Source organism: Pinus tabuliformis, chromosome 7 (assembly GCF_031772625.1).
Source record: "Pinus tabuliformis cultivar Carrire ecotype Pingquan chromosome 7, CPIR1, whole genome shotgun sequence".
NCBI lineage: Eukaryota > Viridiplantae > Streptophyta > Pinopsida > Pinales > Pinaceae > Pinus > Pinus tabuliformis.
In genome coordinates, this window is record NC_142293.1 from 756,632,390 (window position 1) to 756,700,557 (window position 68,168).

At 34.3% G+C, this 68,168-nt stretch overlaps 1 long non-coding RNA gene across 2 annotated transcripts; it reads left to right on the plus strand.

Annotated features, from left to right (window-relative positions):
• The first annotated feature begins 10,556 nt into the window (after positions 1-10,556).
• LOC149249731 (uncharacterized) lies at positions 10,557-59,420 on the plus strand. Of its 2 annotated transcripts, none has more exons than XR_016266796.1 (3): positions 10,557-10,798; positions 33,396-33,454; positions 59,101-59,420. It is a non-coding gene; the product is annotated as an uncharacterized LOC149249731 (long non-coding RNA). The 2 variants fall into 2 exon arrangements; XR_016266795.1 differs by having other exon boundaries at positions 10,573-10,806.
• Positions 59,421-68,168: the final 8,748 nt, after the last annotated feature.

The following is a 68,168-nucleotide window of genomic DNA, read 5'->3' on the forward strand; positions in this document are numbered from 1 at the left end:
TAAAATTATCCTTGCTTGGCAGGTTGATCATTGTAAATACTACAACGAGATAAGTAATAAAGTTCAATCAAAGATATATTTTTGCTTATAGCAGTTTACTAGTTATAGGTGTTGCTGAACACCGAGGATGGTGTTCCCCCAAGGGGGAGGGTTTTGTGACAGCCCTAGTAAAAATTCCATGTAATAAAAGTTAATAAAGGAAAAATAATAACCACCTTTGGTGGGACACTTATTCCAAGCTAAATGTTGGGAAATACAACCTAGGGGTGTTCATTTGGTCTATTATGGCTAAGAACATTGGCAAAGGCAATGGCTAAGGCTTTGGAAAGGAAAAATTGGAATTTTTGGCACATTTATTTATTAAAATAATGGAAATTAGGAGAAAAGGGAGGTGAAAGGTCATAGGTTGCATGTGAGGATGAAAATGAAGGAAAATAATGGAAAATGAAGAAAATAGAGGCCTCATTCATAAAAACGCTTCTGAGGATCGTCTGGTAACCTTTTGTCAGTTCAATTTTGGAGCTCTCTCATTATTCTCTCTCTCTCTCTCTCTCTCTCTCTCTCTCTCTCTCTTATATTATTCGAGACTTAGAGTTTCCTTGGAGCACTCTTGGAGGGTGTGGCATACTTGGATTTTGGAGCAAGAAGGAAAAGGAAGAGGAGGAAAGTGCAAGAGGACATCGGAATCAAAAACTACAGCGGGATTCGCTTGTAGGTATCAAGTTGCATGTATGTTTTCCTCACTAGTTTTGGCATGCATGGCATAGGCATGTGGTTTGTTGGTTTTGATCTGTCGTTGGCATGGAGGATGGCTGGGATTTATAATGGATTTCCAAGCCTTGCCATTTTCTGGCTAGCCATGGAGATTGTGGGTTTATTCTCATTGTTTTGTTTTGGTTGGTTCTCATGTTTCCTTAGCTTGGGTTGAGTTATTAGTCTTGGAGCCTTGGATGGACAAATGATCTGGAGTCCTGTAACAACTTGGGTTGAGTTACTAGTCCCGTAGCCTTGGTTGGAAAAATTCTCTAGAGCCCCTGGTCAGTTGAGTTACTAGTCCTGGAGCCTTGGTTGGACAAATACTCCAGAGCCTGGTAAAAGTTGTGGGTTGAGTTACTAGTCATGGAGCCTTGGTTGGACGAACGCTCTAGAGCAGTGGAAGGATTGGATAGAGACCAATATGATGATGGTTTTGTGATGTCTGACCATGAGGTGGAATCACTGTTTGACAGGATGAGGTGGATGGCCTTTGGAAGCCCTAGATGGTTTTGGATTGATGTGTTATATGACACCCCACATTTATTCTTGCAATATGGAATAGGGGTGAATGGATGAAGAGAGATTTGGCTCAGCCATTCTACAGTCGGGTGGAACATGGAAGTCCCATTCTGGGTTTGGATTTTACATCATTGATATGAGGTTATTTCTCTTGTATTTCTATGAGTATGAAAGTGGTTTATATGTGGATTATATGGCTGTGATTTCATTAGTATTTATGTTGCTATTATTCTTGTTATATATGTGTTTTATGATAGTGGCTATGTATGGCTCTCATCATGTTTTTACTTGTAAATGAAAGATCAATGTATCTATGACCTAATGGATGAAATGGTAGTTAATATGTTGAGGCATCAATGTCTCTTAGTGATTCTTAGCTAAGTATGACACCCTTATAATCATATATGTTAATTACACCTGTAGACTACATATTCATGATATGTTTGAAAAAATACTTGTCATGGCTAGTAGGGGTCCAGTAAAGGTCTCATTCAAGTGATTGCATTTATAATGTAATTTCCTTGTTATTTTATTGTTCTGAAGATGTGATTCAATTATGGGCAGTGACTTGGGCTCTGGGCCTAAAAAAGGGCTCAAATTGTAGGGACGCTGGCACAACACTGACAAAAAGAGTCCCTGAACACTAGATTGCAGGCCTGTGAGAGCATCCATAGGTCCATGGACACTGGCATGCCCATAGCATGAGAGTGTCCAGAGGTCAAGTGGTCCAAAAGCTTAGTGGAACCTACAGACTAGTTGACAGAAAGGTTGGATTGGTTCCTGAGGGTCCTAATGTTGATGTTGAATGTCTGTTTGGTGTGTTTCCATTGGTTCCACTGTTAACATGACTTAGGAGGTCGAATCATATCATAGTGGCCTCTCATAGCATGTTTATCCCGATTGGTTGGTTGTTTGGGTAGATGTGGGAGGAGGGTGTTACACTCTTCCTGCACCCACTTAGCTTTGAAGGTTTCTTTAGGAACTACATCAGTTTCCATATTGCCACATGTCACTTCCCTTACAATGGATCACATGACCTCTTTTTCCTTCTTGGGATGAATTTCTGGATGGTGTTTCCAACACTTTTCAATCTAGTGCCCATTCATGCTACAATGGGTACAAAAATGCTTTCGCTTGCTCATCTACAAGGAAGTATTCATAACAAGGAGAGATTCCTCATGCTTTGTACCAAGGATTTGATCCATTCTCTTTACCATTGCCTTATGTTTCTCAAAATTAGCCACACAACAATCAATTGCATCACAAAATGTGCAAGGAAACTTTTCCCATAAATAATCAAAATCAACAACATTTCTAAAATTCCCATGACACTTATACCTATCCTTTGGGCTCTGACTTTGATGGTGAGGACTGGGGTTTGCATGTCCCTTGGAACATCCATCTCTCTCTAAAGAAAAATTTCCATCATCACTTCCATCATGGTGTGACATATCATCACTTAATGATTTCATTGCCTCAACAATTTTAGAGCACTCTCCAATTTCTCCATGAATGTAAGCAAATCCTTCATATCGTGGTCATTCCTTTACCTAGATAGGATTAATGATACCCTTGCTATTGACTCCGAGGCCTCTTCCATCATAACCCATATGAGTTAAAAGCTTCATACTAATACCTTTGGTGTGCTTTTCAAAGGATGCAAAAGATGTGTTATCAACATTAGCTGAAGGAGTAGAACTAGAAATGATAATTACATCCTTTGACGTGTCACCCTTCTTTTCTCTTTTAGATGTTGATGAAGAAGTGGATGATGACTCAAGCCAACCAATTTTACCAACTGGCGCATAAGGAAAATCTTTCAGATGCCGGAAAAACCCACAAGCATCATTATCAACATAGGGTCCATATCGTGTGTATGGACCATGTCCACAAATTGGTGTCATATTAGAGGGGTTCTTTGCTACTACTAGAATGGAACTCTCACAAGTCAGTTCCCACACTACATGGTACAACTATAGGTGCATTTTCCTTTTATCCTCCTCTACAATTTCAAGCAAGCTCCTCAACTCAACATTTTCCATTCGAGGAGACAAATTAATATCCTCCATCTCTTGGAGTCTTTCACGCTTCAATTTCTTGCCCATACTTGCAACATGGTTAGAACCTACTCTAAGACCACCTGATTTGGAAATGAAAGAAAACTTCCCCTATCAAAACTAATCGTCCCCTGACACTTTGAAAATTAACTAAATGGGTCTTTAAAGGTAAACATGTTTCATAACCTATTCAAAATTTGAGTTAAGTTTCCACATGAACTTTAAAGAGAAACAAATTCACATGCATCTCAAAATGAAAATCATGAAGAGAAGAAACCAACATCTGATGACGAAGTTCACCCATCCCGGGCTACATCTTTGGGCCTGCTCCAACAACTAGACCATATATTGATTTCAACAGTAAATGAGAACATACAACTTGTTGACAATAGAGTGGCTAGTTTCTCCTATAAGAATTCTCACTCAGAAAATGACTCCTAACAGTAAGTCATGAAAATTTCAACATAAAAAGGACTCTCACACAATATGTCCTTGTTTTCCATCAGAAATCAAAAGCATAAACATGCAAATCCTCCACAATAAAGAGTTTAAAAGGAATTCTCTCCTTAACACATTGAGAAAAGACTTAAAAGAGCTTCTCTACAAAAGTAACAATTGTTGTAGATGAAATTGGAAGGCTGCAAAACATCTACTAGGCCCTCTCCATGCTCATATATACCTCCAAACTACTTCAAAACTAACTCTGCCTCTAGCACTAAAAGATTTGATTATGAAAAAACTCAATCATAAATTGCTCAAATCAGAAAAATAAGGCTGACATTGAGTCAAAGACACTAAAAAACCCCCATCTTGGCTCTTCATGAACTCAAGAAGGTTAAGATTTGAGAAGGATATGCTTCTCCAAGAGAAGATCTATTATATGTCCTTAAAATTGAAAACTCCTGCTAAATACACAACAATTTCGCCCTTTTCTTAGTCTGTCGGTTAATAATTTTTCCTAGGACTGATGGTATTCTCACTGCAAAAAGTGTAATTTGTTGCCTCTTTAATTTTTCCAATAACCCTATGCACAAAAACTAGGTCACATGGAGTGCATAAGGTCAGGGGTTGGGGCCAACTGTCTTCCCTCGTCGTCTTTGGCTCCTTTTTTGTTGGAGGGTGGTCATGTGGTCAATGATGTGGCCAATGGGACCATGGGCCAGGACTTACAGTCCCGCCCTCTCTACCAAGTGTTTTTCCTCTTGCTAGTGGTCACACCCATCACACATGATTCGGGGTTGGGGCTTAGTCCCCGCCCCCACTGCGCTTCGTCGTGGGCACATGCGTGATAAAATAAACAGGGGCCAGGGCTCACTGCTCGACCCCTACTCCCAAATGCCAAACAATATGAATTTAAATATAACACAATGTCTTTATAGGTTAAGATTCATTGGGATGGCATGTTGGTAGAGTGTTGTGTTGTGCCACGGGAGGTCGAGGGGTCAAACCCCATCAAGGACTTTAGGCCTATTAATTTATTTTTTTACCAATCATAGAGGGCCACATGGTGCCCTGCGATATGGCCAAATGTCGAACTCTTATTGGGCTACCTCACAACTGCACGAACTAGTCAAAACACACCAAATGCACCTTGTACGATGATGCCACATGTCAACATGGGATTGTCCCATATGACATCATACCCTAAACAGTTAGTTGATGATGTTAACTATATGAACTACCAAGTGAGCAGCCCAGTCAACCCTGTTGTTGAATTTTTGGTTGTTGGTAAAAAACTTTAGAATGTCACAACTTCTTCATATGATGTCGGATTGAGGCGATTCAAGAATCATTAGAATAAGGATGATGAACACTATGAATTGACACTAGTTTTGGGAGATTTAGAGAACCTTCCTTTGTGATACTATTTTTAATGTTCGGATCAGGAAATCAATCTGCTAAAAACCCCCTTTCCTGCTTGCATTAATCTGATGAATATATATGTATTACAATTGCTTTGCTCAATTGAGCACAACCTACAAATGAATAATCTATCTCTCTGCTCACTGAGAAGCTCTGACCTAGAGTTAGTCAATTTCTGCCTCTACTTGAACCTATATTTCCTTCCATAATTCCTTGAGAAATTAGGCCCCTATTAGTTAGGGAATTCCTCAAATTGATTGTGTGATTCCCAAGGTTGATCATCTGACTTCATGCAACATCTATACATTCAAGACTAGTCTACAACTGATGTTACATTGCCTTGGATTCTCCACCATAGTTGGGGAACTCAAAATCTCAGCATGCACTAGATATTTTGGATTGATTTATTAGTTAGCTATATTATCACTAAATTAGACTAAAGTCTCACTACACAACTAGCCTTCCACTAGTTCCTCCAACAGTTAGAACTAATTTAATTGAAAACAACTCGAAATAACTAACCTTGATTACTACAAATTAGCAATCACACATGCTTAACTGAACTCTAACTCCTCCAACTCGAATTTATTGAGTAAATTGAGTGACACAAGCCATGTCACATAAGTTAATTGCATCCAAGTTATTTGTTGATGTGGAAATTTGAATTTTCTCAGTTTAATCAAGGCAAAATAAAATTGAGAATTTCTCGTTGCATTTTTCAACACTCTTTCTCAACAAGAAAGGGATTATCAACCACCCTTGTCCTAGACTTGTGGAACTTGAACTTCCCTCTTAAAAAATCTTTTGTGAAAATATCATCATATTGATCCTCTATCAGAATGTATTGTAGTAACATTATCCACATCTGTAACTCTGATTATCACATTAGATCATAGTTGGATCCATCATTTGACCAAACAATCCCATAAGTATCTTTCTAATCTATATTGTCTCACATTTTACTTGACTTGCAACCATGTATTATGCTTTTACCAATATTAGCGCCACAGATCTTTACTCCATGTTGTATCAGGAAATTGCTGTTGACCCAACACTGAAAATTCCACCTGATGTAATCTTTCAGTCGGATGGTATCCTTGCCCAATCTACATATATGGAGTCACATAACTTCACTCCCTTTGTCCATCTATACCATAGTTAAAATTGGGTAGTTTCTCTGAGGTACTATAAAACATGCATAGTTGTCTTCCAAAATAATTTGGTTGGCCTAACAATAGCTTGGCTTAGCTAGTTGACTACATAGCACATATTTGGTCATTTGTTAACAAGATAAATCAATGAACCCAATAGCTACCGATAAATGGTAGCATCGACTTCCTCATGTGAAGTGGCGTACTCCTTCCTCTACTTGCTCACTAGAAGTGTCTCCATGGGTTTACAACTCTCCATGTGGAATCTTTGTAGTATTTCATTTGCATACTTTCGTTGAGATAAAAATAGTTCCCCATTGCCTTGCCATACTTCCAACTTGAGGAAGTAGTGCAGGAGACCCATGTCCTTCATTTCAAATTCCCTTGCAAGGTCCTCCTTGCAAGATTTGATCAGCTGCTCATCTCTAGTGAAAATCAAATAATCAACATATAATACAATAATAACTAATTTACCTTCTACAAAGATGTGATAGAGGTTTGCATCCACTTTACTTTTGGTGAAGCCCAAACCAGTAAGATAACTATCGATATTAGTGTACCAAGAACTAGGTGCTTGTTTGAGACCATACAACATTTTCTTCATTCTGCACACAATAGAATCCTGATCAAATGCCTCAAAACCTTCTGGTTTCTCGATGTACACCTCCTCAATAAGCCCATTGAGAAATGTTGTCTTTATATCCATATGGTGGATCTTCCACCCCATCTGCACAACCAGTCCAAGAATTGATCTAATGGATTATTACCTTGTTACAGGAGCAAAGGTATCCTCATAGTCAATTCCCTCAACTTGAGAGTACCCCTTGTCCACAAATATGGTCTTATACTTCTGTATGCTTCCGTCTGTTGCATGCTTAACTATGAAGATCCATCTTGAACCCATAATTGATTTATCTGTCGATCTTGGGACCACTTCCCAAACATTTTTCTTTACAATGGATTCATATTCCTACACCATTGCATCAATCCATACATGTTGCTCTACTGGTTCCTTGAAAGAGGATGGCTCAGTCTGTACAAGCTTAGTCATTAGAGGCATGTAGCTAGTGTACCGATCAGGTGACCTCCTCTGCCTGCACAAATTTGAAGGATCTTCCACATTCTCCCTCTTATCTTGCACAAGTCTATCAACTTCCATAGTTCTTTTCTTGCCTTCTCTGGATGGTTCTGCTTGAGTGGATTTCTCCACTCTCTGCTCCACAACTTCCTCAGACCCCTCCTTTGGAGCTAAAATCTCCTCTTACGGTGATATTTGAAGCTCCCTCTCAATAGAGCACTACATCACTTTCTCCTCATCAAATTTTACATCCCTTCACACAACTGTCAATCTAAGGGATGACAAGTACACATGATAGTTGTGAGGAGTTTTTATGTAACCCAAAAATACCCACAACTATGATATCGGCTCAAGATTCTTCCTTGATTCTTTGGAGACATGGTAGTAAACAGAGGCTCCAAAAATCCTAAAGTGCAACACATCCAACTTCCTCCCTAAGAAAGCTTCCTCCAATGTAATTATACCAAGAATCCGATGAGGAGTTCGGTTTTGCAAGTAAACTACTATGTTGTATGCCCTAGCCCACAAATGCAGAGGTAGGCCTTGGTCATGTAACATAGCTCTCGAAACTCCCATAATGGTATGATTCTTTCTCTCAGTCACCCCATTCTATTGTGGGTTGTCGGGTGATATCAGCTCCCTTCAAATGCCTTCTTTAACACATGAATTTTTGAATTCATTCGAAACATACTCACCTCCATTATCGCTCCTGAGAGCCTTCACCTTGTTGATTTCTTTCTCAACCAGTGCCTTGAATTATACAAACGTGGAGATTGTCTCATCGTTCTTCCACATGAGGAAGATCCAGCACTTCCTTGAGAAGTCATTAATAAAAATGACAAAGTATTTATGTTTGGAAGTGGAGGAGGTCAAGAAATTTCCACATACATCAGAGTGGATCCTTTCCAAGGATGCATGCGCTTTGTTGTCTTGATCATGGAATGTGGATTTTGTGTACTTCCCCAAAGTACATCCTTTGCATACATCTTGCTACTTAAGTGCTCCTTTGGGGAGGCTGGTGGTTATTTGATGTACAATATTCAAGGCACCATGATGCAAATGGCCAATTTTTCTGTTCCAAAGTTCATTGACATCACAGCTCTACACTTTCTTCGCCTTAGTGCTTAATGAAAAACAATCTTCCATATCTAGCTTATACATATTCTTAACATAAACCCTAATATGCTTCACTTATCCTGTGGCTATATGTCTTAGGAATGCTTTTCCTTTGTTGAAGATCACATCATAACCACAGTCTTCCAAAACTGCAACAACGATGAGATTTTTCTTTAGGCTTAGAACAAGCATGACATCCTTGAGTCTTAGAGGGGAGCCCGACTTCGTTTGAAAAGTGAATGTACCAATCACAGTCGCATTGTACCTTCCGTCATCCCCCAACTCGATGTGCATCTCGAGATATTTCTCCTCTAGGTCATTGAAAAACTCTCTACACCTTATCATGTTGAACGATGCACCTGAGTCCAAGTGCCACACACTCCCCATAACTGTGTTGGCCATGCATATGATAAGGGTGAAGTAAAGCTCAAACTGAGAAGACAAAGCTTCACCTATTGCTCCTCTTGAGGTCACTTGGTCTTAGTTTAATTTAGTTACAAGGTTCTTATTTCAATTTGGTTAGGGCCTCTATTATTAATTAGGGTTAGTATAGCTAAATGGATTTCATAGTTATAGTGTTCCCTAATCTACTATAATGTATTAGACATCTTCATGATAATAATTAATACCGTTATGTATGGCTAAATGGATTTCATAGTTATAGTGTTCCCTAATCTAATATAATGTATTAGACATCTTCATGAAAATAATTGATACTATAATATCTTGTCTGCATTTATGCATGGTCGATCTGGGTTTGTTCTACATAATTAATGAGTATAACATTTTTCCCCAAGGAGAGATCATCCCATGATTGTTTTGCAGTTCTAAAACACTCCCATATCATAATTTCCTATGACAATGTTGTTCAATTAATATTTCATGAGGAGTGGATTTAGTTTGCAAAATTCTCATCATTATACCCTTTTGATAATCGGTGAGTGGGTCACACATGGACTTGATCTTTTATAAAAAATAAATGATTTCTATTTATTTTATTTAAAAACTCTAGGGGTTTCACCCTATGGAAATAGATATAATTTTTCCAATGACATAACATTTCCTTGATTTTGAACTTCTATAACTGGCTTATGAAAGGTACAAGCTACAATCTATTCAATAACCAAATTTCGTTTTCTTAATTTCTTTACCAATATCTATTATGAAATATAAAGTAAAGACTAATTCATGCTTAGAGATGATGTAAAACCATGTGAAATATTTTTGATAATATATCACATGCCAAATTTTAAACTTCAAACCTCAATGGTTGAGAATGAGCCTTCACCAATTTAAATCTAGTTTTAGAGAGCATGATATTAATAATTGATACTCTACAAATGATGAGAATGAGCCTTCACCAATTTAAATCTAGTTTTAGAGAGCATGATATTAATAATTGATACTCTACAAATGATAATGATAATAATTAGAATAAAAAAAATCAAAATTTCTGTATTCTAATAAATTTAAAAAATGAACTTTTAAACTATGCATCATTGAACTCTTACACCCTAATCAGAACTCTTACCCATCTTTAAATTGATTAAGATAAAATGGTCTTTTAACATTACCTCGTAGAAGTTTAGATTAATCAAAATAGCACTTAAATTTCATGTTCATAACTATCAAAATACTTATCAAGAGCATTTCGGATGATACTTCGTTTTTCTTTATTAAATATCATATAATAATGTAACAAATTTCACAACTTATCGAGAACCTTCCGATGATATTTTGTTTTTCCTCATTAATGAATATCATATGAGAACCGTGACAACTTTTACAAATATAATTATTTTATAGACCCAACAATACATCAAAGTTTAAAGAGTAGATATTCTTTACCAAAATTTAAATCAGATTATCATTGAGACCTTTCTAACGACGTGTCCTCCTGCACAGCATTTTGATTTGAATCCATCCACGTCATTCGAGGCCTTTATAAACGAAAGTCTAAATCAGAATCTTTGGTATTGACTTTGCATGCTTTTTCCCGGAGGAAGTTGCTTGCATGCATGCATTTTCCCAACTAAATAGGAAAACAAGGAAAATGAGAGCACGTGGGATACCACACATCCACTCCCATGCAAAGTTTGAAATAGAAAATTCCATGAAAAAAATTGAAACATGCGAAACCATTTTCATCCTTTGGCTGTTGCATTTTCTCAGCTCACTGTGTGAGGGGTTTCTCTAATTTCAGCTCTGGTTCGCGGGAAGCAGGTGGAGAACAGGGCGTACGACCTCCATTAACATAGGTGAACAGGTGCCATCAACGTTTCCTTCCGTCTCAAATTTCAATGTATTAAGAAGGCTTGTTCGCTACCTTGTATCATGGAATTTTTTCGAGTTTGTTCTTTTGTTTGGATTGTTATTACTGGGAAAAGAAATGGTTGAAGTTCAGTGCATGGCTAACGTTGAGTGTAATGGTTTATGGTTTAGAGTTTTTGTGTTGCTTTTCCCTGAGTTGGGGGCGTAGTGGACATTCTCAGATATTCATTGCTGTTTCAGATTGTTCAGGGCTGAGATTAGCATATGGTTGAGAAAATATATTGTTTTACAGGTGTAACTGAGTATGTTTCTGAGGAAATTTTTGCAAGAGGGATGGGCTTTGAAGCCCTCTCAAGCCCCAGGGACATTTTCAAATTTCTGGGTCGCTGCCTGTATATGCTAAATTGTAGGGAGGGTGTTTGAACCTCTGACCACGTCCTTTTCCACTGAGGAATCAAAGAAAAAATACCAAATTGGAGGGAGAGGGGCTCGAAGCCGATCTCCCCCTGGTTTGTAAGATTTAAAACCCAGCCAGGGTTGATGGTATCTTTCCCTTTTGGGTTAGTAGTTTGAGTGGTTAGGAGTATAGTTTGTTTTCTTAGGGTTAGTAGTTTGAGTTGTTAGGAGTATAGTTTGTTTTTTATTAATCCGACTTAACGTTTTAAGTATTCTTTCTCTTTAAATTAGTAGTTCTAGAAGTGGTATAGAAGCAGTATGATTTGAAATGAGTAGTTTTTGTTTTCTTATTAATTTGAGTTTAATGTTTGAAGTAGTTTTTTCCTTTTAAGTTAGTAGTTCCAGAAGTAGTATAGAAGCAGCATGATTTGAAATGAATAGTTTTTGAGGTGGTATAGAGGCAGTATGATTTGAAATTCATTTCAAATCTATTCACAATAAAGGTATCTTTTCCTTCCTAGCAAGGGTTGAAGGTATTTTTCCCTTTTGGGTTAGTAGTTTGAGTAGTTAGGAGTATGGTTTGTTTTCTTATTTATCCGAGTCTAATGTTTCAAGTGTTCTTTTCCTCCAAATTAGAAGTTAGTAGTTCTAGTGATTGGGAGCAAGATTTATTTTCCCATGCTCCCTGATCTAATTTCAAAAAACATATTTAAGCTGTGATTATTGCAACTCAAAATTTTGCTACAATTATTGATATATTTAATTTGTAAACTATCTATTGGATATAATCTTCTTGTTATAATTACAACTAGAAATATTGGATATAATCTTCTTGTTATAATTACAACTAGAAAATTAAATTTTTTATTAGATATATAATCTTATATTATATTGATAATATTTGACTGGTAAACTGTGGGATATAATCTTATTGTTATAATTACCACCAGGAAATTAAATCCTATTAGATATAGGATTATGTTATTAGATATAATAGTATGTTATAGCAGAAGAAGAGCTCAGATAAAGTATCATTTCCCTTAGTTCGGCAGTGGTATAAGAAACGGGTCTCTCAGCAAGGCTATTTTAAATAATAAATAGGGATGTTGCGAGTAGGAGGAGACTCATTTTAGGAACTGGGCATATTCTTATTTAAAACCACCAAAAAATCATACCAAGACTGCTTTAAATAGTAATAGGGGACATTCGGGCTAGGAGGAAAGTACTTTTGGGAACTGGGCATACTCTTATTTAAAGCCACCAAATAATACTAGGGCCCCATTACGTTCTCAGTTTGGTTTTCGATAGAAATGAGGTTCTAGTACTTGAACGTCCTGGTTGGCCTCGTCTTTTACTTCTGCGGGTCTTCGAGCTAAGTTCTAGCTTCGTCTAATGAATTGAAGGAATGCCACTTTAGCAATTGTAACACATAGAAAGCAATACTTCATGTTGCAGATGGTCTTTTTCAAAATATATCCACAATCTAAGAATATATTTATCTGACCATTCTAATTAACTAATTTGTTAGAAGTTTTTATTTTATTTTTTATTTTTCCTATTCTTATTGATGGTCTTTTTCGAAATATATCCACAATTTAAGAATATATTTATCTGAGGATTCTAATTAACTAATTAGAAATGGTTAATTTCAATGATATAATTTACAGAAATTAAGTATTTTGGAATTTTCAACATTTGAATTTATTTTAATATTTTATATTAAAAAACATATTTTAAATAATTAAAATTTATAATGTTGTAAAAAAATTGCAGAACTCTATCTTAAGATTTTAACCCAAAAAAAGGCAAAACGACCCATTTAAGTGATCGCTGAAAGTTAGTGGGTAGTTCTTACCTTCCTGCCCGTTATAATTTTATATTTTCTAATTATTAATTAATAAAACACTAGACAAAAAAGTATTTATAGTCTTTGACACTTTAATTTTAAAAATATTTATGATAAATATTAAGCACCATTTAATAAGCCAATCATTAGTTGACTAAGTTTCCACTTTGTTCATTGAAAATAAAGTGATAGCACTAAAACGCAGTGAACCAATAATTGACATGGTGCTTAATATTTATAATCCACATCAATTAAAACGCAGTGAACCAATAATTGACATGGTGCTTAATATTTATAATCCACATCAATTAATAGATTAGATTGGTGGTATGTTTCAGAGGTATGTCCAATGACTTTTTGTTTTGGTGATTTATTTGATATTTGAAGGCATCTTTATGTGGATTGCAAATTTCGAGATATCTAAAATTTAAAAATCAAGCTAGATATTAATTATTTAATCCTTTTCTTCACAGTCAAGATAGACGTCAATTATTTAACCCCTCTTATGTAAAATTTTGAAATATTCATAGAATGTCCAATCAAAATAAATTTAACAACCAGTAACTAACTATTTACCAACCTAACTATTTACCAACATGAATGGCCGTCACCATAGACTTCAATTATTTAACCACTCTCTTCGCATTGACATTCTAAAATATTCCTAAAACCTACCATCAAAATAAATTTAACAACTAATAGCTTACTATTTACCAGCTAACTATTTACCGACATGAATGACAGCTTCGCGATCACGGCAGACAGTAATGGAGGCAGGGGAAACTGGTGTATTAAACTCCCATTGTTCAAACCTTGAAACCATATTAATGGGAATGGCCACCTCTCCCATCAACTTTCTTTTACGGCAATAATTGTAGGAGGTGGGCCGCGCTGATACCGATGCCATTGCGAAACCTGTTAGCTTTTTCCAGATATTCCCGTTATCCAGACACGATTTGACCGATCACATCGGCATTTCTTCGTATGGGCCATGCCGCCCATGCCATCTTTTCAAACTACTTCGACGTGGGCTGCGTTGGTAACTCCAGGCATCAACCACAGCAAAAGTAGAACGTTGTAGCTGATAGCCCTTTTCAGATACCCTGCTATCTAAAATCTGAAAATCAAGCTAGATATCAATTATTTATTTGATCCTTTTCTTCACAGTCAAGATAGACGTCAATTATTTAACCCCTCTCTTTATTGTAAAATTCTGAAATATTCCTAGAATGTCCCATCAAAATAAGTTTAGCAACTAGTAACTAACTATTTACCAACATGAATGGCAGTCACCATAGACGTCAATTATTTAACCACTCTTTTCGCCTTGACATTCTAAAATATTTCTAAAACCTACCGTCAAAATAAATTTAACAAGTGATAGTTAACTATTTACCGACATGAATGACAGCTTCGCGATCACGGCAGACAGTAATGGAGGCAGGGGAAACTGGTGTATTAAACTTCCATTGTTCAACCTTTGAAACCATATTAATGGGAATGACCACCTCTCCCATCAACTTTCTTTTATGGCAATAATTGTAGGAGGTGGGCCGCGCTGATACTGATGCCATTGCGAAACCTGTTAGCTTTTTCCAGATATTTCCGTTATCCAGACACGATTTGACCGATCACATGGGCGTTTTTTCGTAGGGGCCATGCCATCTTTTCAAACTACTTCGACGTGGGTTGCGTTGGTAACTCCAGGCATCAACCACAGCAAAAGTAGAACGTTGTAGCTGATAGCCCTTTTCAGATACCCTGCTATCTATTTGACAGATCATATGGGAATTTCGCCGTATGGGCCATGCGATCTAACACCAACGTCCCTTCATTCAACAGTGTCGGAGTAGGGCCAGGAATCTTTCGAGTGCGTCGAAATTGGAATTCACTTGGGTGAAACTGATTGTTTGGCCAATGTGTTTGGCCTCATAGCCTCATACCATCCCTAGTGTTTAACTCTTTTACGTTATAAGTTTTGGAATTTAATATCGGTTGAATTATGTTAGATTCCAAAATATTCTTAAAATTCAACCTAAACATAAAAATGACTTTTCTTACGAACTACTCACCTCCCTGGCTGGTTCTATTGTTTGCTCCGCGGCCACTTAGACACAACCTCCGGCTCTGTTCCGCCACCAAATAATACACGATGGGGCGCGGGGCTGTACGCCGCCGCACTATTCCGCTGCTGCAGTTGTCTGCATGTCCTCTGGTAGGAGATCCTAGATCCTCTAGATAATTCAACGCTAAGTGCCTCATCTCCGACCAGGTTCCCAATATGCCATCTTTAATTTTCCTCATCTCCGACCAGGTTCCCAATTTGCTATCTTTAATTTTCCTGACCATTCTATCGATACTTCCAACTCCGTCAAGCTTTTGAGACCCTTCAAACTCCAGATACTCGTTCCATTTCCACTCTTAAGGGTGTCATATAACTTAACTGGAGTCTGCTCAGTGAAGTAAGTTCACACATCTCACGCGGAATATCTTTAACGAGACTTGTGAGCTCTCCAATCTGAGATGGTAATGAAGTTAGACCTGCACACCCTGAAAGATCCAAAAACTGAACACTGGAAAGATGGCATATCTGTTCAGGCAAATCTTCGATGTGAAGCCCGCTTAATGAGAGAAACTCGAGCATTCTTAGCTGCCCAATTGACGTTGGGATTGAAGTTAAATGGTTGCATCCCGACAGATTGAGAACCCTGAGAGAGGTTACGCTGAGAAGAAATTCTGACGGAAGCTCTTTCAACTATTCATTGCCGTGTAAGCTGAGACTCGTAAGCTTTGGGCATCTCAACTCAGTGGGTAGATGTTCCGTAGAACTCTCCGCCACTGATATCCTGCTGCAGTTTTCATCGTGAACATCTGGGAATTTTTGTTGATTTTGACTTTGCCACAAATATACAGTTCTCCTCTTTCTGCCCAATGTAGACCACCATGTCATGAATACACTTGTGAACTCTTATTGTCCTGCCCCCGTCAAAGAGATCCCTCTGATAGACTCTGTGGAAGAAGAAACGGTCTACAAGGAGTTTTGAATACTTGGGGCCATTCAATCTTTATTATACTTTTTCGGTTGTCGGTTAGGTTCCCTACCATATCTTTCGGGTTTCTTAGCAGGAAGTTTACGGCTGGAATTGGCCTCGAGTTCTCACCATGTTTCATTCCTTTCTTTCCCGGTTCTTTACCTTCTTCTGTCTTGTACAAGGGCTCTCTCCCAGAAACCCTTTTCCTGAATTTGGGGTTTGGTTTTCATTTCACAGAAAAAGGGTTGGTCATCCTATACATGGAAAAATCCCTACCAGATTGTGATTCTCGACACTGTTGTAGTGTCTTTGTGTTGCCACTCGGCACGACCAGGGTTATATAGTCAAAGTCAGTTTGGCTGTAATAAAAAAAGAAATTCATGCTGTAACTCTGGAACTCTCCGTCGAACAATCTCGTCCTCTTTTATGTTGGATTTGAATTACAAGTTGAGAACCGATATTGGTTATGATTTTAATCCTTTTGTTCCGGTTATGAAATCTCAGAGATTACACTAAAGAATTGTTTAAACGTTAAAATAAATTTGGTTCGGTTAGATTTAATACTTTTGTGATTTATAATGTAGAAATCAGTGTTTCAGATTTGTTTCGAGAATGAACCACATTAGTTGGTTCAAAATGTTGACCCAATCCTAACGATGTAATTAATCCCAAAAACTGATTTCTAATTTTTGTCTTATTATTTTCTTTTTCTAGATATATTATAGTCATTTTCTATAAAAAAATTCTCGCAAAAATTTCATATATATATATATCTTTGGCATAGTGAATGAAATTTGGATAATTCAAATACCTAGGTCTATTTTCCCCATGCTATGACATTGTTTGGATTGGGATTATATGATACCTTTGGTGAATTAATTTTCAAATGACTTTTATGATTTAAATTCGATATGTGGAAAGTTATGTGATATTTTTGGTGAATAAGTTTTTAAATGACTTTTATGATTTAAATTGGATAAGGGGAAAGTGAATATATTTTAAGGATGTAAATATTTATTTTTTTAATAAAAAAGGACAATGATTTATTTATTAAATTTTTTGGAAATAAATGAGACGTTATTATGCGAAAGATTAGACTCATGTGAAAGATTAGACTCCTAACTTCTAGTAAAATAGTTGGAATCAATTATACCCAAGAAGGAGGAGGAAAAAAACACAATAAGAAAAGACTCATGTGAAAGATTAGACTCCTAACTTCTAGTAAAATAATTGGAATCAATTATACCCAAGAAGGTGGAGGAAAAAAACACAACAAGAAAAGAAGAAAAAATCCTTTATTCTGGCCACAGGTACTCTTGGCTCATTAGACCAACAAAAAAAATACATAACTGTATATAAATGTCATGAGTGGGAGCTATCTGAAAAAGAGCTTCTAGAGATAAAGAAAGTCTAAACAAAAGAAAGGTGGTAGTGGGAGAGAAAGATTGGACCTAAACCCATAATTAGCAAGACATTGCTTGGGGTTAAGGAGGTGTAAGTTGTGCAAGGCTACTGAGTTGTTTCCCTAGGAGGAAGGAGCCTGGAGCTTGGGGGGAACTACTGGAACTGTAATTCAACGATTGGCAAGAACTTGGTAACCTTTAATCTATTTCCAAGGAATTATAGATAAGCATATGAGTATTTTGAAATATGTATTAAATATGTCCATGTTTGATGTTAAAAAATGTAATGTATAAGGTAACATTTGGTATGAAAATATGTTATACTGTGTGTATTAAAGGGATAAGAAGTTAAAGTTTGAATATTCCTCCTACCATAAAATTTTTTAGTGAAGAAACCAACCTAGGAGCCTAGCACTAATTTTTACTATAGAGAGAGGTGGAATCAATGGTGGACATAAAGATAGAAATGTCAAGGAAAGTTTGGTTAAATTAAATACCTAACTAGAAAATCGTAAATAATACAAGTGCACAGTGAGCCTCAAGTGGATATCATTCAATTTTTCCATAAAATATTATATATTGAAGTGCAGAGAAAGAGAAATATTTCAGAACATAATACTATAGTCAAGGTTAGCACACCTTGGGTTGTTGACGAGAAAGGGAGACCTCGTCAACCTATATTTTAGAACATAATACTATAGTCAAGGTTAGAACACCTTGGGTTGTTGACGAGAAAGCTCGTTAACTTGCCTAAAGACATGCAGTCCTAGACTATAATAATAATAACACTCTAAAAAAAATTCAAGGTAGAAAACCATGACAGGAGCCTACCAGGCTTCCTAGCTTACAACTTGTTTCCAAAATGAAATAAAAACCATAATGTCTATACATGTAGGTATGCAGAGAAAAGTTGAAATTCTTTTACATTAAAAAATTTTCATAATAAAATTACAAGGTTTTGTAAGTATATTTAAGGAAAGCATTTTACATTTTACACATGAATAGATAAATAAAATAAAATACATAAACTCACAGTATATATGACAATAATGTTCTCAACCTAGTAAAAGGAAATAGGTACAATATATCCATTTTCTTGCATAAGAATTACACAATCGGCCATATAAGTCTGGGACATAATCACACACACACAGACACACAGACACACACACATATATATATATACTTTCTCGACACGATTGGAAACCCTTATGAAAACAAAGCAAATAGGTACAATATATCCATTTTCTTGAATAAGAATTACACAATCATAATCTCACACACACACACATATATACTTTCTCGACACGATTGGAAACCCTTATGAAAGAAAAGCATAAACTATCTAGCAACTAAGGTTGGGCATTTTCATGTGTCTGAATGTAACCTTCTAGATGTTTATAGAAATAAAAAACAAAAAAGAGAGAAGATCTAACATGTTAAAGCTTGCTTTTTAAATCCCTATGAAAAATAATTTGAAGAGACAAAGTCAAAAACTGAAAAGGGCTCCAAGACCTATGAGAGGCACTAATAATATGAGTACCTGAAAGAGCTAAGTCAGAAAAGAGCAACCATGTAAGTAAATAAACCCTAAATACATTCTTTGCATGAAACCATACAAGGGTGGAGGGCTAACGTGTAGGCATAAGACAACCCTTGTTATATTTTGGGCTACGAAGAAATCAACCTAAGAATAATTATAACAAGATTGAAGTTGAAACCAGTGCCTTACCTTTGTAGAAGGATAAGAAAAAAATATCCCCGCATCACTATCAAAGAAGAGAGTACGTGTTACACTCAGATAATATATCACTCTATTTGAAAACCCCAACTGTGAAGAAGCATAGTTAGGGTTTAAAAAGCTGAAAGTTTCCAGATAGTGTATTTACATGTCAAGAAGTTTGAAATAAAAACGGGGAACTGAAGTTAGATTACCAAAGCAAGTCTAACAGCCACTACCAAACCTTAGGAAGCATCCCGCAATATTTCCCTGCAAAGATTACCAATGTCAAAAATTGGAAATCTAACTTCATATCAAATCCATGCCAAACAATGTAATTAAAAAAATAAACAAGGAAAAATAAGTAATGAGGAATTTGAGTGTTATAATGGACATGGTCTAAACCCTGTCTCTGTTGGTGGACATAGAAGTGGATTCCGTCCAAAAATAACACCCAAAGCAATTCAATTTATGGAGGATGCTTTGTGTATGCATGGTCATGCCTCCATATCTTCATTTTTTCCCCATGGTTGGAAGGCTTTTCTCTCGACCAAGTCAGAATGCAAATGAGACAACGCGGTGGAGGGGTAGAGGGTTTGATGGCTACTCTAAAGATACCAGAATACATCTCTGCCATTGATTAAATTAAGTCTATCTCCATTGTTGACAAGGCAAGGCCATGTGGCTAGGTGTGATCCATCATATGGACTCCTAGCACATGGATCCATCACGTGGATTGTTCATTGTATACCTTCTGAGTAAGAGAAAGGTGCCACGAGGGCCCTTCTAATATTTAAATCATTCAATGCATTTTTGACATGTATATAAATGTCATCCGATGGAACCAAAGCTTACGTAATGACAACGAAATATATTGTGTGCAATATTATAATTAGATAGGGTCATCAACATAACAATGCCTGTTGCGTAGGGGCATAGTTTTTATAAGGACAAATATGATGTTAAATCAAATAAATCAAAAACAACTATTAATTACCATTACACTAAAGGTGTGGGCTTAAGTTAGGCTCATGATCTAGTATAGCCATGGCCTTTAGCCAACAACAACAGTGAGTGTTAAAATGAATGTGAACTAAGAACACGTGAAAGCAACTTAGATACATTATCCATTTTTAATTTTTGGTTGCAAGTCAGACTCTAAGAATGGAAAGACATAAAAATACTTCTGGTTATAAAAAACAATTATATATTGAGTGGATAATGAGATATTGATTGCCTTTTTATTGTCATAGTAAATTTACATATTAAGTGACAAAAATTACTTTGTAATTCACAATTATTATTGGGTAATTTTGGGGGATGTTACATAAGTTATTATAGAAAAGTAGATTGCAACATTGTGGCCTATGAGCTAATCATGATATTGTTTAACAAAATGAATGTTTGTTTTGCACAAAAGAAGAAGAGTAAAGGGAGAAGTGATGGAAAAATTGCAGGGAGAAACTTAGATAGTTGAATATGGGATCTAGGTACATTTAGGGGAACAGGTGCAAGTTCCCACCATATAATTGATGAATATGGTAAGATATGTGAGGACCGTGACATGAACAATTATTAAAAGTGAGCGTACAACAATAAAAACTTGTTAAAAATTAAGAGATAAATTCAATCCCATGACCATGGAAGCATAATGGAGGAATATGACCAAGGAGAGACTTCCAAGAATAAGAACCATGATGTGGTGGTTGGATGTAAGGAACCAAAAAATGATGGAGAAGAAAGGCACAACTCACAAAAATTATATTTGAGGGATTGAAAGAAGTCAAAACTAGAACTACAAGGAGAATTCAAGAATATTAGATCCTCAACCTATGCTGGGGAGTCCAAAAAAGCAATACATGCATGGTTTCTTAATGTCAATAGGTATCTTTAGATCCATGATTATTCTATTGAATTAAAATCTAAATTAGCTACATACGAGTTAAAGGGCAAAACTTCCCTGTGGTCCGAAGAAGTCAAAATAGTTTACAATTTAGAAAACAATAAATAAAAGTATAGGTTGTTTATCAAGTAGAGGTTAGTGAAACAAATAAATGATTAGTCTAACAAATAAATGATTAGTTAAGTCTTAACCATTCTTTTGATACTTATTAAAGAATTATCAACAAAGGCGTCTTCGATATATCCATAAAATTTACAATTGTTCAAGATTGGAAATTGGCTTTTTTCTTTAATGTCAATGTGTTCAAGATTGATTTTTTTTTTTTTTTTTTCTTTATGTCATCTATCTCATGACGTTATGACAATATATAATTAGATAAAGATTTATGTATTATCTTTTGCATTTTCCTTATATTTGGATAACTTTATTACTATTAAAATGCTTAGATTTCATTAATGCTTAATCAAACAAATAAACTAAAAATTAATTAAAAATAATTTGATTCTCTCAAAAACAAAAATCCTATAAATTAATGAATTTGAATATTAGTAATGCATGTTTATTAGGGCATGGGTTAAATTTGAAAACATTTTCACTTCTTCATATTATAATAATATATCTTTTATGTCTTCATCAATATCTACTAAATACATGGAATAGTGTTTGAAATACCAATATCTTGTTAAATTTTAAAAGAGATTTTTTTAAAACAACTAAATGAAGCCATTCATTTTTTTAAAATGACAATCACACAAATTTTCTTATAAAAATGCAATATTAACTTAAACTATTTTATAGCACAATTAAATTGATCTCCATTTGGACAAATTGTCCTATAAAAACGCAATGTGAACTTAAACTATTTTATAGCACGGTTAGACTAATCATTTATTTGTTTCACTAAGTAGAGGTAATTAGTCAAGCTTTTGTTGCTAAAGTACCTTGCTACTGGGAGGTTGCGAGGTCAATTCTCCTCAACACCCTCAATGTTAGGATTTACTTGTTTGGTAAGGATGTGATCCATGTGTTCCCTTTGAGTTGATCTACCCAAATTTTCCATGGAAAAAAATGTTTACTTTTAATAATAACATTAGTATAGTAATGGTTAATAACATAATTATTGATTATTGTTAATAATATTTTAATATATTTAATAATACTATTATTAATAATATATTAATAACATTAATAATTTAATAATATTATTGACATTATTAATATAATAATAATATTAAAAACTTAATACTTTTATTTAAACCTTAATAAATTTATAATAATATAATGGTAAGTATGCATTAATACATTAATCTATACGTTTATAGATTAACAATATAAAGAATAACACATATAGTTATCCAATCATAGAGTCAACCAACCATATAGTTAACCTTGGTGCCTATAGTTAACCAAAAGCATCGTGCTTGACATAACTAGAGTCAACATGATGACATAGTGAAACCATGGGCACCCATAATCAATGTTTGAAAATGTTTAGTAATATTAATATTAATAGGGTTTAAAACATATTGGTTTACTAATGTGGTTGACCATGCTCGACTAAGTTTGACACTTAACACTCTTAAATATCGATCAAACATGATCTCCTACTATTATTATTGTTTAATATTAATAACCAAACATTGTCAACCACATCAGTCAACATAGTCAAACAAAGTTAAGCTTTATAGTCATTATTTAAATTGCCAACAATGATCAAACTTGGTAAAGCCTATGTCTACCATATTTAACAATAGTCAACCTGTTCACTCATAATTATCCCTATCTGGGATAACTCAATCATATTCGGTTATAGTCAACCATGATTTAGAAAAGTTAAACATTGTTAACCTTAGTCATCTAAGGTCATCCTTGGTTGATCACAATCAAGATTTTTTTTTTTTAATAATAACAATATTACTATTAAAAGAGGCTTTTCAAATTGGCTTAGTTGCTTAGTTTTAGTAGCTTATTGATGATGCAACTAGATTAATGATGGGAATATGTTCAATTTTTCATTTAGTTAGAGTTTGATAATAGTAAAATACATTTATGAAAGATATTTTTGAGTTGAATTTGGATTCAATAGGTATGCATAGATTTATATTAATTTTGGATTTACCAAGTTTTGGGATTGATTATTTCTCAAAATGCAAACCTCTTTTTGAGTGAAAATTTTGAGGAGATATCCACATCTTGAGAGATTTAATTCCTCTCAAAGATTTGTAGATATAGAGTTAACATATATCTACGATGGTTCTTAATAATATTGTATGTATTTATATAAATTTCAAATATCTATAATTTTTTTTAATTGTTGCATTGATAGGTGCTCTATGGAAGAGATGTTATAAGGTTACATTATCTTATAAGATGTTGTAGGGTTATGTTATATTATGTAAACATTTTGTCTAGGTCAAATTACATAAAAATAAATAAAAAACAAAATTAATAATAATTAAACTTGGTTAGATTCATCTTAACTCTAGATCTATCAAAGGGCCGAGAGGGATCAAAACTCTCGAGCTGTAAACATTTCCTCAAGTTTTAAACTAAAAATAGAGGTTTGTATCTTGAGATATTTGATTCCTCTAACAGCTTGATAGATCTAGAGTTAAAATGGATCTAGATTGATTTTTTGAAAACAATGATTATTTTTAAAATGGATAATTGATTGTTAAAATGGATTATCTTTGATTATCATTTTTATAATTTGATTTTTTAATGTGCGATATGCATAACATTGATTATTTAGATAAATAAGTTATGAAAAAGGTTTATTATAAATATTAAATTGATATGTTAAACATAAAATTATAAATGTAATGAGTACGAACAGAAATCATTGTTTTAATTTATATGATAAAATAGATCTTAGTTTATAATTATTATTTATATTTTATAAATATTTCACATTTATATATATAAGCAACCTAGATGCATCTTAATCCTAGATATATCAAGTGCTGAGAGAGATCAAATCGCTCGAGCTATAAAGTTTTTTTAAGTTCAAAACTTGAGAACATTTTTGTACCTCAAGATATTTGATCCCTTTTGGCACATGATAGATCTATATCACCCCCCAAACATACACACACACTTTCGACATCTATCTATACCTCCCTCCCTCCCTCTTCTCTCCCTCTCTCTTTCTCCCCCCCCATTTCTATCTCTCTCTCTCCTTCTCTCTCCCTCCCTCCCTCCCTCTCCCTCTCTCTCTCTCTCTCTATCTCTCTCTACCCTCCAAATATGTCACTATCTCCCTCCCTCTCCCCTTCTGTCTTCGTCCCTCTTCCCCTCCATAAATGTGTCTCCCCTCTATCTCTCTTTCCCTTCCCTCCATCTCTCTCCTCTCCTTCTCTCACTCTCTCTTCCCATCCTCTTCCTCCCTCTCCTCTGATTCTCTCTCTCTCTCTCTTCCCTCATTATCTACTCTCTCTTTCACTCTCTCTCCATCTCTCCCTTGCCACGCCCTTTGTCTCTCCACCTCTATCTCTCTATGTATTTATTCCTCCCTCCCTCTCTATTCCCCTCCAACTTCATCTCTCTCTACTTATCTCTATCAAGTCCTCTCTCTCCCTTTCTTTCCCACCTTTGTATGTCTCTCCCCCCATCACTCACTCTCTCTCTCTCTCTCACTCTCTACTCTCCAACTTTATCACTTTCTCTATCCATCTCTCCTTCTCTCTCTCCCATTCCCTCCCCCTCCATCTCTGTGTCTCCTTTCTACCCCTTCCCCTTCTCTCCCCCTCTCTCTCATCTCCTTCTCTCTCTCTTCCATCTTTATTTTCTTTCTCCCTCACTCCCTATCCATCTCTCCCTTTTCACTCCCTCTCTCTCTCCACATTTGTATCTCTCTGTCTTTTTCCTTCCCTCCCTCCCTCTCTCCTCCTCTCTCTCCCCATATCTCACACCTCCTTCTCTATCCCGCCCCAATCTCTCTCTCTATGCCCTCCAACTCTATCACTATCTCCCTCCCTTTCTACTTGATGTAGGAAAATTTTAGTTTTCACAAATACTCAAAACTCTTCCTCTCTTGGTCTCATTCTACATTCATTTAGCCATTAGCTTTTCCCGTAGTATTTCAATGATTAAATAAAAAGTAAGAATAAAAGTATATTTTTCTACATCCATAAATCACCTAATTTATTCTCATGATTTATTCCATAAAGATCTCATGATTTATTCCATAAAGCTCTCATATGATTTATTTCAAGGTAAATTAACTTTTTCCTTATGGACAAAATCTTTCCTATCCATATTTTTTTTTTAAACTATTCTATAATGATTAAAAGAGCTAAGAATATTTAATATTAAGGAAATATAATTCCTTTAAAATATTGTTTCTTTTGCGCTATATCTACAAAAATCTTGATGACTTGGAAGCTCCAATGCTCTTACATCAGACTCCCAAGGTTGAAAAAATTTCATGGTCTCCTCACCATGAGTTGTTTTTGCTGACGTCCTCATGGATCCCATACATAATTTGATGTTGATAATGGACTTTGTCATGTTATTGTATTGTTCCTTCATGAATTCCACTATAATTCATCTTTTGCCTTCCTTGCTGCAAACCAGTTGTTTTCAACTTCATAATGCTACTCACTATTTCAAGAGAAAAATTTCCAAACAAAATATACAACCATCAAAGCATATATTCAACCTCATTCCACACTTGTAAAGTTTCTCTCTAAACTATCTATCTCACTTCATTCTGTTGATTGAGCCCTGTCTCCATGTTGCCAACAAACTCTTTCTCCTTTGACTTTATTGCATCCTCGTGCACAACAACTTTTACAAGTTGTTTACCCTTGGTTTTAGTTTCACTTGCATTAGTTTGAAAATTGATAATCACTTCTGCTGCACCTACATGCACACAATTAATTTGAAAACCGAAAGTTTTCTCTGCCTTTAGCTCATTATTCCTTATGAGCATGCCATTTAAGTATTTCTCCTTCTCTCTGCTGAGAACAAAAAATGAACTTCGTTCTCCTCTATCTTCCACTTTCTTCATGACAACTTCAAAGGGTTTTTCATCATAAATAACACCTAAGACAATAAACAAATCATCAAGAAAAAATAAGGCTTTTCAACCTCATTTGATTTCTCAAACATCAAATCTCCATCAACGTTGTTATATTCTTCATGGATTTCTCCTTAGATTCACCTTTGTGAATTTCCACCTCACACTCTGTAGCTTTGAGTTATTCCTTCCACCTGTGTCTCAGTTTTTATCTATGCTTCTTGGCCCATAATATTTCAACATGACACTTAACTCTTTTCCTCAGGTTCCACCCATACATCTAACTCTCTGCATTTTGTTGTAACATCTTTGTAAGAACATTCAACTTTTCTTTTATCTCAACGTGTTCCCTGTCATGTTCTTCATTACTCATTTTCCTTATGCCAACTCCTTTGGCATCTTTGTGGCTTCCCTCTAAATTATTCAAATGAATTCCCATAGTCATCTTCATCTTCCTATTTCGTAAGCTTCCTGCTGCCCATTGTGACTTGCAAATCAACTCTGCAATAGAAGACCTCTTTCCCGCTACACACACCTCACCAATATTCTCCTTTTATCTTAGATTGTTGGCGTTCTTGGTCCCCTCCTCTGGAACTTTTTTCAAGCATTCCTTTCTCTTGAAGTTTCTGTACTTACTCTTTCTTCTCCCTCACAACTTATGCTAGCTATCAGAATTCTCACCAAATCATCTTCCTTAATCACTGCTACATATCATCAATATCCACAAATTATAAAAAAAACCAAAATCAATTTACATGCCGCTATCTTAATCTCGTTATAATTTTTTCTCCATATTGTTGTGCAAAAGTCTTATGTTGTCTTCATATGTCCCTCTTTGATACCAGTTGATGTAGGAACATTTTATTTTTCACAAACACTCAAAACTCTCTTCCTCTCTTGGCCTCATTCTACATTCATTTAGCCATTATCTTTTCCCGTAAGATTACAATGATTGAATACAAAGTTAGAATACAAGTATATTTTTCTACATCCATAAATCACTCCTGATTTATTCCCTTAAGCTCTCATGAGTTATTCCATAAAGATCTCATGGTTTATTCCATAAATCTCCGATGTTTTTCAAGGTAAATTAGCTTTTTCCTTATGGACAAAATCTTTCCTATCCATAGTTTTTTCTAAAAATATCCTATAATAATTAAAAGAACTAAGAATATTTAATATTAAGGAATTATAATTCATTTACAACATTGAAACCCTTTTTGGAGCTTCCTCTCCAAAAATCTTGATGACTTGGAAGCTCTAATGCTCCTACATCACTACTTCTCTCTCCCCCCTTTATCTCTCTTTGCATCGCTCTCTCTATCTTTCTTTTTCTGTGTCTCTCCCCTCCATCCATATGCTTGAGAATTGTCTCTCTATGTAACCAATACTATATGTAAGGTATAATATAATAATACTTATAATGGAGACGATTATTATTATAATATATTGGAATAATAATAATATATATTTTTATTATTATACCAATATTAATATATATATAGAAATAACATGTTAAAGAAGCAATAGTATGTTAACTTTACATTATAGACAAACTTGTTTCTTCTCATCAAATTGGTAGCTTTATGCCTTACATTTGGCATTATATTTGACATGTTGCATTTTATATTTTAATTTTTGATTGTGAAATAAGTTATGGTTCTTGGGCATGCCATATTGATATGCCATGGTATTGTAACAAAACCTATTTACAAGTTAAATAATATCCACGGGAAAGTGAGGGTGAATATATATAGCTAAGAATCTTGTTATATTGTACACTTATTGTAAGTATTAATATTTTATGTGCTTATTTGTTGTTATGTTTATTAGTTCCTTCCAAAGCAAGACTATAGAATGATTTTCCTATGGATGACTATTAATTTAGCATTGACCAATATAAGTTAAAATTATTTATGTAATTATTGTGAACATACTTTGTAACTTGAGTTGAAGGACTAATATTCCCTGCAAAACAACAATATAATAAATTGAAATTTATTATTTTTATTCCTTTTAACTTACATCACATCTCTATATCACTTTTAAACTTTGACTATTTTTTAATTGAGGCAACATATAAATGTTAAATGTTAGATGTTTCCAAACATTTACACTACTACAACCTTACCCCATATTGACCTCTAAAGCACTTCTACGCGCAAAAATATTTTTATTTTTAATATATTCATTAATTAAAAATTTTAAGTTTTTCCATGTTTATTAATTATATGTGCGAAAATAGTATAATTACGAATATGATTCATTATTATTATAATTTAATGTACAATATAACCAATTGAATTGAATTTATGTGCTATTTGTATTAATTATAATTTTATATTACTTTTTGACATTATTATTATTAGATCTAATTTTTCATTATAGACGTAATAGCATATTAAAATATTTTTATTTTTAATATATTCATTAATTAAAATTTTTAAGTTTTTCTATGTTTATTAATTATATGTGCCGAAATAATATAATTATAAATATGATTTATTATTATTATAATTTAATGTACAATATAACCAATTGAATTGAATTTATTGATCATTTGTATTAGTTTTAATTTTATATTATTTTTTCTATTTAAATTGATATTATTATTAGATTTAATGTTTCATTATAGACGTACGTATTAATAAAGAATTTGGTAATGAAAATATTAAATTAATTTTTATACTTCTAAATACTTATTTGAAAAATTGATATGGTTCGAAAAAAGTTTTAATATTCTTCTAATAAAAGAATTAAATAACTATTTGGTAATGCTATACACCTTTTAAAAAATGAGATTTTAGAAAGATTAAATGGTAAGGATCAATTATTCTTAGTTTTAGGTTGGATAATAGTGCGAGAAACTTTGATGATTTGTGCCTTGGGTAGTTATTAGTTTGCAGAAGCGCGAGAGATACTATAACATGGTAAGGTGGGAGGATTAACTATTATTGGTTGGTGGGAGGATTAACTATTATTGGTTTTAGGGAGGATGATACCATGAAATGTTTTGTTGGGTTTGGATTAAGAGTAATCAGTACTTGAGAGCTGGTATTTGTAATTTGTTTAGATTTTGGAGAATTATAGATTTGAGAATGATTCGAATAAAATGAAGGTTTAGAGAATTATAGATTTGAGTAGAATTTTTATTTTTTTAAATTTGAGGAATTTAATGATTCGAAGGTTTGAAGAATTATAAATTTCAAAGTTAAACTCTCGTTAGAATGAGTTTGGAAATTTTCATGTTTATCCAAGAATGTAAGCATTTTGTGTTCAATTTCAATGGTGATGTATGAGATAAATTATTAGAAAATGTTTGGGTTTATTGGATGTATGAGATTTGAATAGAATAAAGGTTTGGAAAATCATAAATTTTGAAATAAATGATGGTTTTTTTCTTTTTGGCAAGAGAAAAAGCTATTATGAACGATTATATTAATAAATAATTAAAATATCAAAAATGAAAAGAAATTATTATCATGTTCAATTACATTCACTTTCAATTATAAAATAAATGTGTAATATAAATTACTAGAACACTCACGAAATAAACTAAATTTACAATAATTAAAAATCACATTGCAAATGTATCATCCATATACTAAAACTTTAGCATTTAAAATTTTTAATAATTATTAATTAAGCATCTCACAACAAATTATGAAAGAAACTTTAAAATTATTTGATGTTAATGATGTATTATTCTTATTCATTATTAAACACTATTTTCAAATACATTCATAATACTTATAATGAAATTCAAAACATTAAAAAATGTGTTAAATAAAAAAATCATTTAAATTCTTTTTTTTTAACATAATTTCAATCAATTTAATAATTTATTATTAATATATAAATATATTTTATTTATAATATAAAATATTATTAAATAAAACACTTATTTAAATTCAAAATTTCTAATATAATTTAACTAAATTTAATAAATGATTACTAAAATATAAACTTCATTTTAGCTACATATAATAAATAAATACTAAAATATAAACCTAATTTAATAACTAGTTATTAGAATATATATATATATATATATATATATATATATATATTCAAATAAAAGTACTAAAAATATTTCTAATTATAAATAAAGTTTTTTTTTTTTTTTTAATTCCAATATTATAATGGTCACTTCACTCATTTTTTAAACAAATTGAATCTTTCATTAAAATGTGTTAGAATGAGATTTATTTATTATTATTATATTTTTTTTACACTCATTTCTTCAAACAAATTGAATCTTTCATTAAAATGTGTTAGAATGAGATTTATTTATTTTTATTATATTTCTTTTACATTAGAATTAAACATTTAAAATAAATATTTTTAATTAAATTATATAAAATATATGTAAATTAAATTTAAAAAAAATTATAGCTATATAGAATAAGTTAAAATTAAATATTATTATTTTTTAAATATAAAAAAAGTTTTAGAAATATTTTGTTTAAATTTTAAAATCTCATTGTTTTAAGAACACTTTACTCATTTTTATCAGAATAAAATTAATGTTATATAATTTCCATCCAAACAAAATAAATTTTATATAAAATGTATTACAATTAGATATTCAGAAACCTTAAGAAGAATGTTTAGTTAAATATTGATATTATTTATCTATAATGAATAATTAAAATTATTAAAATATAATAATTGAAAGAGAAAATAAATAATTAATAATTAAAATTATATTTAATAATTAAAATATTAAAAATGATGTTTTTGAGGAGGGCAATTGGTAATTTGAGATATGTGAAATTGTTGAAACTCGAGTGTCTTAAATTTTTTTTTTTTTATTTAAAACCTGAGCATGTATTATATATTGATTTTGAATTTGCATTATATATAGTTTGAATGAGCCTAATAATTACAAGCATATACTTCCTCCTCAAATTAAATTTTCTTTATATATATAATTTAAAATAAATAAATATATATATATATATATATATATATAAATATATATAAATTTTAATTTAAAACTAAACCAATCCTTTATATTAAACATTTTCAAATATATAATTTTCCTTTTTAAATAAAATATACATCACTTTTCGTCTTGCAATTAGCCCAACCATCCTAATAAAATATAAGGATTAGATATGACAATTTTATCCATATTATCACTTTTCGTCTTGCAATTAGCCCAACCATGCTAATAAAATATAAAGACTAGATATGACAATTTTATCCATATTATCTTAGAGATTAACTACTTAGAGGAGTCTTAAAGCAAAAGGAGTTTGAAAATAGAACTTAAATATAATAATTTGAGAGAGACTTTCTTTTTCTTATTCTTATTATCAGACTTTGGGAAATCCAAAATTACTAATCTTAGTCACAAAAGTACACCGGCATGCTATTTTTTTGGGTTGTCATATCATTAGAGGTTTGGAAGTATGTTTTAGATTTTTTTTTTTCTGGAATTTTATAATTTTTTTTTTTTTTTCTTTTTTTGACAAATTTTGATTTGTATTGTTAAATGGAGTTTTTAACTATATATGGAATTAATATCTTGAAAATTTTTGAAGACATTTAATGTTGGAGTCACGATTACTGTTACACCAAAACCCACAGATGTTAGTAAACAGACACATCGCTAGATTTAAGCATATGCCACGAAACACACTGGGAGCGTTTGCACATGCCACAAAACACATCGGGAGTATTGACCTTCTACACCGCCATTAACGGGGAGCCAACAATCTCACCCCCAATGCGAGCCTAGTATGTTTTGTACTCGAAACCCTTGGCTCCGATACCACTTGTTGGAGTCACGATTGCCATTACACCCAAACCTGCATGTTTTGTACTCGAGACCCTTGGCTCCGATACCACTTGTTGGAGTCACGATTGCCGTTACACCAAAACCTGCAGGTGTTAGTAAATAGATATGCAGGTGTTACTAAACAGACACATCGCTAGATTTAACCACATGCCACAATGTTTTGAACTCGAGACCTCTGGCTCCGATACAACTTGTTGGAGTCACGATTGCCATTACACCAAAACCCGCAGGTGTTAGTAAACACACACATCGCTAGATTTAAGCACATGCCACGAAACACACGGGAGTGTTGGTCAACACTGCCATTAATGAGGAGCGCAACAATCTCCACCCTTAACGCGAGCCAGGTGTGTTTCGAACTCGAGACCTTTGGCTCTGATACCACTTGTTGGAGTCACGATTGCTGTTACACCAAAATCCGTAGGTGTTAGTAAATAGACAAATCGCTAGATTTAAGCTCATGCCACGAAACACACGGGAAGCATTGACCTTCTACACCCCATTATCAAAGAACCAACATTTAAATTGTGGAAAGTTCACAAATCAAACTTGTACTTTCAACAAATCCCCACTCAATTCGAAACAAACTATATTAAATAATATGCTAAAAAAATCTCCATAACTTATATCAAATAAACTCCCCACTCAATTCGAAACAAATTATATTAAATAATATGCCAAAAAATCTCCATACATTATAACAAATAAACTGCAACATTTTTTATTGGACAATTAAAAAACGCAACACTATAGCTTTTTTCTACAAACACTTACCCTATTATTTTATTTGTCAATATATAATTAACCATTTGGTAACATTATCCGCAAGTTAAGTTTTGTGAAGTATCCAATTTCAGTGTCTTAAATTCTGTCTTCTATTTACTTGTTGTAGAGACAATGCCACTTCACTCTAGGCTTTGTTTTACTAATCTCATCGCTTGTTATTAGGAATATGCTCTTTTTAATCACTAATCTGCATTTATTATTTGGATGTATAGTAATGAGGTCATTTTTAGTAAATTTTAAAAATATTTTAAAATTTGATATACTAATAAAAAATTTGGAAGATTTCCGAATTAAAAAAAAAAAAATTATATATTTAAAAAATTATTAAGGTACCAGAAATCTAAGCGGATATTGACATCGACATCTCTGAGCGATAGAATTTTAATATAAGTTGATAAAGGAAAAAATCTGAGGTCTGTGATAAGGAATAACGTAAGGACGATGGAAATCGATGGGTATTGGGCTTTAACCAAAGGTTAAGTTTATTTTCTTTTGCACATTTCATTTAAATTCATCTCTGATTTATTCTCTTATTAGCGTCTAGATTGTTGTTTATTAAGGTACACCTTATTTTCCTTTCCACTTATTTTAATTCTGACTTATTTTATAATTAGCGTCTAGATTGTTGCGCACTTATTTTATTTAATTCTGACTTATTTTATGGTATTGCAGCCGTGTTTAACGTGGATAATTAGGGAGCCAATGAAAACGGTGCCTGCGGCGGCTGTCAGGTAAAACAAAAATATTTACTCACAAGTAATCCGTTTATTTCATTATTCCAAATGCAGTTGTCTATAATGTGATTTTTTGGAAGTCTTTCTAGTGGGTTTTTCCGGTCAAAATCCGATAGTAATTTATTGGAATGGCAAGTTTGATAGCTAGTTTCTGCACAATCAAAGCTTCCCAGGAGTTTTTCAGGGTGCTGAATCCAAATATGCAGTTAAAAAACCATTTTAACTGCAACAAATCAAGATTTAACCTCAATTTCTTCTACTGGATTCCGTCACCGGAATCTCCAAAAACTCGCATTATAGACAACTTCATTTCAAATTGACCAGTGCACTTTTTATGTGAGATTGTTGTAGTAAATGTTTCTACACATTAGATTAATATGGTGCGAGATATCATATTGAACCATCTGTTAAGGTATTTTTTGTGATAGGCTACTAGTTCAAATCTTCATGAGTGCTTACCTAACATAAATTTTTTTATTTTCAATATAAATTTAATTTATTTATTCATTTTTAAATTTCAATAATAACTCTATTTTATATATAATATAAAATTTATATGATTTTTTTTATTGAAATATTTATAAAATCTTAAAAAATCAAGAATTTGTGAATTGTTTAACCATTCAAAGATTTGCCCCAAAAAAAAGAATTTATTTATAAATATTTCTATGTAAAATTATACAAATATTAAATTAATATAAATTAATGTTAATTTATATTTTATTAATTAATTTTATATCTTAATGAAATCTTTATATATAGAGATAGAAAAATCATATTTTTTTGCATAAGAATAAATTACATTTTGCATATGTTTAAAGTATTTATGAAAAGCAAGATCATAGTTTTATAAAAAAAATAAACTATCTTTTAGCCCAAAAAATAAAATACCAATTAAAAAATTAAATGTAATAAAAACCTGTTAGCTTCTTATTCTTTCCTTTATTTTTTTGTACTTTATATGAACCCCATGATGGGGCGTATCTATAGCCATTATTGCCAACTCTAGCACATTCACCATAGGGGATATTCTTTGTGAGAATCACAATGTGTTGTTGGTTCTTGTTATCCCGTTATCTTTAAGTGTGGATCATGAGTTGTCTCTGTATCTTGCAATTTCAACATATGTTTTGAATTTGAAATTGGATTCCAGGGGTTTATATCATCTTTAGAGAGGTGGTCTTGTTCTCCTTCTTCATCCTTAGAGAAAATGGGTTCATACGGCTTCCAACTTTTGGATCTACCAAGTTGCCCTTTTTTCTTTTTTGGAAGTTTTCTAACTAATGGGAGAAATCCTGCATATGCCCTGTTTGAAATCATGCATGACATATGAAGACTGTGTTTTCATAAACTAAAGTCTAAATCCATCACGAAGATCTATGATTTAACAAATTACAACTTGGTAGAGCTTCACTGAGATCAATTTACATACATAGATGAATAAGGGTAAGTAATCCTCTCTATAATTGGCCACTATCCATCTCTATGAACTTGCCTAGAGTATTCCCAATTTCTTCAATGACCTTTTGATGCTCAAAAGGAAGAAGGAGATGTGACAATATAACCCAAACTAGGTTCGTTTTTTTTTTTTTTTTTTTTTTTTTTACAGCCATGTTAAAGGCATCAAATTGCGGAAACCATGGAGTAAGGAAGAGCCCTGATCTTCCCCAAAAATAGGGCCTATATGCCATACATTTGTCATAATCTTCTTGGGAATCAAGCTGTACAATGAAAAATCCATTGTAACATGAATAAATATCACATTTTTTTCCCAGGTTGAAAATTTCCATTGATGCAATGCTTTTGACTTTGGCCATAATCCATTGCACTGCAGATGATAGCTCTAGCTTGTAGGAATGTGAAGAGATTCTTTACCTCTTCGTTGTTTATTTCCAAAGTAGGAATTTCTTTCATCATCTCCACAATGTATGGTCTTGGAAGAGCTTGAGGTTGGACCATTGAGATGGGATCTTTACCATACACAATGTCCTTGTACAAGGTTGAAGTAGACAACCTTCTCGAACGCACTGCTCCTTTGGAGAGTCTCAAGACTAAAAATAGAAACAAATTCTTGGATATTTTGTATGCACTCAAATGGCAGGAATCCAACAATGGTTTTCCCTCATAAATAAGATCCTAGAATATTTAGGAACTCAAAGACATTGTTCCAATATATATTTTAAATCTTTCACCTTGTCTTTTGCATGAAACCATAATGGTATAGATTTTCCACTTAGGGTTTTAACAAAAAATTAAAACCCATCCATGAATTTTAGGCTTTCAATATTGTCCATTTCCCACATGGATAGGGGATTTGGAGGGATATTCTATAGACCTACATATGCTTTTTTTTGCTAAGCCAAGAGCGGATCCCTCTATTCAATTAATTAAAAAGAGAAATAGTATACAAAAGCGACCAAGGTGGTAAGGCCCATCGAAATGACAGACCTACCCCAAACCATGGTCCTGTGACGACAAAACATACTACGGGCTGAGGGCCCACCAAACCAAACAAGCATTCCATCAATGACCGTTCGATCCTTCGCGAAAGATCTAGCAGACGAGAATCATATCGAGTGGCCAACAAGCACACTGTTTATCAAACAAATCGGACCCGATGAACCCAATAGACCATAATTAATAATCATATCAGGTCTGATTTTGGCATAACCTCCGATCACTTTATCCGCCCGAAATCCACCATTTGCATGCGATAGGCACGAAACTTAACCTCTGTTTTGGACCCGAAGCAGGATTAATGACTCGTCTAAACAATTTCAGTTCCATTATCTCGTTATCCTTCTTGTTGCTTGTCATGCGAAATGAATGGGTTTGCTGCGATTTCGCCAACCTGTGTCCCTCTATCGACAGCCATGGTCCCATTACTTAGGATCTCTATTCTAAATTTTCTAGAATTGGGGTCCATACATGTATCTTCAACCCATCTAAACCTATTTGTATTCTTCAGCCTGAGTACCATAAAGATATATAGTTCTAGGAGCAGTTCCTTCCCGAAGGTCAAAAGTAGACTTTAGAGGGCTAACTAACCTCCTACTCGCGCTTTTTAAACTCTTGCTTCCCCCTGTGGACCAAAATTACTTTGTCTCCCACAGTCTTCATCCTGATTATTCTCCTTGCTCTGATAGAGCTCTTTATCTAAGATCGCCTATCTGGAGCATTCGTCCTTTAAATGTCCTTGGGGAACCTCTAGCCAGTCATATCTTATATTGGTCTTTGCACAGAGCACACCTTCATTTGCCAAAATATCCACTAATCTGTTGGCTATTCTATGCACATGGATAAAGCTAAGGGTTCTCATGATTTGCAGGTGGGCTTGAATGCGTTGATATACTTGCAGTAACCTCCAATGTCTCGACACTTTATCTGGTGTTGATCCATTGCTAATCTTCTTGACCAAATTAATTATCAATTTGGAATCAGCTTCAATAATGATGTTATGTAGATTAGAGTCCCTTAGGATCTCTAGGCAATGTTCCATGGCCATGAGCTCTGCCATATTATTGGTGGCCTTCCCCAAATGACAGTGAAAGATGGTCTTTATGAAACCTCTTTCATCTCTTATGGCCCCTCCATACCCGACTGTACCAGGGTTTCCTTTTGAGGCTCCATCTATATTGCATTTCATAAAGCCCTTAGGTGGAGGTTTCCAAAATTCCTTATCATTTGTTATATGCCTTACTGTCTTGTTTGTGCCCATGGGGGAGAGCCCCTGTAGTCCCAAACTTAGTAGCATCTGCTCATCCTAATCTTGAGGTTGGTTATCAAGGAGGATTTTTAAAAGGGATCCTATAGTCTCTCTGAGCTGTCTTATAATCTGAGTCATGATGCTTTGAGGTGATCCCTTCTCGTTCTTGAAGATTCTATTGTTGCGTTCTTTCTAGACATCCCAGATTATAAAGCCTGGAACCAAAGCCCACACCTTGTTGATTACTTCATTAGTTGAGAGATTTTTCCTCCAGTTCCTCAAGCTTCTAGTAATGCTGCCAATGTCCCTGTCTGTTTGTCTAAAGATTGAAGCCACCTAATTCCATAAGGTAGAGGTGAATGGGCATAGGTTAAGAAGGTGTTCTATAGTTTCCTCCTGTAATTCACATAGCTGGCATCTGGAAGGTCCTACTACCCCTCTTTTCCTGAGATTTTCCCAAGTCAGAATTTTTTTATGCTGCACTAACCACATGAATATTTTAATTTTCATCCAATTTTGGCTTTGCCATAGGTCCTTCCATACCTTATCATGGTTTGGGAAGTCAAGCCCCATGGTAATTCGTTTGGCCTCTTTGAGGTTGAAATTTCCTTCATTATTTTTACCCCATCTTAGTTGATCTGAAGATGTTGATATTATAATCTTTCGCTGATCCAAGATGACTGTAAGAGCTGTTGCCTGGGCTTTCAATGGGGAGTCATCACTGTAAACTAGGTTCTTCCATTTTCTCCATTTACCATCACTTTTTCCTTGATCCCAAAAGTCATTTACTTTGCTTAATCCTTTATCATCAGTTTCATTTTTGAGATTGACAAATTCTTTTGTTAATAGTTTAGGTTCCTGTTGCCAATTATCCTCCCAGAACCAAGCAAGGTTTCCATCTCTAATCTCCTCGAAACTATGTTTCTGAACTATGCCTCTGTTATCCCAAGCTCTGTTCCAAATGTGGGAGCCTTTGATGGGTCCCATCATTATAATGTAATCCCTTTCCTACCAATTGCCTGCATATTTTTGTTTCCAAATTTTGGCCCAAGGGGAAACCGATTCTTTTATCCATCTCCACCATAGCTTTGCCCCCAAGACTTTGTTTAGGGTTTCAGGGTCATCAAATCCCAAACCTCCATGTATCTTTGGCTTACATATTTTTTTCCCAGGCTACCAAAGCCCATTTCTTCTTCTCTTCCCCCTTGCCCCAAAGAAAATATCTTTGGATATTTCTGATGTGTTGCATTACTCCTTTAGGAGCTGGAAGGACTGAGAGCATGAATATGGGAACAATTTGAAGGACAACTTTTGTAAGTACTAGCTGTCCTGCTATATTCAAAGACCTGATAGTCCATTTCCTGATTCTGTCCTGAAGTTTATTAGTGACCGGCTCCCAAACTGCCTTGCTCAGAGGTTTGTCTGTTAGAGGTACTCCCAAATATCTGGAGGGTAGTATATCTCTTTGGAAGCCTAGAATTCTGGTGAGGTTTCTCTGAATAGCAATGTCAGTATTAAAAAAGAAAATCTTAGATTTGCTTAGGCTTACCTCTGTCCCCGCCACCATAGCAAAGTCGTTTAGTATTTGTTTGAAGGCTTGAGCTTCCTTGACTGTGGGTGTGCCCTGTAGCATGGTGTCATCCACAAATTGTTGATGGGTCAGGGCATCCCCATTTAAAGTGAGTTTAAGTCCCTGGATCTTGCCCTCTCCTTTGGCATGTTTAATCGCATTGCCTAGCCCCTCCATCATGAGAATAAATAGGAAGGGTGAGAGCGGATCTCCCTATCTGAGTCCTCTCGAGGGCTTAAAGGTCTTTGATGGTGAACCATTTAGCAGGATTGAAAAACTTGGAGTGGTTACAAGGGCCATTACCCATCTTATCCAGTTATGGTCAAATCCATATGCTCTCAGTACTTCCTTGGTGTAAGCCCAGCTCAGTTTATCATAAGCCTTTTCTAGGTCGAGCTGAATGATCATACCTGCCTGTTTATTGCTCTTAAGTGAGTGGACCACCTCGTGTGCCTGAATGATGTTATTTAGAATTTGCCTACCTTCCACATATCCTGTTTGCTCCTCAGACACTAGAGTTGGGAGTAGGGGTTTAAGTCTGTTCGCAATTACTTTTGAAATAATTTTATACACCACATTGCATAATGCTATGGGTCTAAATCTGTCTGGAGTGATAGCATTCTCCTACTTTGGGATCAAGGCTATGAAAGAGGTGTTGAGCACTTTCAGAACAATTTTGTTCTTCCTTGAGTCCTCCACCACATCAAGGATGTCATGCTTGACTATTTCCCAACATGCTTTAAAGAAGTCAATGTTGAAACCATCCGAACCCGGGGCTTTCCTGTTTTGCATTTATTTGATGACTTCACTGATTTCCTCTTCACTCACTCCTTGGCTATTTCTTGGTGTGTGGTGAGATGATTTCCGAAAGTATCTTTGATTTTTAAAATCCTATTTTTCAATCTATGATCCATGGTGGATTTGTGGAAAAATCTTGTGTTTCTATCTCCTTCTTTTAACCATTGAACCCTCAATTTCTGTTTCTAGAAAATCTCCTCTTGCTTGCATAAGCCTTCCCATTCTTGTTGAACACAATCTGCTTGCTCCTTACTTTCCTCTGTGAAGCCCTCTGTAATAATGGTTTGGTTTATCTCCTGTAGTCTCTGTTCCACTGCTTTTTTGGCTTCAAATATGTTACCAAATTCATTCTTATTCCAATCTTTAAGCCTCTGTTTAACATGTTTCAATCTTTGCTGCAGAAGGAACATTTTAGTGCCCTGAACATGCGTATTTTCTGTCCACCATCTTTCAATATTGTTGATGAAGTCAGGATGACTAAGCCAAATGTTTTCAAACCTGAATGGTCTGTTTCTTGGAGTTCCTATAAAGGACGCTTCAAGTTGAATAGGCCAGTGGTCTAAGCCTCCAAAAGGAAGTATCATAGAAACCAGGTTATGGCCAGAGAGGATGAGGTCCTCCGAGATAATGAATCTATCAAGTTTAGAGGCCACTTGAGCTACTCCTCCCCTTTTATTATTCCAGGTAAAAATGCCATTACTTGTCTCTGTATCCACCAATTTCATTTTGTGTATGAAATTTTGAAATGCTATGGAATCTCTGCCTAGTAATCTGGTTCCCCCTTTTTTTTCCGATAGAGATTTGATCATATTGAAGTCCCCTCCCAGAATCCAGGGGATACCCGGATGTCTTGTTTTTAACTCCTCCAAAGAAGTTAGAAGTTTGAGTTTATCGTCTAGCTTTTGTGGGCCATAAACATTTGTGAGTAAATAAACTTCCTTGTCCCCCAAAGGTTGTATAACCATTGATAAATAGTTCCTGGATGCTTCCACATCTAGGATGCCAAGTTTCTGAGGGTTCCAGAGTGTGAGAATCCCTCCTGCTGCTTTGTCTGCTTTAACTTCTAGATATTCATATTTGATAAGCCATTTGCTATGGATCTCTCTTATTTTTTCTACTGAACATTTTGTTTCCTAAATGAAAATCATATTTGGTTTTTCTTCTTTCATTCTATTGCTAAGATTTCTTTGCTTCCTTTTACTTCCTAGACCTCTAATATTCCATGTTGTAAGCTTCATTAGGAAAGATTTGTAAAGGAGTAACTAGTTAGGTCCTTCATCTTACCTGAATCTATCATGAGTTTTCCACACTCTATAAGTAGTTCATTCTGTTTTTTCCTACCTCTTTTCCTACCTGGGTTCCTCGGAGCTAGTCCTGATGTTGCCTTCATTGTTTTCACCCCTTCGTTTTCCTGACTGTCATGGTTTCTTTTAAAACCCGAATCTTTAGTATCCATAGGAATAGTTGTTGCACTCTATTAAACTCCTCTTGAGGTAGTGAAACCATTCCTTTGGTAGTTCCTTTCTCCAGGAACTTTTCCAGATCTAGATGCTCCCTATCCAGAATATCCTGTAGTTCATGATCCTCTGTTCCCACCTCGCTCGGGGTCATCTCTTGGTCCCTATCGAGTTCCATAGTGTTCAGCAGATCCTCCCTTTGTTGGTTGTTTTCAGGCATTTCCTCCATGCTTTCTTCCTTTTCCTTCTCTTCCGGGATTTCCTCTAGTGTCTTTTCACTTTATCATGCTCCTCTTCTTCTTCTAATACCTTGAACCTGTTCTGACTTAACTGCTTTTCCTCGTTGATTTTTTTTGGTATTTTCTCCCTCCTTTACCTTTGCTTCCTACTTTGCTGTAGCTTTCATTTTCTTTCCCTATTGTTGCTTTAGCTCTGCTTTCCATTTTGTTTAGGGGGAAGTCTCTGAATAGATGCCCATGTTCATGACATTTACGACATCTGAAAGGAACATGCTCATAGTCTACTGCTTGCACCCATTCTTCATCAAAAACTTCAAGAATTATTTCATCTGGTAGAGCTCCAGAGAGGTCCATCTCTACACATATACGAGCAAAGGAGGTATACTTTCCTCGCATTGTGGCCTTGTATATTTTAACAAAATTCCCTATTTTATTTCCTATTGCCTTTAATGATTATGGCTGCCAATAATCTAGAGGTAGGGAATAGAGCCTTACCCAAACCGGGACCAAAGTGAACGTCTCACGCTCCGGGACAAAATTCATCACCCAAGGTCGCATATAAAGGCCTGCAACAGCATAGAAGTACGACCCTCCTTCGAACACCCTGTCTTTATCCTCTATGTTTGTAAAAACAACAGTGAAGAAACCCTTGGATCCAAGGTGTAGATCAATATCCCCCTTAGGTTTCCAATGATTCTTTATCCAAACATGTAAAGCCTTCTCCATTGGCCATAACCCCATGAACTTACAGATGACTGCATAAGTCGCCATGTGTTCCCTATGTGTCTGTAACACTGGGTCACTTAACACCACTCGGGGTGTGATGGTTGCCCTTGGCTTACATGGTCCAGACTGATTTCTTGTGTCAGCATTCTGATTTCCTCCTGTTTTCTTCTCCCTTCTGACTTCTTCCTGCGAATCTTCCTTCCCCTTTGAGCTTCTATTTTCCTATTTCCTTCCTCCTAGAACTTCGTCTTCAGTCCCCAGTGGTTTCTTGAATCTATTAGATACTGCCTGACTGTAGGAGGGAGTGGAACTCCCCCCCCTTTCCCTTCCATGGTGCCCAACACTGTACTTCTACTACAAACCCTAGCTCTGCAATCTCCACCTGCGAAAAAAGGCCACAGCTCTACATATACTAAGAACGATTGACTTTTTAAGAAAATGAAAACCTTGTAAATCAACATAAAGAGTGTAAAAATCCAAAAGATGTATCTTTTCACTCAAAAATCCAACTGAAGGCTTGAAACAAAAAAGGGAAGGCAATCCATTGCACAAAAACCTCAAAAATATCCTATATCTAACTAGATCCTGTAATAGCCCTCCTACAAAGAAAGGATTAGTCACCATCCTCCCCTCTAGTAGGAATCAAACTAAGAGAATGACACTTGGCAGGGGCAGATCATGTAATCATGCAAAAATGAAACTAGCCTCACAAAGCCCTTAAAAAAGTAAGAAAATTTTTGCACAAGCAAATGTCGATGCAAAAAGATGACGGGGCTCACACGTGAGACCCATATCACTCTAATAAAACCTGCATCAATGGCCAAATATCCATAAAGAATATCCACTATATATGTATATGCCATATCATGGTTCTATGTTAAGGAGGTAAGAAATTACACATCTCCTTTATTTAAAAACACATATATTAGTTAAGATAGATATTGAAATAGTTTATTTAAGACTTACTGCTAAAATATTTTAAAAAGTGAAGGACACATCTCTCTCAAAACGTATATGTATGTGTGTGTGTGTGTGTCAGATTTATGTTGATTAGTAAAGGAATGACACATCTCCTTCATATTAGGTTATGATATCAACTAGCATATATTTGCGTTAAATCCAAATAAAATAGGTGTCAAGAGGGAAATCTTCCAAGACCAACCTTTTTCTTAGTGCAAAACTTGGGGAAATATTTGCACCTCCAGAAGTTTGATTCCTTTAAGTGCTTGATAAATCTAGAGTTACAATGGATCTATGTTGGTCCTTATATATATATATACATATACAATAGGCATTTTTCATGTTAATAATTTTTTAATGTGATGTGCATAACATTGATTATTTATGTAGTTTGCAAAAATATTTATTTTATGTTTTATATGCTTATTAATTAAATTTTGAATATAAAATTTTGAAATATAATGATTATGTCATTATTTTAATTGTGTTGAGAGGCTCTTTCTAGCCCAACCCAATATGGAAGAGATGTTATAATGTCCCTTTTTTGTCCTATCCTATAAACAAATAAAATGAAATAATAAAATAAAACTAATGTGAGTTTTTTTCCCTTGGAAAAATTTGGGTAGATCAACCCCGAAGGGAATCTTACTCTCCAGCCCAACCCAATATGGAAGAGATGTTATAATGTCCCTTTTTTTCCTATCCTATAAAAAATAAAATAAAATAATAAAATAAAACTAACATGAGTTTTTTTCCCTTAGAAGAATATAGGCAAATCAACGCTGAGGGGAATCTTACCCCGAACGTTACCTCCAGCCCAACCCAATATGGAAGAGATGTTATAATGTACCTTTTCTTCCTATCCTATAAAAAAATAAAATAAAATAATAAATAAAACTAACATGAGTTATCAACCCCGAAGGGAATCCTTTAAAGCCTATAGGCGTGACTAGCAAGGCCTAACCCCAAGGGCATCAAGGAGAATTGACCCTATGACCTCCCCCGATTGGTGAGGTACTTAAAAATGGGGACTCGACTAGTTGAGCTAACCCTTAGGGCTATAAAACTAACATGAGTTAAAATAAATATAATATATTTACCCAGGGTATTCACCAATGGTATTCATGTAGAATATGGCCTATTCAAAGGTAAAAAGGTTCTTTAAAGGAGCAAAGACCAACCTAGATCCATCCTAGGATCTAAAAAACACCATCTAGAGTTAAGGAGGATCTAGGTTGGTTTATATAGTAAAGCCGATTTTAATTGGGTCAAGAGGCCAATATTGAAGATATGTTCTAATATTTTTCTTTGCATCTTAGGATCTAAAAAACACCATCTAGAGTTAAGGAGGATCTAGGTTGGTTTATATAGTAAAACTGATTTTAATTGGGTCAAGAGGCCAATATTGAAGATATGTTGTAATATTTTTCCTTGTCTTGTTATGTAAACATTTTGAATTGTTCAAATTACATAGAAATAAAAATAGAAACAAAATTTAATTTAAAAAAATAAAATAAAATAATTAATTAAAATAAAATAGAGGTAAAATAGTTGATCTACAATTTGGCTCCAGGTTTTAACAAGCCTATGGTTTTTTGAATGGTATTCTTATATAAAAATAAATACATACATGCATACACTACTAGCCTAGATTTAGAGGGATCAAATCGATAAAATCTCTTTTCACTCTAAAAGTGGCTTCCACCTCAAGAGATTTGATTCCTTTGGACACTTGGTAGATCCAAAGTTAATATGGATCTAGGTTGAATTATAAGTATTATTTATATTTTATGTATATTTCACATCTCTATATAAAAATATTAATATATCTAAATTTATTAGGTTTTAATACATTTATGTTTTATTATTATTATTATTATAATTATTATTTTGCTACAATATTTCATGTTACATACCACTTCTCCACACCACAACAACAAATTATTTTTATTATAGCATATTTCCTTCTCATCTAAATCCAACAAAAAAATCACGTTTTTTAAACTGCCTCCCCAAAACTATATATATATATATATATATATATATATATATATATATATATATAAACTTAAAATCTCTATTGGTTAGTAAGAAAAATCATACATTATACTATTTTCGTCCATGGTCTGCCACTCAGGAAACTAGACTAGTGATGAAAATATAGGTCTTTGGTCCAAAAGTTTACATGAACAACATAAAAACTTTGATGAAGCCATGGGGTAACAAAAGAGACTATATACACATGCAATCTAAAAAAACTAGCAAATGAAAAATCATAGGCTCTCTGCCTATTCTACATACTAATAGAAATGACTATCAAATAACAAAGAGCAGGTATATAGGTCTATTGGCGCCATAGGGGTACCTGGAGATGCTCGACCTTTTCCTTTGGAAAATATGAGCTTAATTATGGTTAGCGGCATGACCATGTCACATTTCTCTAAGGACATCCTCATGGTTTTTGTTTGAATGATGCTTAATTTGAGTGAAATATTGCTTTAATTATCTTCCATATCTTCCATATCCTCCAAATCCTTTCCCAAGAGTGTCTTAATGTGCTGGTTGTGTTCTACTCTTCACATATACTAATTTTTTTTCCCACGAATGTGCCCAGGGTTTGCAATCCAGTCAACAGTGTGAGTGAGAATATCGTCATTTTTGTGGGCATGCCTTTTGATGAGCATAGGTATTGCAACAAGAATGCTGCAACTCCCAAGGCTACCAACTTTACTTATCAACCCGGGGTTCATACAAACTTGGAGGTGATTGTGCTATATACACAAGTAGAAGTGAAGGTACTTCCTGTTGTCACTGCTCATTTGGCAAGAGACCCTAGGGGTTGCAAGCCAAACTTCTATAGGGTTAGAAGAAGCTTGATTTTGATGGAAGGAGAGAAAATCTATTATAGGGGAGAGCAATTCTACTGCAGAAATGAAGAAAACAATATGCAAACCTAAATCACCATAATCTAATTAATCATGAAAATAGCTAGACTAAGTAGAATTTCTAAGCAACACTAATCTAAAGCTAATTATCTAAGTTGTAGGAGTAAAGAAAAAAAACTAGACTAAGGGGTCAGAAATGGAACTAAGCTAAGTCTATGTATAAGTGGAAGAAGCGGTCATAGGTCAAAAATGGTGAAAAGAGGACGTAATGAGAAACAACACATGAGGACCATTAGATCAGGTGGGTGAAGGATAAATGAATGGTTGAGATCAGATAGTAGGAGGGTACGTAGGAAAATGGGTAGACATGGTGGACTAACAGGATGGACGGTTGGGATTATATCGCAGAGGCGATCGATAGATGAACAATGGAGATCGGAAAAGCAAGTTGGTGATTGGGTGAAGCGACAACCATCAGATCAAGAGATAGATTGACAGTGGAGAGTTCAAGGCGATAAAGTGATTGGGTGATGTGATGGCTGTCAGATTTGGCAGGGAAAATCGATGGTGAAGATTGGAGCGCGAAAAGAAACATACAGAAATGACGAGTGGGTTTGGAGGGCGGTAAGCTGTATCTTGCGCACCCTTAAAGCTGTAAATGGTTTTGTAGAATTTTGCGTGATTAGCCTCCCTGTCTGACACGTAGTAAGGGAAAACTGTCCATATCGCATGCCCTCAGCTTGATAATGGTCGGATGGAAATCCACGTGATATCGCGTGATGGCTGTCAAATCTAGTAAGGCAGATCTACGGGAGGGATGTGACTAAGCAGGTTGGTGAGCGGGTGCGTGACAGCCATTGGATCTGACAAGGTAGATCGACAATGGGGATTTAAAGGGCAAAAAAGTCAAACGCGAAAAGTGGATTTGAGCGGCGATTGGATGGTTTGGCTTGTGAAAGGCATTTTACCAGTAAAACCGTTTAAATGTGAATTATCAGCTCTTGTGCAAGCATTTCAGGCCAAAGGAGAATGGCAATATGAGTGAGGTCTTAGGCAGAGGTTGAAGGGACAGATGACCAAGAAATGAATGAATGATCATGAAATGAACCAAGCAATGGTATGATGAATCACGTGATTGCATTAAACGACAAACCCTATGAAAACCAAAACCCTGTGTTTCTGGGGTTGCTACAGGGTTTCTTCCTCACATCATGGTCCCAGAGGGAGGAGGTGAGGCCGAGACACCTGTGAGCATCCTGATGGATCTTTTATTTGCCAACCTACTGATTAAAGGAAAACATAAATGGAACAAATTGAAACATAGCTACTCGATTCTACCTTGCTACAATGGACTACAACTATTCAAGCAAATGAACAGGAAACAAGAAACTACTCAAGTCAATGAGAAGGAGACTAAAAATCTATGTTGAACCACTGTAATGAAAATGCATCTATTTAACCAAATGAACAATCAAACCATGCATCTATGCTACTGCTGTAATGGAAATGAATTGCTTAAGTTAATGAACAGAAAGCAGGATTCTATGCTAGAATACAATACAAGAAAGAGGAGCTTTGGCTGCTAGGGTCGGGCCCTAACCCAAGAGCTTCACCCCTCTGAGTTAACTCTGTGCTGGCTCAAATCAAAACTCATCTTCATTATCAAATAACATTGTATTACATCAAACTGTTACAAATCAAAAGGTCTGAATACTTGCTAACTTACTGACTAATTATTGCTTAACTAACTAAAAAACTGAGGTCCTAAGCCTCTTTATTTATACATCTGAAGTCTCAACGAATTTCCTCAAAATTAGGGAGGTACATCTCCCAACTTAATGGTAACTTTTCCTTTCACTTTCATTAGCTCAGCTGCCCTCTAGTTGGGAGGCTGCTTGTCCTTCCACTTGCTTGGCTGTCTTTTAGTACTCCTGATTTGACTGTGTGTACTTTTAGCTGATGGAGGGATATTCGAATGGATGGGCAGTAAACGAGGAGGATTTACCTCCTGTAATTTCTCTCTCTTGTCCCATCTGAGTTTTTACCAAGTTATTTTACCATCGTTCCTTACTTTTACCTTTTATCCCTACATTTCATTTGCTTTTATCCTTTATTCCTACATTACATGCACATTAGACCACAAAGCAAAATATCCAACTCTAACTCAATCCATAAGAAAAATATAATCAAAAGTATGTAATAATTTGCGAGAATAGTTGGTTTGACTAGGCTAGGAGGTGAATTAAGGCCAACTAAGGACCATATAATTACTCAATGATGAGACTCATCATCACCCCCTACTGAAAGTGTTGCTTATCCTCTAAGCAACTTAGTAGCTCTAGTAGCCTCTTTGACATCTCATGCTTCTGTTGTGGTCCTTTTTCTTGTTTATAGCAATCTACTTTCCTTTCTCCTTCTTCCAACTGGTATTCTCTAATCTTTAAGCTAGGTGGCAATGTTTCATCTCTTTTAGAAAGCATTTATATTATCATTTCTTATCAGCCTAAACATATCCTCAAAATGTCTACTTGTTTTCCCTTAGGCAACAAGATATCTAAGTGTTTGCTGAGGATCATTTGCAATTAAATTATGGGTGCTGATTAAAGCCATGGGATTTTGATTGTTCAGCTACTTCTTTTTCCTTGAGGCCACTTAACTCTTTTGTTTCTTTCTGCTTTTTCTTCTTTGTTTCAATTCCTTCTTCCTCTTCTGTTTCAGCATCATGTTCCTTTGTATTAGTGTCTTCTTTATCCATCTCATCCCTGTCTAGCTCTGTATCTGTTGTTTCTTGTTTTGTCTCCTCTTTACTGACAGAAGGATTAACACCATAGATGAAGGTTTTGATGTTGTCCTCTATTGGTAAGTCATTGAAGACTGTCCATGTTATAGGGATCCTGAGGTTTTGGAGGGCATAGCCTTTTTAGAGGAAACTGGCCACCTCTTTACTTACAAACCAACTACCTCTTAACCTTTACAACTTTTGATCACATGATGCAGATGAGTGAGTGAGTAGGATACTTACCTATGGCCTTAATGTAGCGCTGCAAGTGTCGAGGATTATAGGTGCTGCCGATGGTCGTTCTTCTTCCTCCTCTGTTGTCTGTTGATGGTGTCTGTGACTGCAGATCAGATGTTGTTGCTGCTGCTGTATGGTCATCTTTTTGCCTCTTTTGCTATCTATTGATGATGTCTATGACTGTAGATCAGATACTATTGCATGTACAAAGGGAGTAGGAGTGTGTGTGAAGGCAAGGATGATGGTAATGGATGAGGTGATGTTGTGGAAAACATAATCTTCTCCTGAATTGAAGTAGTGAAGTGAAAAACAATGGAATTTATGGAGGGATGCATGGTAAGGAGTGGGGGAGATGAACATATGTGAGGCAGGGCCCCCTTTGGATCTTTTCTTTGCTCCTTGATTGTCTTTCTCATCCTCCTGCAAACAACAATTATGTTTTTTTCTTTTTCTTTTATTATTATATTTTTTGAAAAACACCTAGGTTGCCTCAAAGAGGTTTTCACCCAGGGATCTTCTTTTTCTTTCCTTTTTCTCATCCTTGGGCCACCTCATGGAGGTTTTCAACCCAAATATGGGACTCAGGTGCCTCATGGAGGTTTTCACCTAAATCCTTATTCTGTTTTTTCCTTTTTTTTTAGTGACCTGATGAGGGAGGAGCTGAAACTTGCTCCACCATCATCACTATCTTATTGATGTTGTCAATGAACTCTTGTTCAGATGAAGGCCTCTTGTATAATTTCAATCTATGTCCATTAAGTAGCAATGGAATCGCTTCTTCATCTATATTCCTGATTTGCACTGAACCATTGTCATGACATCTTTCCACCACATATGGTCTGAGCCATCTTGTTCTTAGCTTTCCCTTGAAGTCCTTCTACCTTGAATCATATAATATTGCCTAGTCCCATTCTTCAAATAGCTTCTCCTTGATATGCTTGTCATGCCAGATATTTCTCTGGAGCTGAATTATCTCTGTATGGAGGAGGGCATGCATTTTGAATTCATCTAGGCCATTCAAATGGAACATCCTTTCTTTTTGTGCATGACTAAGATCTAAATCTAGTTGGGCTACCATCCTAAATGTGTTATATTCAAATTCAATGGACAAAAAATCCTTTTTTCCATATACCGGCTCATAGGGTGTGAATCTAGTGGTGGTCTTCCATGTTGTATTATAGGCCCAGGTGGCCTCAACTAGTCTCTCAGCCCAGTCCTTTCTCTTGTTGTTCACTACCTTGGTCAGGATGTTCTCCAGTGCTCTGTTGGTCACCTCCACTTGCCCATTATCTTGTGGATGATAAGGGGTGGAGGTCATATGTTTGATCGTGTAATGCTTGAGAAATTCTTCAATCATGCTGGAGGTGAACTGGCTGCCTTGGTCTGTGACTAGCTCTCTAGGGTACCCAAATTTGTAGAATATGTTCTCCATTAGGAACTCAACCACCTTTTCTTCTGTTGCTGCCTTGATTGCTTTGGTTTCTACCCACTTAGTGATCTCAAAATGGAAGGTACTTGAAAAAGGGTGCAAGGTATCCATTTTCATTTATGTAAATGAGTGCAAAAATACTCCAAGTTTAAATATGAAAATGTGAGAACTTCTTATTTCTAGTACAGAGATAGACTATAGGGGCATTTACTGGATATGTCACCTCTAAGGAGAGGATGAGATCCAGAAGCTACCTGGCCCTCTACAGACTCTGCCTCAAGAAATAATAGAAGTAAACACTCAGATTTAATTAAAAAAAGCTTGAACTTGATGTTATGTGGAATTTTAGCTTGAAAGAGGTGTATGTCTTTTCCTCTATTTATGTGTTTTAAGTTTATTTGTTTTTGCTGAAACATAAAATATATATCAGTGACATAATTCAACCATAGAATATCAAAACACAACAGTAAGATAATATAGGAGTTCACCCCAACTCTTGCGCTACATCTCCTTTGAGCTTCGTCATCATGACTAGACTCTTTGGGATTAAGGTAATTAAATTCTTTTACAAGCTCCACACTTAACCACAATGAATCCAAAAATGATTCAAAGGGCTGATAATACCACCTTAAATCCCTTTAATTGTTGTCCCATTCCTGCAAATAGCTTAAGGCTTCATGGATACACATCCTTATGTCGGTGCACTAAGCTTCTCTGAGCTTCTAAATGGCACAAACTCCCTCAAATTTCTATTTCTCTCAATGAAACCACTACTGATGTATCCAATAACAATCAGGTATCCAATAACAATCAGACACCAAATATCAACTCATTAATTGCTTACATCAAGCACAACATCCCCAAAAATGGCCCTCCTCCATGGTTTGCCGAAGGCTGCCCACGACTTCACATCAACTTCTAGAGCTGTAGAAGTACTCAAAATGATCTTAAACCACTTCCATTGGTTCCAAATGATTGAAATAATCAATATATATTTTTGTGTCATCAGAATCGGCCTCCGGTTGCTTCAGTTTCGCCTACACACACTATTGGCACCCCCTGGAAGTAGGGTCAAGGAAAACTTATCTGCTGAGTTTTCGACCTCTAAACGTATTTAATACTTGCTAAAAACTCTATAAATGGATTCAGAATGATGTTTTAAGTCAAGAATGACCACTGGTTCACTGCAAATGTCCTCTAGCTCCCCTGGCTAGGCCCTACACTGCTGCTGGCAAAATCGACAAAAATGGCCTCTAGAACTTAAATGAAGCTTTTCAGCTTTCTAATGTTCTTAACAGGCTTTTAAAACCATATAAATAGATTCGAAAGGTATGAAATAGCTAATAATTCCTGTTCATTTACCTTAAACAAAGAAACACAGTCTAATACACAACCTTCTCCTTCAAGGCCCTAATGGCTTCGTCATCTTCTTCATAGCTTAAACCTCTAAAGATGATCTCTGTTAGACTTCATATCTGATCTATTGAGTCCAGAAGGTCGAAGAGACCCAAAAAAATAAAAAAATTGCATCAAACGGCCTATCCTAGCCAAAGTTATGGCATATTCAATAGCACTGCCAGTTTGCCCCTAAAACCACTCCAGCTAACTTTAGTTAACTGCAGTTAAATCCGCCAAAGATGGTGGGTCTAACAAAAATTGCACCCCACCAAGTTTTTGCTTGTTAAATCTTGCCACTGTGGCTTAATGGTATGCACTGTGCTATTATATGGTGGGTCGTGGGTTCGACCCATAGATTTGCCACAAAATTTTAAATTGCCAATCCTTCGTCCACCTTTGGGCCATGTGGCAGCCTCCGGGCTTGCCACGTGGCACCTTTCTATTGGCTTTCTTGAATGGAATATTCCAAGAATATTTTTAAAGGAATATTCTCTAGAATATTCCATTTCAATTTTTTTTAATAAAAAATTCAAAATTAAAGGTTATTGGGCGATTTTCAAATTGGCATAACTTCTGCATACGGTGTCGATTTTTCGAACTGTTTGCGGTGTCGAAATCAGGAAGATGAGACCTATCGGGTCATTTAGGTTCCAACCCAATTTAAGAACTTTCAAATTTAAGTATTTTTTGACACTTGGTCTTGAGCTCCTGATCACACCTCCCAAATGAGAGGCTTTTGGTCCCCAAAAGCTTACTGAAGTGTTGAATTGAATTGTAGTACAGATAATGAGAAAATGAACATCCTCTTCTCTTCAGCCCTTCAAACATTTTCTTTGCATGCCAAATGACTTTGAACCACAAAAATGAAAGAAATTGACATTTCCCTTCCTGAATGTGCTTGTCCTCCTGTTCACAACTGTCTTTCTTACACTCACACAGAAATTGTCTGGCGAGAAAACTACAGAATGAAACTGAACAACGCTGCCTTGATCAGTGATCTAAGGTGGCTCAAAACAAACAAGATATTACAGCATAGAATACATGCATACATCTGAAATTTACATATGTACAAAAGGAGTATGTCTTACTGTGTCAAGAAGTCCATCCACTTCTCACCAAACCACTTCCCTGGCAAATTTTACTGCTGCAACTTTTCCTCATGTAAAAATTCCCTTTCCACATAAATAATGGAATCTGTGGTTCCACCTTTTCCAATCTTCTTGTCCTCTTATTGCATGTGTGTGGGATGACGAGTTGGATGTAAAGTCCAACAATGAGAGACAACATGTCCCTTCTTTTGGAAAAAAGTGCAAATCTTATGCACCTTCTTTAAAGGTAGTCTTTTCTTCATCTGTTTCTTGTGTGCTTTCTTCCTCATCCAGCATCTCGAAACATGATGGTTAAATTGACCACTATATGTACAAGAAATCTTTCTTCCATTAAAGCATGTGAAATTTTCATGCCTTGCAGAAACACAATCAAATTGATCATGAGAAAATGTATACCTCTTGTGCTGCTTTTCATGTTCATCCTTTTTGCCTCCACGAGGAGATGAACTAGTAGAGGTTCCAGTTTTCAATTGCAAACTAACATCATCGTTCTTGTCTTGAAAACTGCCTAAAATTGCATGCTTGTCATACCATCTTCTTGTTGCAACAAAGGCTTAAAGCAATGGCAATCATCTCTGAAAAAAATTTGACGTATTTGCCTCATGGAACTTGGAACAAAAGTTCTCTTTGAATTAGCCTCATTTGCCTTCATGGCTTTTGAGTCTTCGCCATTAGATTGCACATAACCCAGTCCAAGATTCTTGGGTCTTTCCTCAACAGATAGGGGTTCAATCATGCCTTGTGCATGCTTTCATAATCCTTTGCCTTCATAACCCATCTTAATCACTAACTTGGATCCTACTCTCCTTGTATGCTTTTTGAAAGATCCAACACATCTTTCTAAAGAGGAAACTGAAGACAAATCAAAATGGATTACCTCTTTCTCACACATGTTCTTGCTCAAAGCCTCTTGGGCTTGATGAAGCTGCAACTCCATATCATGCAAAATTTGAAGAATTTCTTCCTTCTCCTACTTCATGGCCAACAATTTCTCACAAAGCTCCATGCTTTCTCTTCTATCCTCAAACATGATCTGCACCATATCCTTCAATATAAGGAATTCACGCTTCATATCCTCATCGAAGAACCTTGTGAAGGAGGAAACCTCACTTGAAGAAGTTGTCATTATGATGTCCATGAACAAATTAACTTCAACAATGTTCTTAAAGCTTTTCAAAACAAATGCTAAATATTTTTCACCCAAATGTCTTTACAGCCATCACATATTCAAGTAGCCAACAACACACAATTCAAGTTAAAATCTTGTTCAAGCAACCAAAAGCAAACCAACTCAAGTGAAAATCTTGGATTGGTTTTGAGGTCCTTTGGGGTAATGAAAATATCTTATATTCCTTTTTGTCTTCTCCAAGACTTAGCTAATCAATAGCTATCCCCAAACTTCAACAAACTCAAACAACATGCAGTTTTCAAAATAGTAAAGCAAGTAATCTTTTACACGTCTTTAAACACCTTTCAAGCTATACAATCAAGCTATTGTGATGTCAATCAAGAAAACCAAGTGCTCTAATACCAACCTGATCTGAAAATGTAAGGTACTTGAAAAAGGGTGCAAGGTGTCCATTTTCATTTATGTAAATGAGTGCAAAAATACTCCAAGTTTAAATATGAAAATGTGAGAACTTCTTATTTCTAATACAGAGATAGACTATAGGGTAATTTACTGGATATGTCACCTCAAGGAGAGGATGAGATCCAGAAGTTATCTGGCCCTTTACAGACTTTGCCTAAAGAAATAATAGAAGCAAACACTCAGATTTAATTATAAAAAAACCTTGCTTGAACTTGACGCTATGCAGAATTTTAGCTTGAAAGAGGTGTATATCTTTTCCTCAATTTATGTGTTTTAAGTTTATTTCTTTTTTGTTGAAACTTAACATATATATCAGCAACATAATTCAGCCATAGAATATCAAAACACAACAGCAAGATAATATAGGAGTTCACCCCAACTCTTGGGCTACATCTCCTTTGAGCTTTGTCATTATGACTAGTCTCTTTGGGATTAAGGTAATTAAATTCTTTTACAAGCTCCACACTTAACAAAAATGAATCCAAAAATGATTCAAGGGGCTGAGAATACCATTTTAAATCCCTTTAATGGTTGTCCCATTCCTGCAAACAGCTTAAGGCTTCATGGATACACATCCCTCTGTCGGTGCACTAAGCTTCTCTGAGCTTCTAAATGGCACAAAATCCCTTAGATTTATATTTCTATCACTGAAACCACTACTGTTGTATCCAATAATAATCAGACACCAAATACCAACTGATTAATTGCTTACATCAAGCACAACATCCCCAAAAATGGCTCTCCTCCACTGTTTGCCCAGGGCTGCCCACGACTTCACATCAACTTCTAGAGCTGTAGAGGTACTCAAAATGATCTAAAATGACTTCCATTGGTTCCAAAATGACTGAAATAATAAAGATATAGTTTTTTTTCATCAAAAACAACCTTCGGCTGCTCTGGTTTCGCCTACACACACTGTTGGCACCCCCTGGCGACACCCCTTGGCACTAGGGTCAAGGAAAACTTCTCTGCTGAGTTTTCGACCTCTAAAAGTCTTTAATACTTGCTCAAACCTATGTAAATGGATTTAGAATGATTTTTTTAGTCAAGAATGACCACTATTTCACTGTAAATGTCCTCTATCTCCCCTAGCTAGGCCCTGCACTTTCGCTGGCAAAATCGGCAAAAATGGCCTCTAGAACTTAAATGAAGCTTTTTGGCTTTCTAATGTTCTTAATAGGCTCTAAAAACCATCTAAACAGATTCAAAAGGTATGAAATAACTAAGAATTCCTGATCAATACCACTTCCAGTTTGCCCCTAAAACCACTCCAGCTGACTTTAGTTAACTGCAGTTAAATCCAACAAAGATGGCTGGTCCGATAAAAATGGTGTTCCACCAAGTTTTCCGCCAACTAAACTGTCAAATATCCCTTAACTGCCGACGGAATTAGCGTATGTGACCGGGCATGTGGGCGATTATGGTTATGGTCAGAGCTGGCGATCTAACACATTATCATCCCCGTCTTCCCGTTGCTTGTTAAGACTTGCCGCTGTGGCTTAATGGTAGAGCTCTGCACTGTTATATGGTAGGTTGTGGGTTTGACCCACAGATCTGCCACAAAATTTTAAATTGCCAATCCTTCATCCACCTTGGGGCCACGTGGCAGCCTCCGGGATTGCCACGTGGCACCCTTCTATTGGTTGCCCTGAATGGAATATTCCAAGAATATTTTGAAAGGAATATTCTCTGGAATATTCTATTTCATTTTTTTTAATAAAAAATTCAAAATTAAAGGTTATCAAGCGATTTTCAAATTGGCATAACTTCTGCATATGGTGTCGTTTTTTTGAACTGTTCATGGTGCCAGAATCGGGGAATATGAGACCTATCTAATCGTTTAGGTTCCAACCCAATCTGAGCACTTCCAAATTTGAGCATTTTTCGACACTTGGTCTTGAAATCCTAATCACTTAGTCAAGTAACCAGTGCACACAATGATGCGTTATTTTTGCTTGGAAGGAGGGTTGATATGCCCAATGAAGTCAATGCTTCGCTTGTCAAATGGCTTGAAAGTCACTTGAGGCTACAAGGGCATTTCATCCCTTGGAGTAGGCTCTCCCATCCTCTAGCACCAATCACACTGACTAACATACTTCTTCACATCCTGATGAAGAGTAGGCCAATAATAGCTTGCTTGCAACACCAACAATGTAAACTTTGAAATGAGAACTATAAACTCAAAATGGGAACTTTGGCCAAAAAATCGTGAAAAACATAAAAAATAGTGCTAAAAACGAAAAGTGTTGATGCTGGAATAACACCCTTTTTTTTTCTAGGGTAAATTTTCAATATGTTTTAAAAATGGCGGTGAAAACCAATTTTTTGTGCAAAAAATTGTCCAAAAAACACCCTCAAAACGAAAAGTGTTGATGTTCAGATAACACTTTTTTTTTCAATGGTAAATTTTGTGTAAAAAACACCCTCAAAACGAAAAGTGTTGACGCTGGGATAACACTTTTTTTTTCAAGGGTAAAATTTCAACATTTCAAAATAATGGCGTAAAATATTTTATCATGACCTTGAAAAACATTAAATTTTAAAAAATAATGAAAACATAAAATAAAATAAAATAAATAAAAAATTTAAAACAATGAAAAAACACAAAACAAAAAAAGTTAAAAAATAACAAAACATAAATTAAAATATATACTAAAAACAAAACATAAAAAAAGTAAAAAACAAAAAAGAAATCAAATATATAAAAAAAGACAAAAAAATCAAACATAAAAAAAAAATCTATCATAAAAATGTAAAAAAGAAAAACAAAATTAACCTATAAAAGATAAGAATTAAAAAACTGAAAAAAAACTCAAAAATTATAAACAAATGAATAGTAGAAAAACATATTTAAAAAAAAAATGGAAAAAAAAAAAATCTTGTAAACCATAAAAGAAAATTGGCAAAAGAATTTTTTTTTTTAAAATAAACTATAAAATTAAGTAGGTAAAAATAATTTCCATCGGTTGCTCCCCGCATGAGGTCCAATATGCCCTTAGGAGATTTAATTTTACTGAGGTGCCTATAGAAGAAGGGTTGAGGTATCTTGGATACAGGTAAAAACCCCTGGGCTACAAAATTGCAGACTGGACGTGGCTCATAGCAAAAGTGGAGAAACGGCTCAACATCTGGTACCACAAATATCTCTCCAGAGTAGGAAGGCTGGTCCTCATAAAGGCAGTTTTAGAAGCCACACCTGTTTACTGGATGACATTGGCATGGATCCCCAGAGGCATCCTGTCTCGCCTACAAAACATATGCTGTCGGTTTCTATGGAAAGGGAATCAGCCAGGGAGAATCTTTGCATGGACTAACTGGGAGTCACTGGCCCTTCCTAAGAGCTGGGGAGGTTGGGGTATAAAGAGGCTGGAAATTTTCTCAAAAGCCATGGCTGCTAAGTTAGGGTGGCAACTGCTAAACAAAAAAAGTCTCTGGATGAAGGTAGCAGTGTCCAAATACATTCATCCATCAAGCGTGCTAGCGTGGATCAGGCAAGACATCAGGATGAGCAATATCTCTATCATTTGGAAGGCAGTCAATCACACTAAGGAGCTCATTTGAAGCGGTCTAACATGGAGAATTAGAGCAAGGGCTTAGATACTAATAGGCACGGACCCATGGGTGGGATGTGGTAACTCTCATAGGCTCTTGGAGGGCTTGAGAGGAGATTTACAACATAATGGCATACTATACATCAATTAGATCGTAGACGAGGTACACACTACCATCTTTTAGCAAGCTTGGAAAACTGCCACAGATTTGAACATCCCCCAATGCTGGCAGCAGGAATGGCGCAACTATACAAGTGCATTGATAGAGGCTCATATTAGAATAACTAAAGGTGAAGACGAGCTCATCTGGGCACACGCAAAACATGGTACCTACTCTCCCAAGATAGGTTATCAAGTGCTGATGGAGAGACATAAGCCGCAGGAACTGGAGCATGGTGGAAGCAATTATGGAAGTTGAAGGCACCCTCTCGAACCAAACTGCTCATGTGGTCTATCCTCCACAACAAAGTCCCGACTGGGGCCAACCTGATGAAAAGATCATTCTCAGGACCATTCTGGTGCCATCTCTGTAAAAGCGCCAATGAGGATACCGACCATCTCTTTCTCCACTGCCCATGTACACAAGAACTATGGAATGGTTTTCTTTGTTCGATATCCTCTGCTAAGCATTGGCAAGGATCCCACCTCTCAGAAGCATGGAACTATTGGTGCTCCTCTACCTCTATCAGACAAAAGAACATCCCTCTCCTAATTAGCTAGGCCATATGGATCACCAGGAACCAATCTATTTTCCAACAAAAACCCCCTCATTGGCCCTCTATCTCTACCAGATTGCTTGCCGACTATAGCTCCATCCCCGAAGAGGACGAACAACTGACCCATAGGAATATCACACCTGAAGCCATTAACATAGCTCATCCATGGGCTTACTTTGATGGATAAGCTCAGGAGGCTGGATGCGGAGGGGGGGCTATACTTCATCTTTCTCAAGCACATGTCTTCAAAATTCAAATGGGATTGGGAAGGGGTACAAACAACTTTGTAGAGCTCACAACAGCCAAAAACCTTATATTTTTTTCATTGTCCAAAAACTGCCAACATTTACAGCTATTCAGAGACTCAAAAATCATATGCAACTGGATAAACAAAAAAGCTTAATGCAATGCATACTCTCTAAAGCATATTTTGGATGAAACTCTTGGACTCATATCATATTTTGATGTCTTCTCTTGCCGTCACATTTACAGGGAATGCAACACAGCCGCTGACAACCTATCCAAGGAGGCTGCGCACAGGGACGACACCACATGGTTGATCGTGGAGGAAAGAGATGACAACTCTTACCAGTACTATCACAGGCCATTTATAGAACCTGGCATATGACATACTCCAACAGTTTTTTTTTGGTTTTTACACTTTGGATCTATAGCATTGAAGGATCATATGTAATTATTCACTGTTTATTTTACTTTATCTTACAGCACAATATGGCTCTCTGCGTAGAGCTTCACATTATAGACTTAATTTTTAAGCCTCATACATGAGGTGTAACATAGTTTTTGAAATGTATTGGTTGTCAACAGGCACAGGGCTGAATATTGTATATGCTATGCATCTGCAAAATGCAGTTTTCTTATCTAATAAAGAAATTGCGACTTTTTCCACAGGAAAAAAAAGTAGGTAAAAATAGAAAAATTTTAAAAAAATTAACAAAAAACTAAAAAAAATGAAAATTAAAAACAAACTAGATTAAAAAAAAAATAGAAAATTAACCAAAAAAAAAATAAAAACTACTAAAATTAAGATTAAAATGTTGATTACTTGAAAAAAACAAATATATATATATATATATATATATATATATATATATATATATATATATATATATATATGAGACAAAAAAAAAAGAAAAAAAAAAATGTTATTTTTTTTTTTTTTTTTTTTTTTAATGAACAATAAAAGAACTTGGAAAAAAGAAACAAAATTTAGAAAAAGATAAATATAAAATTAAGTAAGTACAAATAGAAAAACAAAAAAAAATAACAAAAACTAGGAGAATTTTTTTTTTTTTTTTTAAAGAAACTAGATTAAAAAAGAAGAAAATTAACAAAAAAAAATTAAAAAACTAATAAAATTAATATTAAAAACATTTAAAAAAAACTACAAAAAAAATCAAATTATAAAAAAAAAAGAAACAAAAATTATGAAAATTTAAAAAATATGTCTTTAAAATAAAAAATAAAAAATTAAAAAACATTTAAGGTTTATAAAGAAATATGTATTTATGATTAAAAAAAAAAGAACTACGAAAAAAAAAATAAAAAAAAAATATTTTTTTAAATTAACTTTTCTTTTATTTAAAAAAAAAAAAAATTAAACTTTTTAGAAAAAAATAAATTATTAAAAAATTTGAAAATATTTTTTATACATATTTTTTTTATTAAAAAAAAAAAAGAAAATTACCTCCGACTGCCCATGGTGGTGCGGCCCTAGATAGAGGGCCTGCATGCTTACCCTCCACCCAGGGCTGTGCCACCATGGGCGACTAGTGGTGCGATTCTCAGAATCGCCCCCCTGACTACCCGTGGTGCATGCAGACCCTTCACCCAGGGTCGTGCCACCACAGGCGACCGAAGGTAATTTTTTATTTTTATTTTATTTTATTTTTTAAATAAAAAAATTGTTAAAAAAAATTAAAATTTTTTAATAATTTTGTTTTTTAAATAAAGAAAAATGGTTTAAAAAAATAATTTTTTTTGATAATTTTTTTTTTAAATAAAAAAAAATTGTTTAAAGAAAACTTAAACTTTTTAATAATTTTTTTTTTAAATAAAAAAAAGTTGTTTAAAAAAATTAAATTTTTTTAATATATATATATATATATATATATATATATTTTTTTTTTTTTTTTTTTAAATAAAAAAAGTTGTTTAATTTTTTATTTTTATTTTGATTTTTTGATTTTTAATTTTTAATAATTTTTTTTAAATAAAAATAGTTGTTTTAAAAAATTTTTATTTATTTATTTCTTTTTGTTTTTAAATAAAAAATGTAAGCTTATATATATAAAATATATATTTCTTTATAAACTTTAAATGTTTTTTAATTTTAATTTTAATTAATTAATTAATTTATTTTTGAATTTGAAAAGACATATATATTTTCTGTATTCAAGCTTTGTTATTCATAATGAATTAAACAAAGTCTTTCAATAGAAATCACATGAGAGAATTTTTTGGCTAATGCATTTCAAACCAACAAGTTTGGTTAATTTTCTATTTTATTTTTTTTAATCTAGTTTTTTGTTTTTTATTTTTTTATTTTTTGTTTTTTTCTAGTTTTTGTTAAAGTTTTTTCGTTTTTTTTTTTGTTTTTGTTTTTTGTTTTTTTGTTTTCTTTTTTACTTACTTATATATATATATATATATATATATATATATATATATATATATATTGTAAATTTTGTTCTTTTTTTCCAAATTCTTTTATGGTTTATGAGATATTTTTTTTTTGTCTTTTTTATATATATTTTTGTATTTGTTTTTTTAAGTAATCAACATTTAAAAAAAGAAAAATAAAACAACTTGAAAATTCGTTAAGTAATCATAATTTAAAAAAAAAAATGGACATAATAAATTTTAAAGTGTGAAAAATAAATCCTCTAAAAAAAGGTATGCTGCATCAACACGTTTCAAAATCAGCATGAAAATCACTAACATTTAAAACAAATATTTATATTTGATACATAAGAAAATTTAAATTGTCAAAAATATGCTCCCAAAAAAAAGAAGTGTATTCTGCATCACCACTTTTCAAAATCAGGTCACGTTTTTACTACGCCTACGAAATGGGTAATCGTATCAGTTATTTAAAGTGCCAAAAACTATGCTCTAAAAAAAATATGTGTGTTATGCATTGCCCTTTTTCAAAATCGGGTCAATTTTTTGCTATCTCTACGAAACGGGTAACAATATCAGTTCCCATCTCGAAGTTTATGTTGTTCACCTTGAATGTTGTCCTTTTTGTTGCAAAGTGACCTCCACAATGCCCATCATGACAGGTCAGAAGGATGTCAAATACCTCCTCTTCCCTTACACATCTTCTCAAGATTTGATCTGGACCAAGTTTGAATAGATTGCCCCCAATATATGTGAAGAGGGCACTCTTCCCTATTATCTTGCTCTTCTCTCTAGATGGAAGGTTTGGTGGGAATTGTGCTGACACCAGATAGTTTGCTATATCAACAAACCATGGGGAGAACACTGAAATAGAAAACAAATGCTTATCTGGAAACTGATCATCTAACATTCCTTCTTCACCTGCAGGCAAATTCATTCTAGACAGAAAGTCAACAACAACATTTTCTTTACCAGGCCTGTCAACAATAGTTAAATCAAACTTCAACAATAAGAGTAACCTTCTTATGGTTCTAGCATTTACATCTGGTTTGTTCATTAAATATTTAACTACAGCATGATCAGTATGCACAAATGTCTGATAGCCTGTAATGTAATGCCTAAAATGGTTCAATGAATGCACAATAGCTAGGAGTTCTTTTTCTGTCACAGTATAGTTTAGCTCGGCCTTTGACAGGTTTTTACTGATAAAATAGATGGCATAAGGCAATTTTTCTTCTACTTGTTCTAAGGCTGTTCCTATGGCTTTATGTGAGGCATTCACGTGGATATGAAAAGGGAGGGCCTAGTTTGGGCTTCTAAGGATTGGTGTAGTGGTTACCTTACCCTTTAAAATGTCCAATGTCTCTTGATAGCTCTTTGACCATATAAATTCAGAGTCTTTGGCCAATAAACCAAACAAAGGAGAGGTTAGCTTGCTGAAGTCTTTTATGAATATTCTGTAATATCCAACTAGCCCTAAGAAACTCCTAACATCTCTCTGCTTTTGTGGAGCTGGGACCCTTTGAATCATTGCTACTTTGTTTGGGTCCACCTGTAGTCCTTGCTGAGATATTGAGTGACCTAGCCAGGGAAAATTTTAAGAACCACCCTAAATCTATATGTATAATAAATGGGAAAATCCCCATGATACATAGGAAAAATGGGAGGCGATTTTATCAATAATATAATATGTATATATAATTTTTTTGGCGAATATCTCACCGAATTATTTTATCTTGTAAAGTCATGGCGAATCTATCACTGAATTATAAAATCTTGTAAGATCTTGGCAAATCTTTCACTGAATAATAAAAGGTGAAGTCTTGGTGAATGTTTTGTTAAAGTATGAAACCATATATGATAATAGGAAAACATATTCATTAAATTGTAACTAACATACATGTTGGGAAGAAAGAACCATAATTTTCTTTTCCTACAAAAAATGTTGCAAGTTTAGTGGCCATGTTTGTCAAGGTTCTCACTGTACACTCTTTCATATCCTTCTATTAGTTTTGATAATATTCCACAACAAAGTTCTTGTAGGTGTTGATCTTGACCACCAGTTCTATCAAGGTAGGAGAGATTAATCTTTTCTCTACCACTTTTGTCAAGCTATCAAATTTCTTTCCTATTCCATAGAGTCCAACTACGAGATTAAAAAAAAAACATATTTTGTACCACTTTTGTCAAGCTTTCAAATTTCTTTCTTATTCCATAGACTCCAACTGCGAGATAAAAAAAAAAAAAACCATTTTGTTTACCCCAACACACCAACAAGTAGCAAGCCCCAACTATATAGTATAAGAAAGTAGTATGTATCGCAAAGGCCTGAAGGGGATCTAATGGAAAGAAGTGACGAATGTCAGAAGCCTTCCAATCAATATATTAATATATACATAAAGATTTATTATTATTTTAATTGGAAATCTTCAATTAAATAATTAAATTTAATTACGTCTCTCCCAATCTAAATTTCTTATTAGCATAATTCACTACCTTCATATGTCTTGCATTTTTTAACAACGTTGTAACATGTGGATTAATTTCCTTTTTGGTGCACAATCTCCACCTTTTAGGACAATATGGTGCACTGGCCCAACCCCTACAGATCATTATGACAAATTAAGAAAAACAGAGAAGATGAAAGGTTGTACAAACTAGCATATTTTTCAAGCACTGGCCCAACCCCTACAGATCATTACGACAAATTAAGAATAACAGAGAAGATGAAAGGTTGTACAAACCAGCATATTTTTCAAACAACTAATCCAACATCAGTACCTTAACTTTTTCATGAAGATATCATATTGAGAACGTTTGAAAAATGGTTGGAAATCTGGGCACTATCTATCTCTCTTCTGTGAGGGTGATGCGGAAAGAGCGATAAGATTTCACTGTTTTGATTTTTTTTTTTGTTAAATTAGAAGAACCAATATTAATGGAGATATTGGTATTTTTTACTAAATTTTGTGAAGTGACTAAATGTAGCTTTAACCATTCACCTTAAGATGTTTTTTATAATATAATTTCCTAAGTCTATTTAATATCTTCATTATCATAAAAACCAACCTATATCCATCTTAACTCCACTTCTACCACTCTTGGAGGGATGAAATCTATTTATCCCTCTCAGCACTTGGTAGACTGGGAATTAAGATGGATCTAAGCTGATAGAATTTCCCCTTTAAATAGTCTATGCTCACATGAATACCATGATATTACCATGGTTTATCATAAACCTAGAGCTTAGAAACTACTATTAGTAATTTATAAAAATTAATAAATTAGTAATTGATTTTTTTTTTTTTTTTTTTTAACCAAATTAAAATGTTTAAGTGATATTAAATTACAATATCTATTTTTAGCCTTTATTTACCAAGCCCGAGGACCAAATATTTTTTCACTCTATGCTAGTTTGCATATCACGATATTTGATATCCCCAGGGCTTAGTAGATCCAGAGTTAAAGATGAATCTATGTTGGTTTAATTCCCCCGTTTAAATAGCTTACATTCCATGTGAATACCATGGGTCAATACCATATGCCATATTTTTTTTTATTAATACTAATATTAGGGTTAATAATGGGTTAATAATGTTTTTTTACATGGTATTAATAATAATTTGGCCCATAGGCTTCACCTAAATATAACACATTTTTTGAGTGTTCTTAAATATAATGTGACTTTTGGAGTAAATATAAAAAATGGTTTTATTTATTTACCATACCTCTCGTTTACTTATATTTTTATTAATTTACCATACCTCTTTTATAAATATGATATTTGGCCCATAGGATTCACTTAAATAAAACCTCTTTTCTGAGCCTTCTTAAATAGAAAGAGGGTTATGGACTAAATGTAAAAAGAGGTTTTATTTATTTACCATACCTCTAGTTTATTTATATTTATATTTATTTACCATACCTTTGGAGTAAGTATAAAAAGAGGTTTTAATTATTTACTATACTCCACTTTATTTATATTTTTATTTATTTACATGTAAATATAGGGTGACTTACGGAGGAAATATAAAAAAATGTTTTCCATTATTATTTATATGATTATGACTAAATAGATGAAAACTTGGAATATGGCAAGAACATTATTCAATCTTTAAATAAACATGAAAATAAGAGACTTGAATTTTTAAATAAAATGAATTATTCATTTGTGACCATTTGTTCCAAAAAATAAGGTCATTTTATCGAAATTAACCCCAATACCATGAAATACAGGAAAATGAAAGAAAAAACATTTTTAACACTGAATGTGGAGGGTGAAATAACTATCATAAATACATATTCTTGAAAATTAGGGCGAATGGAAGGTTGTAACTCCTAATTTCAAGGGCTAAATTTACTTTTCTTACTCTCTCCCTTAAAATAAGGTGGGCTAACCTCCACACCTAATTTTTTATAAAATAAATTTGAGGTGATTTGTAACAATGTACTGTGATACAAAATATTCACCCAATAAAAATATAAAACCCCTTAATTTCACCCAAGGGCGAAAATTTGCCCCTAAAATTTTCCATGGACTTAACACAGTCCCTTCAGTCATTAAGAATTCACGGACAAGTTCATCTCACTGCATTTGCATAATACTTTGCCTAAGTTAGTTAGGGCCTCTTGGAAATCACAGGCATAAGGAGTAAAATCATCCATGTAGATCCCCACAACATCTTGACATTTGTTTTTATCTTTTATATGTATAAACTTTGAATATAATCTATTTTGGTAATGTATTAATTTGTATTTAAAGCCTTCCTATCATGAGAATGTATCAATCAAGTAGAACATCAAAAAAATTGACCTCAATGAGGTCCTCTAACAATTTATACAATATCGATATTTGTCTTGCTGCTATATCTTGTATAGAAAAAAGAACATATCTGCAAACAAAAAAGCCATATATTACTTATGTTCAAACTATGTATATAGTGTATTCTTAGGTAACTTTTTAAGATGTCCCTCTACCTTTACCAAAGTGGATTATAGCTTGGTTAAACTATTTACCCTTTCATTCAACATCAATTTCTACAAGATAATTGTCACACATTATTCTTTCCCATTTCTCAACATGTTAGATATGATAAATTGAAAGTCACATAAATGCAAGAGAAAACCATTTTCTAACCAAAACAAATAAACAAACAATGGCTCTAATAAAACTTCACACCTCAGCAATTACTCTACCACGTGCTTAGACTAAAGGTGATATTATTTGAATCATATTTAGGTCATATTTAATGGGATATTTGTATTTTTACCATGATTTCAATTTGGTGCCAAAAGAAATATATAAATCTAGGTTATTATTAGTGAACTTCAAGTATAATTCAAAAAAATAATGTCATTATAAGGTATGGAGAGAGAAACATGTTCATAACTAGGATTGTCTATTTTAGTTTGGTTTGAGTTGAGTTGGTATTTGAATATATAGTTTTCTTTAAAGAAGTGAAACAGAAAGATGAGAATCGAAATAATCTTGTGAATTATTAATTAATTCATATTATATATCTCTAAACAGCTTGGTCACCCTTCTATGCTATTTGATAGAGATTTATTGGCATAGAATAATAATGAATTAACTATCAAACACAATGATGCAATATATTAACCAAGGAAAGAAAAATGACATTGCTTTGGTATTTGTGTGCTCGAAGGAAATCCAAAAATGGTTGTGTTCTTTCTTTATCATGAAATAGTATTGAAGACAAATGTTGGTTCAGAAATTGAACTCCATTACCAATAGGATATGGTCATGTTGGGTAAGGAAAGGATGAATTGAAGGGATCAAGATCTAGCTCTAATACATAGTTATCCTTGTCACTACAAAATACAAAGTTGTCATAATTTTATTATCCAGGTAAAAAGAAAAGTGAGTTTGTATTTGTGCATTTGTGATAGTATATGAAAAAGAGAGCACTAGTGGAAACCAAATTGTGTTGTCCCATAATTCAACTTAAAAGAGAACTTATATATTCAGTTGTTGACTACAGTGGAAATCATATGTAAAACCCACTCAACTCAAGATCTTTACACAACATAGTCATAATGAATTAGTATAATAGAAGCATGTTAACTCATAAACAAGATATGATAAAAAAGAATAATGGAACATTATTTTCTGCCACATAATTGGCATGAATAAAATTTCCACAAAATTCATCCAAAAAATGAGAAGAACTTATGGCAAAAGAACATATCATTATTGTTTTGTACCCTATTTAACACATGTAGCCTAGGGAAGTAGAGGAGGCCAAATGTAGCAGGATTCCAATTGTGTGGGATATAAAAATAGAAATGTGGAAAAACACGCCTGCCAATTCATGAAATCTCACTCTAAATAATAGAACATGTTGAGGATAGTAATGATGAAAATAGATCATGTATTAAGATCAAGCCCCTTATTGGTAATGAATTAGGAAGGTGGCTAGTAATTTTTACTCAAATTTTTTTTTTTATAATTAGTGTAATGATTGTGTGGATCTTTTTGTGAATTTTTTTACATTTATATTATGGCGTCCTTGTAGGAGAGAGTGATGAAAGTTCTCCAGGTTTGGTCAGACTGGTTTCTCCTTTCATATGCTTATGTGAATGGACAAAGAGCTACCTTTCTTCGGTTTGGAAATTCAGGTGTCCCTCCCTTTCATTCAATATGTGGAGATGCCCCACCATTGAAGGACCTTGATAGTTCTGAACCCAATCTTATAGACAAAAAATATGGATCTGGTCTAAATCAAGATGTTGCTATGGTGATTGGAGAGGGAGCAACAACTCGAGAATTGTTTAGTATTCTTCTTGTGGAGCTTGAAAGATAGTGTAGGAAAAATGGTTTATCTATTTTTGGTGGTAGGGAGGTAATGTTTTTTTGATTTCTTAGCTTAGAAGAATAAGAGAAACATAAGAACCAA